Source organism: Myotis daubentonii, chromosome X (assembly GCF_963259705.1).
Source record: "Myotis daubentonii chromosome X, mMyoDau2.1, whole genome shotgun sequence".
NCBI lineage: Eukaryota > Metazoa > Chordata > Mammalia > Chiroptera > Vespertilionidae > Myotis > Myotis daubentonii.
This window is the reverse complement of record NC_081861.1, coordinates 113,897,647-113,969,498: the sequence shown is the minus strand read 5'-3', so window position 1 is coordinate 113,969,498 and position 71,852 is coordinate 113,897,647. Positions and strand designations below refer to the sequence as shown.

Below are 71,852 nucleotides of genomic sequence, written 5' to 3'. Positions count from 1 at the left end.
CTCTCAGTTCCTATCCCCAGCCGGCAGGCTCCAATTTCCCAATGGTGAAAGGGGAACCGGGGTTGGGTGGTGGGGGATGCGGGTGGCGCCAGGCCTAGGACCCCACCCCACCAGTCACCCCACACACAGAGGGCAACCATGGCAGGTGTGGGGCAGGTGAGCAGACAGAATGGCAGACCTCTCAGTTCTTCCCCGTGGCCGACAGGCTCCAATCACCCAGTGGCGAATGGCTTACGGGGGTGGGTGGCGGTGGGGTATGGGGCTGGCTGCGGGCAGTTGAGGGAGATGGCCCTGATCACAGGCCAGGCCTAGGGACTGTACCTGTGCATGAATTTCTTGCACCAGGCCTCTAGTATATTTATAAAAAATTATGCCAGCTACTGCATGGGATGAATCTCAAAATAATTAGCGTAATGAAAGAACTGTATCGCTCTAATAATATTCAAGTTATAATGCATTATGACAGTTATTTTGTTAAGCACAACATGTAACCCATAGTCAAAGTAACTTTATATATTGTTTGTGAATTGTCTATGATTACCTTTGCACTACAACATGAGAATTTAGGAATTGTCACAGAGATCATATAGCCTGGAAGCCTAAAATATTTCCTATCTGAATTTTTACAGTAAAATTTACTGTCCCCCTAATCTAGAAGAAAAATATATTCAGACATATATGAAATCAGTGATGCCACACTTTAGCTGAACAGAAGGTAAAACATACTCATCTATGGAATAGAATCAAGTGAAATATTTTTTTAAAAATAACTAGTTAGACCTGTTTGAATACTTTTCAAATCTGCCTATTAATTTCAATATTCTTAGGGTCAAAAATCCCTGAGGCAAATCATCATATAGTCCAGTGGTTCTCAACCTGTGGGTCGCGGCCCCTTTGGGTGTCGAACAACCCTTTCACAGGGGTTGCCTAAGACCATTGGAAAGCACATATATTATTACATATTGTTTTTGTGATTAATCACTATGCTTTAATTATGTTCAATTTGTAACAATGAAAATACATCCTGCATATCAGATATTTACATTACGATTCATAACAGTAGCAAAATTACAGTTATGAAGTAGCAGCGAAAATAATTTTATGATTGGGGGTCACCACAACATGAGGAACTGTATTAAAGGGTTGCAGCATTAGGAAGGTTGAGAACCACTGTTATAGCCCCTGTTTCTTGTGATGTCTCTCCATGTGATGACTTGTCATGCAGAGATTCCCCATGACTCGAAAAATGCGGGTGTTAAATGTGAGTTAGGGCAGCCTGAACATGATAAAGACAGACTAACTTTCTTCCCAACTGAAATGGCTAATTAATTCAATGGGATGTCCACAAAAGTGGGTTTGGCAGGAAATGTGTTTTGTATAGCCATAACCATTTTTTCAATCTTTTTAATTGAATGCTTTTCTGTGGGGGCTGCCCTTGCTACTTTATCACCATCCTCATCCCATCTTAGTAAGTCTTTGATCTATTTTACACAGTTAAATGACCTCCTTGGCCCACAAGGGTATTTGAGTTTATAACCTTTGAACTAGAAGCAGAATCTTCCCTGAGGTCACTAGAGTCTATAAATTATGAAAACATTTTCACTAAAATCATCGCCCAGCCGGTTTGGCTCAGTGGATGGAGCATCGGCCTGCGGACCGAAGGGTCCCGGGTTCGATTCCGGTCAAGGGCATGTACCTTGGTTGCAGGCACATCCCCAGTGGGGGGCGTGCAGGAGGCAGCTGATCGATCTCTCTCATTGATGTTTCTAACTTTCTATCCCTCTCCCTTCTTCTCTGTAAAAAATCAATAAAATATTAATAAAAAAAATCATTAATTCTTGCAAATGAGGCTATTATCATCATTCTGTTTGTGAGCCACCAGAAATACCTATATTTTGTGATTATTGTTAGCATTAATGTTAGGGTTGAGTTATAGAATAAAGAATAAGAGAATTCTATAGCTCCACTAATATTAAAATTATTAAGGAATTTATTATGACAATTATTTTGTTAATCAAAAGTTGAAATCTGTAGCCAAGTTAACTGAAGTCTCATTTAATAATAAAATTGTGATCACCTTTGTTAGGATTGCATCAAGGCCCAAAACCTGATTGGAACCTACTCAACAAAAATTATAGGATAACCTTTAGGTGTTTTGTTTTATCATTGCTCCCTATAGAATATATTTAAATTTTCTTATTATATTCATAAGAATTCACTGTGAATGTGTATATCTTTTAAAAAAATATTTTTATTGGTTTCAGAGAGAAAGGGAGAGAGAGAATCATCAATGATGAGAATCATTGATCATCATCCTCCTGCACGCCCCTTACTAGGGATTGAGCCTGCAACCCCAGGCATGTGCCCTGCCCAGAAATTGAAAGATAACCTCCTGCTTCATGGATTGACACTCAAGCACTGAGCCTTGCCAGCTGGGCTGAAAGCATATTTCCATATCATATAACAGAGCTGTAGAACACCAAGTAGCTTCAAGTGCTGAAAATCTCCTGTGCAAAATTGATATGTGAATAAAACTACCCAGCACCACCAAATATCCTCCCATTTCTATTCAAGTGCAGGTAATCTTTGCATGCCATGAATATCAGCTTAAAATTCACTCATAAATGTAACTTGAGAAATCAAGCAACTTCTTTACGTTTTAAAAATATCAGCTAAACCTGTCTTTGATGTGACAATTTATAGCTAGAAAGATTTGTAGTGCAGATCTAGAGTGCACTTGTGCTTGCCTTCATAAAGAAAGTCACATGTAAATGGCACTATATGTATATAGAATTTCATCTTGATAGGACAGGACTGATACATGCTTAATTTAAATTTTCTATTTTAAATGAAGTCTGTCTGTGAGTATTGTGAACCTGAGGAACCAGGTCTTTTCTATGTATTTTTGAAAGTCAAGGTCTAGAATGTCTCTCTGACCTAGACTTTCTCAGAATAATTAAGTTTACATCACCATTGTATCTTAATTCTGCATTGGTTTCCAAACTAGTCTTTCTTCTACTTCAGTATATTTTTCAACAATGCAAATCTGGTCCAATTCACAAGCTTGCTAAATCTCCAGGCTAATCAATAACATATCTATTTACATAGGCACACCTCCCACACACGTACTGCCATACAAACATGCTCCTACATTACAGACACCAGTCCATATGTGCTTTCACACCTCTATGGCTTTGTATAGGGTCTTTCCTACTGTTAGGTCTTCACTCAAGCCACTGTAATCCGGTTTTAATGCTCTCTCCTCCAGAGCCAATTTTTTGATTGGTTTTATCAAGGCCTTGTTTTTAGACAGCTGCCTTTTTCTAAAGAACTCACTCTAATTTCCAAGAGAAGTGAGTCACTAATGGCTGCAAAATCTGGGAAATACCCAGACTTATTTATTCAGACATCGAAGAGGCCAATATTATATTCTCTGGCTCAGGATTATGTAGTTGCTGTGGGTCTCCATTCAAGCCTGGGGATACGTGCAGTAGCATTCATCCTTACACATTCATTGTTCAGGTCCATTAAATTTACTTTTCCACATTTTGGTTTTGTGACCTTGCATTTCCCAGAACATGTCTCCTCATCTATGAAATGGAAACCGTATCATTCATCTCAACTTTTGGTGAGAATTACAGGGTTACTTTACACAAGTGCCTAATACCACAAGCATCACAGAATGATGCACAACATATATTTGTGGAAGAGGAGGAGGGGGAGAATAGAAAGGAGAGTGCTACAAAGTCACCAAGAATCCAAGGCAAAAAAGTTGTCATAGTGCTTATCCTGTGTGATAGCTTTCAATTACAGTTGACTCAATCTTACCTGTTGACTAAGATGAAAAAAGGTATTTTCAAAATAAGTCATCAGTAAAGCTTCCTATTGGCTTTGGTGATGGCTACGTCCAGCAAAATAAACTTTCATGGGGACATTATATGGGGTTCTCTGCTGCTGTAATTACGTGCATTGGTATTAGTTGTCATACAGAAACAAACAGAAACAGTGCTTGATCTATTTGAATTTTTTAACCCAAGAGAAAGTAGGAAATATTACCTGACCTCACATTTGTACTTTTTAGGACAGAAAAGTCACAAGAGCCTAATATATAATTGTGTTAGCATAGCCTCATGAAGTTTTCAAAGCCTGTTCACAGTCCTTAACTTCTGCTTTTGTTTTTGAGGTTCACAACATAAAGAAATCCAAACAAATATTGTAATAATCAATTGTATTATATTGTCACATGTGGAGTAACAGAACCTTAGAAGAATTTCGCTCTAGGAACATGTAGTTTAATAAAGACAAAGGACTTTATTTTTTTTTTCATCTCTGACAGTCTAAGGAGTTTTAAGTGCATCAGGCCATCATGTTTCATTAGTTAAGCATCGACCCATAAAACAGGAAGTCAAAGTTTGATTCCTGTTTGGTGCACATGCCTGGATTGTAGCTTAATCAATTATTCTCTCTCATCGTTGATTTTGCTTTGTCTACCTCTCCCTTCCCCACCCTGAAATAAACCAAAACATACTTAAAATGAATATTAAAAGCACAACCTTTGGAGGTGGCAGAAATAAATTCATAGTCCAGCACAGCCATATTCTTATCCTATGATTACAGGCAAAATACTTCACAGAATATTTTATCTCAAATGTGTAATAACCATGCTTATTTCACCCAGGGTTTTTAAAATATATTTATATTTATTTCAGAGGAGAAGGGAAAAGGAGACAGAGGGAGAGAGACATGAATGGTAAGACAGAATCTTTGATTGGCCGCCTCCTACATGTCTCCCACTGGGCATGGAGCCCATAACCCAGGCATGTGCTCTGACCTTAAATCAAATCATGACATCTTGGTTCATAGGTCAATGCTCAACCTCTGAGCCTCTCCCGGCCAGGCTTTAAAGATTAAATGATGTAGGAATGCCTTTATATGTCCTGGTGATCAATTAAATTTCCCTGTTCATCACTTGGTAATGAGCTAAACATGAAATACCTCTTTGCTTTAAATTATCAGTGTAAAAATGAAGCTTACGTCAACATCAGAAAAAGCTTGATTAATTTTATAAATCTAATATTTAGACCTAATTTATACCACTACAGAACTACTGAACTGAATTTGAATATTGTACAATAATCTTTCATTTATATCTTAAATCAATAGACTAAACTTCATAGAAAATGTCAAGATATGAAATTGCTCCCAGGCAGAGATGTACAATTCTTTACTTTGTAACCTAAATTTTGTGCTCAGTTAGAACTGTGTGAAGTGTTCCTTATTGAACATTAGGAGAAATATGATATCAGAAATATGTCCCTTGATAATATTTAAAAAACACATTTTCAGGCATTGGCCAGAAGATTAAATAACTTAATCAGAAACTTGTGCCAATACAATTTAAAAACTGTCCACCTACTTTGTCATTTGCAAATTCTTCCTGAAGTGCTTGAGTAAGGAGGAAAGTAAGAACACATCGTGAATAATATAATGGATTCAATATATACCAATTATTGAGTGTCATAAAATAAAGACTAAAATTGCCCCTGATAAGTGTAATTCTGATCTAAATGTAAACGATGGAATCATATTCATTCTGTGCCATTAGAGGAGCAGAGATCAACCTCACTTCTTTCAACCCTAAAATTTATTCTTAGAGAAAAAAAGGGCGAGATCATTTAATACAATGAAAATAATTGCATTTTTATTAGCTTTAAGGAATCTATATATATATATTAGAGGTTCCCGGTGCACAAAAATTTGTGCACTCGGAGGGGTGGGGGGGTCCCTCAGCCCAGCCTGTGCCCTCTCCTGTCTGGGACCCCTCGGGAGATAACGCCCTGCTGGCTTAGGCCTGCTCCTGGGTGGCAGAGGGCAGGCCCAATCCTTAGGTGCAGCCCCTGGTCGGGCTCAGAGCAGGGCCAATTGGGGAGTTGGGGCGCCGCCCCCTGTCATGCACAGAGCAGGGTGGATTGGGAGCTTGTGATGTCACCCTCAGTCAAGCTCAGATTAGGGCCGATTGGGGGGTTCGGGCACCGCCCCCAGTCACACTCAAGGCAGGGTGGATAGGGAGGTTGCTGCACCCGCCCATCAAGCAAAGAGCAGGGCCGATCAGGGGGTTGGGGCACTGCCCCCTGTCACGCACAGAGCAGGGCCCATCAGGGGTGTTGGGGCTCTGTACCCTGTCACGCACAGGGTCGATCAGGGGGTTGGGGAGCTCCCCCCTGTCAAGTACAGAGCAGTGCCACTAGGGAAGTTGGGGCAATGCCCCCTGTCACACACAGAGCAGGGCGTATGAGGGGGTTGGGGCGCCGCCCTCTATCACACACAGAGCAGGGCCAATCAGGGGTTGGGGCACCGCCAATGTCACACTCAGGGCAGGGCGGATGGGGAGGTTATGGCTCTACCCCATCACACACAGAGCAGGGACCGTTGGGGGGGGGGAGTTGGGGCACCACCCTCTATCACCCACAGAACAGAGCCGATCTGGGGGTTGTGGTGCCGCCACTCTCACACTCATGGCAGGGCCGATGAGGAGGTTATGGCTCTATCCTGTCACACACAAAGGAGGGCCCGTCAGGGGGGGGGGCGTGTTTGGGGCGCCACACCCTGACACACACAGAGCAGGGCCGAACAGGGGGTTGGGGCGCCACACCCTGTCACACACAGAGCCACAGAGCGATCAGGGGGTTTGGGTGCTGCCCCCTGTCACGCTGATCCCAGTGGCAGGAGGCATATTACCCTTTTACAATATAGAATAGAGGCCTGGTGCATGGGTGGGGGCTGGCTGGTTTGCCCTGAAGGGTGTCCTGGATCAGAGTGGGGGTCCCCACTGGGGTTGCTGGGCAGCCTGGGTGAGTGGATGATGGCTGTTTGCAGCTGGTCACACACCCTTCAGGGTGGGGGTCCCCCTGGGGTGCCTGGCCAGTCTGGGTGAGGGGCTGAGTGCTGTTTTCAGGCTGGGGGTGACTGAAGCTCCCAAGAGCTCCATTTTTTCTTTTTCTTTTTCTTTTATTTTTTTTTGGATTCCGGGCCAGCTTTAGCTTTGAGGCTTGGCTCCAGCTCTTAGGCTTCCACTGCTGAAAGTAGGTTTCCGGCCTTTGCTTACACTGTTGCGATCCTGCTGGCTGAAGCCCGGCAGACTAAAGCAGGTTTCTGGGGTTTTGTTTAGCTTCTATATTTGTTACATAGTTGCTTAGAGTTGCAGCTCAGAGGCCTGCCACAGCAGGCGGGGAACGTTGGAGTCCTCCATCACTGAAGCAAGCAAGCCTCATGTTAGTTTCAAGGTGCCTGGCTGCCGGCCACCATCTTGGTTGGCAGTTAATTTGCATATTGCCCTGATTAGCAAATGGGAAGGGTAGCGGTCGTACGCCAATTACCATGTTTCTCTTTTATTAGATAGGATGGTAGTTGAAGAGTTCCTTATGATGACACAATACCTACATCAAAGGCAGCAGTGATAGGCTTCATTTCTCAATAAACACTTAGAGAAGGTTGCCTAATTCCCATATAATTAACAAATTTGATACAAGAAGTGTTGGGGGCCAGATGTAAGCTGGCAAGTTCTTTGCACCTAAAGGGACTAGCAAGGCTGGGACCCTTACCCACACAGTTTTCCCAGCCTTGTTTGGATGGTGATTATCAGTGGAATGAGAACAGCCTTTCATAGCTTACCAAGAAGTCTTTAACTATTTACTGAGATATGCTGTACTGAGAACTTGTCCTTCTGTTCTGTCCCTCCCTTAGAGATTAAGAGGAACAAAGAATACATTCCTCTTGACAGACCTCCTATTCAGTGTGTTGTGTATAAATAGGATTGTGTGGCTAATAAAGTTGCTTCAGTTCCTCGAGAGCTGTAGTCCTCCCGATCTCGCTTTCCTGTCTGTCTTTCTTTTCTCAATTCCCACCTCCCTGCCTCAGCCCGGCTCAACCTGTCAGGCTGGCCCAGACGAAGAAGGTCTGAGTGATTATTATTGTAGGCATCCAGCAGGATGGGGTAAGGATGGCAAAATAGCAGAGCAACTGCCTAACACCAGAAGAAAAATTTTTAGTACATTTAATTATTGACTCTAAATTCACAATTTAAATGTGATATCCTGTGTCCTCTAGCTTGCAAATAAAGTATTTGTTTAAAAGAAAACAACTGTCTCTAACTGATTCTCAGTGGTTAGAGCATGGGCCTGAGGACTAAAGGGTCATGGATTTAGAGCGAGGGATTGGAAATTAGATATATAAGTAGGGTGAAATTTAGACAGTGGGTAGAAAGAAGGAATAGGGAAAATCCAAAGCAGGAATAGGGTAAGAGAAACAGGACAATAAAAGGGGAAAAGAGAATGATGGCTTAAGGGTTATGGCTTAAGGGTAAATGTGAGATAGAGAGAATGATGCTAAGGGAATGATGAAAATAGAGTGTAGAACACTAATCCCAAAATAAAATAAAGAAAAATAAAAAAAAATAAAAATAAAAAATAAAATGACACTTGAAAAAATGGTAAAAGGATAGCAATAATACTGGTTAAAAAATGTAGTAATTAAAAAGGTAAAATCAAGTGATGAAAAAAATAAAAAATAAAAAATAATAAAATAGGTTCTTAATGAAATGGTGAAAAAATAATTAAAAAAATATATAAAAATATTCGGAAGTGAAGGTGCTTCAGATCTTCCACTCTTCTTTTTGGCACGCCTCAGTCCTGCCAGGCATTCAGGGGAGTGTTGAACTTCCCTGTGATACACTGTCCCTCGTGCAGTAAACCACAGACCTGATTTTAAGGCAGGTTGTATTTGTTTAGCAGACTGCCTTTATTTGTGAACACAGAAGAGACAGTTCATGGCTCTGCCTCTGGGTGGCAGTGTGTCTGGATTGACCTCTGAGGCTATAAGTCCTCTCTATCAGTAGGGTTTTTTTTTTTTTCTTTTTTTTTTCCTCTATGGTATTTGGAACTGGTTTGGGAAAGACCACTGCCCAGAGCTGGTTCCTTGCTACTGCCCGCTGTTTCCCAGGCTCCCCAAAAAGAACTTTCCCTACAGGCTCTGTGAATGACCCCAACTGGGGAATCCCATGCACTGGGTTTAATAATCAAATGCACGGATCTAAGGGGAACTGTAACAAGAGCCTGATATTGTGCAAATTCGCAAGCCTCCACCTTCCAGGTCTGCGCACAGTCTCCGCACGCAGTCTCTGTGCGCCCACTCGCCCCTGGCACCAAGCAGCCAGCAGATTGCCAAAGTCCAACGCTGCTCCTTTACATCCAGTCCAGCTATGGGCTCATTTTTCGCGTTCCCTTCTGCCAGCAGCCCTGTGGGGCCCCTTGCCCACTCACGGGCCACACTGGTCCCAATGGCTGCGGACTCTGTGGGGCGCATATTCCGCCCCACGCGCGTGCGAGCTTGGTCCTCCCTCCAACCCGAACTGCAAACTGCACCTTTAGGGGAAGTCTAACCTTTCTGTGAGAAGAAGCAGTGCTCGTCTGAGTTCATGCAGTCACGCTGCTTGAGATCCCCTGTTTGCAGGTTAGTAGCTGGTCTCTGGATGCCGGCAACAACCACCCAAGATGGTGCAGTCTCCACTGCTTAGCTGGCGCACCACGAGAGGCTTCAGCCACAGTCTCCAACAGTCCTTTTTTTCCTGGGGGTTCTCGGTCTTTGCTAGCTGCAGACAGTCTCCCAGCCAAAAATCCTCTGCCTATTTGGGCTGCATGTTACCCGTTTCAGCTGCTCACCCTTATCTGCTCCAGGACAAGGCACCGGACACGTCCGTTTATACCTCCGCCATTTTTTCGAGATCACCATGGTGTCTTTTATTGCAGCTATATCACTCTTCATTTCTTCTTGATTCTTACATAAGTTATTGATTTTTTCATCTATTTCTTCTTGACTCTTACAAAAGTTTTTGATTTTTTTGTCCATCCAGTTTATGCACTCAAGGACCCTTAGTCTAAGTTTTTTTCTGACATATTGCATGCTTTTGTTTCACTTAGCTGCTTTTCTGGCAATTTCCCCTTTTCTTTCCTTTGGGGGTTTCTTTGTTTACCCATTTTTGGTCTCACCGACTGATCTAGACATCAAGTATTGCAGGGGCTGCCCCTTGGGTACAGTGGTTTTTCAGGCTGCAGTTGCTCCTCAAGTGGTCACAGTAGTGGCTGCTCCTCAGTTGGCAGCAGCTCCTCTGCTGCATGCTGTTTACCGCAGTGGTGTCTCCTCTGGTTGGTAGGTGAGGCTGCTTGCACAGCTGCTGTTCCTTGAACAGGGGTGGGATGGTCACGAGGCTGCTGCTCTTCAGGTGGGGGCAGGGTGAGCGTGGCTGCTGCTCCTTGGACAGGAGGGGGCTTTTCATATGGCTTCTGCTCCTCGGATGGGCGCAGAGTGCTCATGTGGCTGCTGCTCCTTGGATTGGGGCTGGCTGCACCTGCTGCTGTTCCTCAGATGGGGTGGGCTGCTCATGAGGCTGCCAATCTTTGGACAGGGGCAAGTTGCTTACAGAGCTACTCCTCCTTGTACTGGTGTGGTTACTTGCACAGCTGCTCCTCCTCAGATGGGGGATGGGCTGCTTGTGTGGCTGCTGCTTCTTGGGCGGGAGTGACCTGCATGTGTGGCTACTGCGGCTACTGCACCTTGGATGGGGGTGGGATGCTCACTGCTTGTCGTACAGATGTAGACTGCGTGTGGCTGTTGCTCCTTGGACTAGTGTGGGCTGTGCAGGGCTGCCGCTCCTCAGATGTGGTCGGTCTGTCTACTGGTGTTGCTGCCGCTCCTTCGACAGGGGCGAGTGGCTCAGGTGGCTGCTGTTCCTCGGGCCAGAGTGAGATGCACGTGGGGTTCCTGCTCCTCATACGAGGGCTGTCTGCTCACATGGCTGGTGCTCCTCAGATGGAGTATGGGCTGCTTGCGTGGCTGCTTCTCTTTGGGCGGGAGTGAGCTGCCTATGTGTATGCTCTTCAGATGGGGGCAGGCTGCTCACCCAACTGCTGCTTTCAGACAGGTGCAGGCTACATGTGTCTGCTGCTCCTAGGACCTATGTGGAATGTGCAGGCCTGCTTCCCTTTGGATGTGGGTGGTCCGTTTGTGTGGCTACTGCTCCTCAGACTGGGGCAGGGTGCTCAGGAAGCTACTGCTCCTTGAGTGGGAGAGGGCTGCTCACGGTGATGCAGTTCCTCATATGGGTATGGGCTGCCCACACCACTGCTGCTCCTTGTATGGATGGGGGCAGGCTGCTTGTGCAGCTTCTGCTCCTTGGATGGGGGCTGGTTTCACACACACTTACTGCTCCTCAGACAGGAGGAGGGTGTGGGCTGCACAGCTGCTGCTCCTCAGATGGGGGCTGGCTGCATGGACCTGCCACTCCTCAATAGTGGGCAGGCTGCTAGTGAGGCTGCTGCTCCTCAGAACGGGCAGGCCGCTCACACAGATGCTGCTCCTTGGACAGGGGCAGGCCACGTGAGGCTTCTGCTCTTAGGCCTGGGGCAGGCTGCTCACAGGGCTGCTGCTCCTTGGACAGGAGTGGGCTGCTCATGTCTGCTGCTTGTGTGGTTGCAGTGCCCTGGGCTAAGACGTTGGGCTGTTCAGAGGGGAGCATGCTTCAGAGCTCACAGGAGGCTGCACCCAGGGTGGCTGGAGACTCGTTAACCGTGGGACCATAGGCGAGGTAGCAGGTCCCTGGCAGGGGTGTCTGTAGAGTCCCAGGTGTTATCTGAGGGCACCCTGGGTGAGGGTGAGGCCTGGTTTCCAGTTACAGCAGCTCTCCCCTTAAAAGCGCTAGGCCACTGAGGACAAGCTGGCCTCCAGGAACTGCTTAAAATGGTAGTAGAGGCTGCCTAGTTAAGCGAGCCCGTTTAGCCTGACCCAAAGGTCTTGTGGGATCTATCTGTGCCTCACTCACATACACAGACACACACACATCCCACATGTCCACATACTCCTGTTTTGGTCCGTCACTGACTCACACTCTCTCCCTCATTGCTGCCTTCTTCCTGCCTCTGTAGTTGGGTTTGGCATGCTATTTACCAGTTTGTGGGTGTAGTTTCCTCTCCAGGTGTCTGTTTATGAGGCTCACTCTCTAGCACCTGTCCGACATGATAAAATTCACCTCTACAAGACACAACACAAAGAGACCAAATCACAAATGCACTCACGACAATAGTAACCCCACTATAAGTGACCACCTGAGAAAAGAGATTTAGGGGCAACAAAAGAGCATAAATGATATCAAAGAAAGTGAAAAAGATAAGAGAGAAAAGAAAAAGAAAGAAAAAGGAGATTACATATATATATATATATATATATATATATATATATATATATATATATATATATATATATATATTTTAGTGTCCCGGTGCATGAAATTCATGCACGGGGGAGGGTGTGTTCCTCAGCCTGGCCTGCACCTTCTATTATTTGGGACCCCTCGAAAAATGTCCTGCCAGTTTACAGGGATTGGGCCTAAACCAGTAGTTGGACATCCCTCTCGTAATCTGGGACTGCTCTGCCCATACTGCAGCCACCGACCGCTACTGCCTCAGCCACTGCATGCCCAAGATCCATAGCTGTGGGGAGAGGGCCCGTGCCCATGCCCCACAGAGAATCAGCTGGGAGGGAGTGCTGTACGCTGGCAGTGGGGCCAAGGACCGGTCCCTGGACCCCGCCAAGTGGGCCCAGCTGCAGAGGAGCCTGGATATGAAGCTGGGCGAGCTAAGCAGCCAGAGTAGGAGCAAAAGGAGGGAGAAGGAGATGTGAGCCAGCCCTCACACCTTCCGGCCTTGTCTTTGCAAATGCGGGTGGGGGCAAGCGGCTGTCCCTGGTGCTTTCTGTGCATTATAGCTGCTCCGGTGATGTGACCAGGGCTGCATGAGCAAGCCAGGGGCCTTTGGGAGGGGGTGGGTCCTCGGGCCCAGCATGCCATGCCTTGAGCTGGGGTGGGGGTGGGCTGCAGTGGCTGTTCTCTGGACCTTCTGGGGAGAGGCACCCCAGGTCTCAGTTTTGCTGGCACCAGGGCCCACTGGGGTTCTCTGAGGTCCCTCGCCAACTGCCTTAAGAGAACCTTTAAGAGAGGTTCCAGGAGTCTGGGTTGATGCCTGGCCTGCGCCCTGCCCTCCTGCTCTCGGATCGCTATGACGATCGAGGGGTGCAGGCCCTCCCGCCCTTCAGTTGCCAAGGTGGGGGTCCGGGGTTGATGCCTGGCCTGCACCCTGCCCTCCCGCCCTTCCACCACCATGGTGGCGGTCCGCGGTTGCTGCCTGGCCTGCAACACAGCCCTCCCGCCCTCCGATCACCATGGCGGGGGTCCAGGGTTGCTGCCTGGCCTGAGCTCTGGCCCTACCGCCCTTCAATTGCCATGGCGGGTCAGGGTTGCTGCCTGGCCTGCACCCTGCCCTCCCACCCTTTGATTGCCATGGTGGGTCCGAGGTTGCCACCTGGCCTGCGCTCTGACCCTCCTGCCCTCGAATTGCCATGGCGATCAGGGCCACAGGCCAGCGGGCAACCCCAGCTTTCCAATGGCAATCACTGGCTAGGAGGTGGGGAAAGGCGGCCTTTGCCCAACCCCCAACTCTTGCCTGCTGCCTGGGTTGCCAATCACCATTCTTCAGTCCTTCCCCTTACACCTCTCATCATTGCAAGTATGCAAATTAACTGCCATCTTTGTTGGCGGTTACTGCCATCTTGGCTGTCAAATAATTTGCATATCTCACTGATTAGCCAATGGGAAGGGTAGCGGTCATACACTAATTACCATGTTTCTCTTTTATTAGATTATATATATATATATATATATATATATATATATATATATGAACACCACAGAACCAATAGTTAAACAAAGAAAACAAAACAAATAATAAATTAATAAATACTATAAAAACAAAATAAACAAACAAAATATAAACACCAAACCCCCAGTTAAGTGGGTGGGACAGAATCTCTCCATGCTGAGCTTATATATAGAAGATAAGGTTAAGAATTGGATGAATATGGGGAGGATCTCAGTTCAGTATAGACGAAGTAGAGAGGGGATGGGTGGATAAGAGGAAAGAGAATGAGAAAATATAATAATAAAATTAGAAAAACTTTGATTTCAAAAATGGTTTTAAAAATAGCAAAAAAAATAGAGTGATGGAAAAATAATGTGAAAAGAAATAGAAAATAAAGCAACAAACAAAAAAAGAAAAAGAAAAGAGAGAGAGAGAGAACAAAGTAATAAAAAATAAAATAAACATGAAAAAGTGAAGTGTTCCTTTGGCTGGCTTAACATCCCATTCTTCTGTACTGCAGTTTTTCTCAGGTTCCGATTGTGGGGACTGAAAGTCTCTCTTTAATCCAGCCACTTTGGACTGGCAAGGACTATTTAGGGGTTTGTTTGTTTTTTAATCCTTCATTCCATTGATGGTGGAATCTGGGTGTGGCTGTATTGGTTGCCTGGATACTGGAGGGAGGGGCTATCTCTTCAGGACAAAATGGCTTCCCTGGTCCCAGGCTCAGTATAACTCAGCACCAAACTCACTGCCACTTCTCCTGGATCTTCCTCTCTCCCAGATTCCACAATCCCGCACCTTCTCCCACACTCCAGCCACGGGTAAGTGCCTGTATAAGAAAGACCCTATGAACTAGGCTCTATGAAGAAAGGCACAAGCCACAGAGGCCAGGGAGGCTGTACCTCTGTTCACTCCTCTCCTGCAGGCACCCCTCAGCTTTCCTGATTGTGGACCCAGATCTAGAATCCCCTGCGAGGGGGGAAAGGCTGTACCTCTGTGCACTCATCTCCTGCCTGCACTCTTCAGCCTTTCCTGACTGTGGACCCGGATCTAGAATCCCCTGCCAACCAGCAGTTCTGGTACCTTCTTTCCACAGCGCCTGTCCCAAGGAATGTGGCCCAAGCCGGTGCCATGTGGATTTGCTCTGATCCTCAGTGATCATTGTCTGGCCAATTATCTTTCCCAGAGCCTTGACTTTACCTTTCTCCTGGAGTCCTCTGCCTTTCCCAGCTTCAAACTGTCTTCCAGCTGAATCTCCTCTGCCAATTCTGGCTGGATGTTACTCATTTCAGCTGCTCGCCCTATCGGCTCTGGGACAAGGCACGGAACACATCTGTCTGTACCACCGCCATTTTGTCTCTCTCAATTGGTCTTTCAATGATTCTTATACACACCAAAATCTGAGAATTACTTTTCACAAGCCCTGTGCCTTTTATAAGGCCAAAACTACTTTTAGTCTTTAAAAACCACAGTTTTGATTAATGGTATTATTCAACATAACCAAATTTGGAGAAAATTAAAATTCAGCATATACAAAATGAGAAAGGAAATATCAGAGGAGCCTGTGGACAAAATAATTCACTGAGATAATATATAAATAACTGGTAGGCCCACACGAAAATGGGGTCATGATAGAAAAGCTAAGAAGATACAAAATGTACAAGCATCCAAGTAACAGTAAAAAAAAAAAAAGTAGAAAAGGAACCAAGTTGTTTATGCAAACACCACTCACCACTTCCTGGATCAAAGAAAAATGACATCATTATAGAGTGCAGAGAAATTACAACTGGCCTGTTCAATCAACAAGCAGCAACTGCCTTAGTATGAAGTGTTACTCCAAAAATGACTACTGCAGAACTGATAACCCAAAGCAACACCAACCAAGCAAATAAACAAATGCTCAAGCAAGGTGAAAGACTAACTGGAGCACCATATAATGAATGAGCAGGTGAAAAAGAGAATGAGAATAAACTATGAAAATCAATATGATGAAACTCACTGGTTAAATGATGCCTAAATAGTCCCAATTCTGACCAGAACTGCTCCAAACTATAGAGTACATGAGAAAAAAGGAAAAGACTACTGTGTGCCTCTTCCAACCCGCAGTTGCCTACCAAATTTACTGTAGACTTAACACTGGCTCAGGATACCATTTTCATACCCCAACAGATTCAGGTGGCCTGCAATCTTGCTCCTTCCCCCACCCACACAGTATGACCAACCCTTTTCATATACCCACTCACATTCACTCTGATTGAACTCACTTAGTCATTCTTCTGCTGGCATCAGCCCTCACTAAAGTTTACCAGCTGTGATGGTTAATTTTATGTGTAAACTTGGCTAGGCTATGGTACCCAGTTGTTTTGTCTAGAAGTCGCCTTGCTGTTTTTTAGATATGATTAACATGTAAATAAGTAGGCTTTGAATAAAACAGATAATCCCTCTATAGCAGGGGTCCTCAAACTTTTTAAACAGGGGGCCAGTTCACTGTTCCTCAGACTGTTGGAGGGCTGGATTATAGTGTAAAAAAAACTATGAACAAATTCCTATGCACACTGCACATATCTTATTTTGAAGTAAAAAAACAAAACGGGAACAAATACAATATTTGTATTTGCATGTGGCCCGTGGGCCGTAGTTTGAGGACCCTTGCTCTATAGTGTGCATTAGCATCATCCAAACAGTTGAAGGCCTTGGGAGCAAAGGCTGAAAGCCTCCCCAAAGAAAGAATTACCAACTAGGCTGGTGTGTCTCAGTTGGTTAGTGTTGGCCCACGCACCAGACGGTCACAGGTTTGATTCTTAGTCAGGGCACGTGCCTGGGTTATGGGTCCCATGGATGTGTCTCTTTTCTATGGACATGTCCATTTACATTCCTTCCTCTCTAAAATCTTTTTTTTTAAAGAATTACTTATGCCTATAGATTGCAAAATAGAAATTCTGTCTGAATTTCCAGTCTTTGGACTCATAACTACAATATGAACTTTTGCCTAAATTTCCACCCTGCTAAACTGCCCTGAAGATTTCTCACTTGCTAGCCCCCACAATCACATAAGCCAATTACTTAAATCAATCTCTCTTCCCCCCCCCCTTTTCACTCTCTCCTTCTCCCACTCTTCTATGCTCTTATATTAATGGTCTACCTTACTATTGGGTCTGTTTCTCTGGAAAATCCTATACATTGCTCATTCTAATCATTTTTCTACCAATAACACTATATCTTTTCTTATAATGAGACTAGAGGAATGGTACACGAAATTTGTGCATTTGGGCAGGTCCCTCAGTCCAACCTGCACACTCTTGCAGTCCAGGAGCCCTCAGCAGATGTCCAACTGATGGCTTAGGCAGGGAGCAGACCTAAACCATCATTCAGACGCCCTAAGCACTGCTGCAAGGGCAGTGAGGCTACCGCCACCAACTCTGCACTGGCCAGCCATGAGCCTGGCTTCTGGCTGAGCAGCACTCCCCATGTGGGAGCACACTGACCACCAGGGGGCAGCTCCTGCATTGAGCATCTGCCCCCTGTTGGTCAGGGCACATAAAAGTGACTGGTCCTTCTGCCATCTGGTTGATTTGTATATTAGCCTTTAATTATATAGGCTACATGGCAGCTATTTTACAACTACTACAACTAATGACATTTTTTCTTAGCAAGGTATAATCCTAAAAAATAAAGAGCTAATATGCAAATGGTCATCACACCCTCACTCTGTGATGCCCTTACTCCATCACAATCCATCACCATGAGGCTGCATTCACAGTGGGCACACGTGGGTGGTTGAGGCTGTGTGTGCAGTGAGGCACATGTGGGTTGGCAGGGACTTGACACTACATGCTTGGCGCAGAGGCGGGTCCCAGCAGCTCCATGTGGCAAGGCCTGGGGGTCCTGCAGCTCCATGCAGCATGGAGGCGGGAACCCTGGTTCCCGCCTACCTCTTTGGGGCAATCTATCAAGGAGCCCCAGATGGGTGGGTGGGGCCTACCTCTTTTTTAAAAAATATATTTTATTGATTTTTCACAGAGAGGAAGGGAGAGGGGTAGAGAGTTAAAAACATCGATGAGAGAGAAACCTTGCTCAGCTGCCTCCTGCACACTCCCTACTGGTGATGTGCCCGCAACCAAGGTACATACCCTTGACCAGAATTGAACCTGGGACCCTTGAGTCTGCAGGCCCATGCTCTATCCGCTGAGCCAAACCTGTTAGAGTAGCCTACCTCTTTGAGCCTGCTGACCCAAGGGTCCCAGGTTCAATTCCAGTCAACGGCATGTACCTCGGTTGGGGGCACATCCCCAGTAGGGGGTGTGCAGGAAGCAGCTGATCGATGTTTCTCTCTCATCCTCTCATCGATGTTTCTAACTCTCTATCCCTCTACCTTCCTCTCTGTAAAAAGAAAAAAAAAATTCACTGAAGACACACATACAATCAGCTAAGATGCAGGTTCCCACTAATTTCTACTCTACCTGTCTCATGTCCAACATTGGAAGAGTGGGCAAAAGTATTCAATATTAGTATTATCTATAAATTATGTCAATCTAACCTTAATTGTGAAATGTAGGTTACCAATTTATGATAATAACTAGAGGCCTGGTGCACAGAAACTTGTGTACTGGGGGGTGGGGGGCGGTCATTCAGTCCGGCCTGTGCTCTCTCGCAGTCTGGGACCCCTTGGGAGATAACGACCTGCTGGCTTAGGCCTGCTCCCGGGTGGCAGAGGGCAGGCCCAATTCCTAGGTGCAGCCCCTGGTTGGGCTCAGAGCAGGGCCAATTGGGGAGTTGCGGCGCCACCCCCTGTCATGCACAGAGCAGGGCATATTGGGAGGTTGTGATGCCACCCTCAGTCACGCTCAGGGTAGGGTTGATTGGGGGGTTGGGGCACCACCCCCTGTCACACTCAAGGCAGAGTTGATGGGGAGGTTGTGGCGCCACCCCCTGTCACTCACAGAGCAGGGCCAATCAGGGCGGTGGAGCGCTGCCTCCAGTCACACACAGAGCCGCAGGGCGATCAGGGGGTTTGGACGCTGCCCCCTGTCATGCTGATCCCGGTGCCAGGAGGCCTCGTGGCTCCGCTGATCCCAGTGCTGGGAGGCATATTACCCTTTTACTATATAGACTAGAGGCCTGGTGCATGGGTGGGGGCTGGCTGGTTTGCCCTGAAGGGTGTCCTGGATCAGGGTTGGGGTCCCCACTGGGGTTGCTGGCCAGCCTGGATGAGGGGATGATGGCTGTTTGCAACTGGTCACACACCCTTCAGGGTGGGGGTCCCCACTGGGGTGCCTGGCCAGCCTGGATGAGGGGATGATGGCTGTTTGCAACTGGTCACACACCCTTCAGGGTGGGGGTCCCCACTGGGGTACCTGACCATCTGGGTGAGGGGCTGAGGGCTGTTTTCAGGCTGGGACTGAAGCTCCCAACCGCTCCTTTTTTTCTTTTTTCTTCTTATTCTGGGCCAGCTTTAGCTCTAAGGCTCAAGTTCTTATGCCTCCGCTCCTGAAAGCAGGTATCTGGATCATTTTGGTTATCAAACTATGTATCAACTCCAGCTCTGAGATCCCAGCTCACTGAAAGCTGGTTTCTGGAGTTTTGTTTAGCGTTTGTATTTGTTACAATGTTTGAAACTGCAGGCTCAGAGTCTTGCAGTGGCCGGCAGGGAACGTTGGAGTCCTCCATCACTGAAGCAAGCAAGCCTCATGTTAGTTTCAAGCTGCCTGGCTGTCGGCCGCCGTTGTGGCTGACAGTTAATTAGCATATTGCCCGGAGTAGCTAATGGGAAGGGTAGCAGTCGTACGCCAATTACCATGTTTTTCTTTTATTAGTGTAGATAATATCTCTTCTGAATGCTATATAATAAAAGGCAAATCCACTGAACAGCGGAACAAGCGGTTGTTATGACACATACTGACCACAAGGGGGAAGATGATCAACACAGGAGTTGCCCCTTGGTGGTCATTGTGTTGCTCAGCCAGGAGCCAGGCTCATGGAGGGTGCGGACAGCAGCAGTGGCTAGAGCCTCTCCTGCCTCCATAACATCGCTAAGAATATCTGACTGGGAGCAAGCCTATGCCATCAGTTGGACATCCCCCAAGGGCTCCCAAATGGAAAGAGGGTGCAGACTGAGCTGAGGGAAGCCTCCCCTCCCCCGCAAGTGCACGAATTTCATTCACCAGGCCTGTAGTAATTTATAATATGCATTCGTATCACATTCCACATTAAGGTCCAAACCTCTGTTAATAACATTGACTAAATAGTTTAGTTAATAACATTAGCAATCAAAACTTTATCTGAACATACAAATGGATGTATTTGATACGCACATACACACACCATGGTTTTCTAAGACGTTATTGAACTTATCACAAAATATAAATTGAATTATTTTATAAAAATAGTTCTAACATTATATTATTACCTACTTTCTCTTGTTCATTTAGCCCAACAGAACTCCTTTGCAAGAAGATAGCCTAAGGAATATTCTACATTATCTAGCTATGAAAAAGTTTTATAAAACCAAGTGTCCCATACATTTACTCCAATGAAGTGGTTCAATTTAGAATGTAATCTAAACAAATATATTTAATAGCATGGCCAGGAAAATCACCACCATGTATATATATAAAAGCCTAAGTGACCAAACAACCAGTCGACTGGTTGCTATGATGCACACTGACCACCAGAGGGCAGAACGCTCAATTCAGGAGCTGCCCCCTGGTAGTCAGTGTGCTTTCACAGGGAGAGTGCCGCTCAGCTGACCTACAGGTGCCAGATGCAGGGCTCATGGCTGGCGAGTGCTGCTGTGGTGGTGCAAGCCTCTCCCAATTGGGTCTGACTGGGCATGAGCCAGCACAGCACAGGCACAGTGGGGCCAAGATGAGCGGGGGCAGCATGCAGGAGCCACAGGTGGCATTGGACTGCCAATTTCGGCTCAATCTCCGAAGGCCATGCCAAGGGAACCCCACTGCAGGGGTCCTCTAGTGGTTTATAAAACAATATCTGTGAGAGAAAAGGAAGTGGCTTCTTGATTCTGCATGGAATCTTCTTAATTTGTATTTCTACTTCTCCTCCTACATTTGTAACAACTGAATAAACTGAGAATGTTGTTTCTTCTTGTAGCTATAATCACTCTAGACCTGTGGTCAGCAAACTGTAGCACGAGAGCTACATGCGGCTCTTTGGCCCCATGAGTGTGGCTCTTCTTAAGCCTTAGGAGTACCTTAATTAAGTTAATAACAATGTACCTACCTATATAGTTTAAGTTTTAAAAATTTGGCTCTCAAAAGAAATTTCAATTGTTGTACTGTTGATATTTGGCTCTGTTGACTAATGAGTTTGCCGACCACTGCGACAAAATGATTAGCTAAAATACACTGATATGATCAATATATTTATCAATTAATAGTGAAAAAGGCCCTAGCTAGTTGCACTCAATGGATAGAGTGTTGGCCTGAGGACTGAAGGGTCCCGAGTCAGATTCCAGTCAAGGACATGTACCTCCATCCTGGCCCAGGTCAGGGCGTGTGCAGGAGGCAACCATGAGGTGCCTCTCTCACATTGATGTTTCTCTCTCTGTCTCTCCCCTTCCCTTTCACTCTCACTCAAAATCAATGAAAAAAATCCTCAGGTAACAATTATCAAAAAACAAAACAAAGCAAAACAAAACAAAAACCAACAACAGTGAAACAGGAATTGATTTTTATAATTTGAGGTATTCTGTACCTTGATTCATTTATATGCTATTGTTTTTCTAAAAATTAGGGATTATTAATGTGGAAAGAAAAAAGAATTATGGGGAAAGGGCCACATAGGGACATATGCATTCTCTACAGCATAATTGAGAAATACATTTGATTAAGGACCAAAGTGAAGAATTGGGGGGTGGGGGCGGACAAAAGCATTGATAATTGATAGAGACCTGGTGAAAAAGAGAAGCAATTATAAATTATTTTGGACATCTTACTGACAGTTATCTTTCTTGGTTTTAATCCTTGAGAGTTAAGATGAACTACGTCTCAATAGCTACATGTACGAGAAAATAATATTCCCTGCCACCAGAAGCTGCTCTCAGCACAGCTTCCCCCTTTACTCCAAGCCAGGGGCTATACACACAAATGACCAAAGGGAGGGTATTATTTTTCAAGAATTCTTTTCACTCGTTCTCTTTCCCTCAATTTCCAGTTTCAACAGCCTCTTCCCTTCAAGTGGGCTACTTGTGGACTCACCAAATACACCAATTACTCCATAACTTATCTTTGATCCATGTCCTCCAAGGGATGAAGGAATGTTAGGTTTTGTCTTTGCACTCAATCCCTCTTCTTATTGTGTGTGTTTGTGTCGTGTGTGTGTGTTTGTGTGTGTGTGTGTGTGTGTGTGTACACGCATACATACCTATACTGTATAAATTCATACCACTATCAATGGTTTGGAAGAATCAACACTTTTCTGGCTAGACAAAACCAAGGGATAACATTACTAATAGAGAAGCAAGTCATACAGCTCACAGTACTTGACTGATTAACGAACCTTTCTTCATTAATTGTTTGTCGTGTAAGAAATCAGAACTTGAGAGCACCATCCACAAATGCAAAAGCAAAATCTTAATATTCTACCCAAAGAATATTGCCCTGGCAAGTGTTGCTCAATGATTGGAGAGTCGGCCTGCACACCAAGGGGTCACAGGTACAATTCCCAGTCAAGGGCACCTACCTGGGTTGCAGGTTTGATTCTCCGCCCCTGTCTGGGCTCCTGTGGAAAGGAACCAATTTATGTGTCTCTCTCACATTTAAGTCTCTCTTTCTTTCCCTCTCTCTCTCCCTCTCCCTTCCACTCTCCTAGAAATCTACAGAAAGGTATCCCCAGGTGAGGATTAACAACAACAACAACAAAAGAGTATGGCCCAACTCATTTATTGACCTGAAATAAGTGAGGTTTAAAACCATTTTTTCAGAAACCTATTAAATAATCAGATATTTACTAGGAATTTGAAACTCCCTAAATATGGTTAGCTGGCCTTATATATTCAGAGATTTTTTTTTTTTATGGCAAAAGCCTTCAAGGAAATAAACCAAAAGGACACTGTTTTTTAAGTATGAACAAAAACTGAAGAATGAAAAGCTCAGGGGGAAGGTAAGAAATGTGAATAACACACAGGAAACACTATACAAAACTTAATTTTATAAGTTGTGTTTTTCACTGAGTTTTAACATTGGCTAGTGAGGTAATTATATTTTTATGAATGAGGAAGTCAGCAAGTAAGCAATCGAGAGTGTAGAAGAAAAGTTTAGAAAATTAAAAGTGAGAGAAAATTACTCATGTCAAAACATGAAGGAAAATGATTGCATAAAATATAAGCTTATTCTATTAACTGCCTGGGTCAATATGAGAGTAAGTCATGGAATCATAGAAAAATGTTCAAAGGATTACGGTTTTTGCTTAACGTGTATGAAAAAACATATACTTGATTTTAGTGAAACAAAAATCTACAGCTTACAGCTTCAACCAAGACATTTTGGATCTATATTTTACCTAGCATAATTGCACCAAATATTTTCTCCCTAAACATAGTTGTTATGTAGGAAAAAATATTAGAACTTCTGTAGCAACCTCCGTATCTGCGACAATAGGAAATATATAACAAAATATTATTGACTGCATGCGTATTTTAAAACAAATGTATTAATATGCATTCTATTATCACCTCAATAACAATTAATTTTATATAGGTTCCATATATATTCTCTTGGTGCAAAGTGAACTTAAACAGACTCTTGAAGACATGCAATTAAAGTCAATGTCTGCTGCAATCATTGAGCACAAAGCTGGGTGTACCTTAGGCCCTGGGGGGAAGAGGGCCTAAGCTGTCAGTAGGACATCCTCTGAGGACTCCCAGACTGTGAGAGGGCACAGTCCTGGCTGAGGGACCGCCCCCGCCTCCACCAACAAGTGTATGAATTTTCATGCACCGGGCCTCTAGTTAAGGATACACATAAACCGATGAACCAACGTAGGTCTAGAGACAGAGAAGCATTGATCAGATGCTCAAACCTCAGAGGGAAGGCAGGAGGGAGGGTGGAGCTAAGGGGGAGAGATCAACCAAAGGACTTGGATGCATGCATATAAGCCTAACCAATGGACACAGACACCAGGGAGAGGGGGTGAGAGCATGAGTGGAGGGAAGGGGGACAATGGGGAGATAAGGACACATTTGTAATACCTTGATAAAGGAAAAAAATTCCAATAAATGTTTAGTCCTATATTCATTATGTGTTCATATTTAGTTTTATATTTCTCATTAAAGAAAACCTTGAAGGAATGCCTTTGTTTATGCATATGTATATTTCCTTCATGGAATTTTGAGGTCCGAGCCAATGCTTGTTTATTACTTTCACTTGAAAAACTGAGTTTTTAAACACTAGGTAGAGTAAAAGTATAGGGATAAATTATTTAATAATCTGGGAACATAATGATAAATAGTCTACAAAATTAAGATTTGTTTTATTTAAATAGATCCTTATAGTGAGATCTGCAATGAAATCTCCCAAGGGAATTTTGAAAGTCTACAATTACAATAAAACTAAACAATGGTGTAGGAAATATAGATTAAATTTTTACTTCATTGAGAAACTGATCATGTAGTTCTTTTCTACATCTAATGTATGATTCTATCATTACAATCAAATTATCAAATAGACATGTTATTCAATTATTTTAAAGATTCAACAATTAAATGTATCTGATCTGATTAGATAAGTTTTCATTGTGACATTTAATACTTGATCCTTTCTTTTCTTCATAAACACTGATTATAAAGTAGCATAAGCTTCCACCCTGGCTGGTGTGGTTCAGTTGTTTGGAGTGTTGTCCTGTGCACTGCAAGGTCATGGGTTCAATTCCTGGTCAGGGCACGTACCTGGGTTACAGGTTTGCTCTCAGCTTGGGGAGCATATGAGAGATAACCAATTGATGTATTTTCTCTCACATCAGTGTTTCTCTCTAAAGTCAATAAAAACATATTTTAGATGAAAATTTAAAAATAAATAAGTAAATAAATAAATAAATGTTAAAAATAGCATAAGCTTCCAAAGAGAAATAGACACCTCAAAAAAGGTATCAATCAAAACCCTGGGAATAAAACTTTAATTGAAAATAGGCCCTTTATTCATAACTTTAAATCCACCGGAGAACACTTATGATATTCTGTTACTCTATCTTGTACCTTGAGGAGAGAGACTACATTGGATTCTTCTGTGTATTTCCAAAATCATACTGCCCCACATACATTTGCAGTATATAAATGCTTGTTGAATTAATGCATAAATACGGTATAAATTCCTAGGTTTGTCTTATGTGTTTCAGTCTAATGTCTTTGACTTCTAATATATTTAGTATTTTTAAATTCCCATATCCATATGTAATATCTTGTGTGTATTTACTTGGGACAATAGGGGGAAAATGCCAGTTTTATGTTTCTTTTTGTTTGGATCTGTTTCTGCACTAGAATACAAATCCCAGAGCCTTAGTCTATGTCTCCTTGTTACTAATATACGCCCAAATTCTAGATCATTTTAGATAATAAATATTTGTTGGATGAGTGAAGGAAGGAAGGAAGGAAGGAAGGAAGGAAGGAAGGAAGGAAGGAAGAAAGGAAGGAAGGAAGGAAGGAAAGGCAAATTGAGATCAGTAGTGTCCCCAGCCACGGTGGCTTATTCCCTAGAACACCACTGAGAGCGTAAAGTACAAATGAGGTTGGAGGGGATGAATACATCCCCATAACCAAGTGCTTTCTCTGCGAATGCAGCTAATTTTACTGTTTCTTGCCAGAGAGAACTGAAGTCTGTACTTACGCAAGAGGAAAAAAATCGGCAAACGAGGTGAAATGGTGAGCAAATCCAGGATGTCAGCGTTGAGACCACGGGAACTGTCCCCCTTGGGGGCAGACAGGGCGGGAGGAATGGGTGTCTGGGCTGTGCTGAGCGAGGGAGAGGAGACAGAGTAAAGGGGGGGGAAGGCAAGTTCACAGGAGGGAAGATGGGAGGCGGAGAGTCAGTGAGGCTGTGGAGGCCGGGCTCTGCCAGCAGAGAGGGGGCCTTGATGGTGAACAGGAGGAAGTGGAGGTCGCTGGCGTCACCAGGCCAAGGACCCAGGTCAGGCTGTGGGAACTGTGGGTGCGAACGCTGACGTCATTCCGATGAAGCTTTGGGATTCATGCTGAGGCAACAAGGATTCCCCAAAAGGGCTGGGCGGTGGTTAAGGAAACACCCACATCAGGACCACAGACACACAAGTTGCCCCGAGAAAGCAAGTGCGGTTGATGTCCTGGCAGCGGTCACACTTGTCCTCGTGTGTCACATTTTAAAATGCCAAGAAGGCCCGGGGCCCAGCATGAGACGGGCATGGAATCCAGAGAAGATCGGCACTGCCCGCCTCCTCCGGCCCCCCTCACGCCCCCCTGTGAGGGCCCCCGCCCCTCCCCCAGGCCCTGAGTAACGGTCACTGCTTCCGGTCCCCTCAGAGCCAACCGCCACCGCCAGCGGCCCGCAGCCTCCCGCGTGTCCTGTCGCTGCGTCCGCCTGTCCCCGGTGCCCTGCCCTCACCCTGGACCTTCCAAGACCCCAGCCGCCTGTCTCCGGTGCCCTGCCCTCACCCAGGGCCTTCTGAGACCCCAGCCGCCTGTCCCCGGTGCCCTGCCCGCACCCAGGACCTTCTGAGACCCCAGCCGCCTGTCTCCGGTGCCCTGCCCTCACCCAGGGCCTTCTGAGACCCCAGCCGCCTGTCCCCGGTGCCCTGCCCGCACCCAGGGCCTTCTGAGACCCCAGCCGCCTGTCCCCGGTGCCCTGCCCGCACCCGGGACCTTCCGAGACTCCAGCCGCCTGTCTCCGGTGCCCTGCCCTCACCCAGGACCTTCTGAGAACCCAGCCGCCTGTCTCCGGTGCCCTGCCCTCACCCAGGATCTTCTGAGACTCCAGCTGCCTGCACCTGTGACCTTCCAGCCTCCTCCACTCCTACTCGGCCTCTGACCGCTCCTGTGCCTGCAGACATGGCCACTCCTCCGCCCTCCTCTGAGCGCCAGGGCTACCATCCAGACTGCGAGGCCGCCATCAACCAGCAGATAGGCCTGGAGCTCTATGCGGCCTCTGTGTACACCTCCATCGCCGGCTACTTCCAGAGCCGGGCCTGGCAGCAGGGCTCCCAGTACTTCCAGAAGCGGGCCCTCAAGAAGAGGGAGCAGGCGGAGCGGCTGGTGTGGCTGCAGAGCCAGCGCGGGGGCCGGGTCCTGCTGGAGGTGGTCCCCCGGCCACAGCAGCACGAGTGGGACAGCAGCCTGATGGCCCTGGAGCAGGCCCTGCTCATGGCGAAGAGAGTGGACCAGGGCCTGTGGCACCTGCACCGCCTGGCCACCCACCGGGAGGACGCCCACCTGTGCGAGTTCCTGGAGAGCCACTGCCTGCACCCACAGGCCTCCTTCCTCCAGGAGCTGGGCGGCCACATCAGCCAGCTGCACCAGATGCAGGCCCCCGAGTCCGGCCTGGAGGAGGACCTGCTCCACAAGCTCACCCTGGGCGACGGAGAGGAGCAGTGACCAGGACTGCCTTCCTGAGAGCCATGGGGGCCTCCCTGCCCCGTGTCCGGATGCCCATGGCCACATTGCCTGTGCAAAACGGGCACCTCAGTTCGATGTTCAAAGTTCGCTGTCTCTTCAAATAAAGTCATTGGTTCTTAAATAAATAAAGGTCTTTCTCTGATTCCTGTGTGCAAATGCCTCACATTTCAGTTTTAAAACCGGTATCCAGGAGTCTCCACCCAGGCCTCAATTAGTGCAGCTCGGGACCCTGGATGGAGGGAGGAGGGAGGGATTTCATAGGATCCTGATGGAGGGAAGACAGATTCCATAGGATCCTGATAGAGGAAGAGAGATTCCATAGGACCCTGATGGGGGAGGGATGAGGGATTCCATAGGACCCTGATGGAGGGAGGAGAGATTCCATAGGACCCTGATGGAGGGAGGAGATATTCTATAGGACCCTTATGGAGGAGGGACGAGGGATTCCGTAGGACCCTGCATGGAGTAGGAGGTATTCCGTGGGACCCTGCATGGAGGAGGAGTTATTCCATGTGAACCTGGATGGAGGAGGAGGTTTCCTTGGCACCTGGGAAAACACAAAATTAACCTACCCTTATAAACAATGTATATGAGGGTGCAGTCAGGTGGAAGGTCTTCGGCCCTTTGAATGTAGATGAATGTTCATGCTAAACATATAAAACATATCCTTAAAATCACAGCTGTGCTTACCTCTGGGAAAAGGGTGAATAGAATGGGATTGGGCAGGGCCTAAAAGAAAGGATTCTTGTATTTAACCTACAGTTTTTGGTTTACTAAAATATGCAAATATTAACATTTGTTAACATCTGGGTGGTAAGATGAAGACCCCTTACTCTAAGATCAGAGTAAATGAAATTGCTACACTGAGGATGGTCCTTGGTCAATTGTGAGAGTAAATAGCTGCTCTGTGAATAGCAGATCTGTTTTAACTTGCTCAGCTCTAACCCTCACCCACCCCTACTTACATAGCACAGTGAAGATCTTTGGATTCTGAGCCTTTTAATCTCCCCAAACTACACTCCAAGACAGTGGATGAATGTAAGACAATTACAGAACTGCAGAGAAGGGAAACAATAGGCACATTTCCCTGAGGGAAAAAAAAACTAGTGTTCAACTGTGAGAAATACTGTGTTTGTTTTGGCATCAGAAAGTGTTCCTGTCCTACCTGTAAGCTCTATGCCATGTATCCCCAAAGGAGAAAGAAACTGAATAACTGACACACTCCACTCTCCCATGTTGAGCAAAACCCTAGCAGTGAAATGGACATTACAATTCTAGATCTGATCCATGCTACTTACCGAGGTGAATCAAGTTAGTCCTTTATTCATAAATATAAATGAAAAAGGTTTGCCAGATGTATGAGGAAGGTAAAATAGAAGATCACAGTAAACACACAAAACTATGTCATTTTGGGGGGAAACTCAGATAAAAAATGGAAATAAAAGATAATTTTACCAAAAATTCAAATTCCTGTTTTAAGAATTTAAAGGAAAGGTAATAGATTTATAAAATTAACATAAAATGTCTACTCTAGAAGGAAGCAATTAGAGGACAGATCAAGTACTTGCAAGATAGAAATATTTGCAACAGCATGGATTGACCTGGAGAGTATTATGCTAAATGAAATAAGCCACTCAGAGAATGTGAAGTGTCACATGATATCACTCATATGTGGAAACTAATGAACAAAATAAATCCATGAACAAATTAGTTCCAGAAACAATAACTTTTTTGTTTTTTTTAAAAAATTGAAAACTAAAAGGGGAAGTTAGTGGAATAGTATGATGTTGAAAAATGTTGCTACATTACAAGGTATCAGAATTATCTTAAATGTGCTTATTATAAGTGATCAAAGTTATGGTAACAACTACCTGTAAGACACAATCTTCAAATGCTGTCTAAGAAGCAAAAAATGGGACAATGGAGAAAGATAAGTACTCTACATCAGTAATCAGGCTTCAGAAATATTTGCTTTGGGAATTGGTAAACAACTACAGCAGGCCCTGTTTCAATAGCCATACTTCCTAATGTTAACTGCCATAGCCAGAGGAGGATGAATACTTGGAAGATGCTGATGTTCATACAGTAATGTAACCTCTTGTATTTAAGAGTGAAGAGAGCTCTAGAAACATTATTTGGAAGTGCCCCACCTCCATGGACAGCCAGCGGTGGGTATTTGTGAAGGAGGGACTGGATGACTTCAGAACGGGCTGTCCATCTGCTGAAGATGTGATCACTCGTGGCCCTCGGGAGGAATTTCTCCCCATGATTGCTCATAGAATTCTCTGCCCTCTGCCCAAAAAGATTCACAGGCAGCCGCCCACGGGAGCAGACCTGTGTTCCCAGCTCTTGCGAGCCCAGCGAGCACGGAAGGCCTTTGTAGAGAACATTGAAGCCAGCCTGACCCAGCATTCCCTGGCGAGCAGCCCGAATCTGGAGGAAGCTCTCCCTCCAGACCTCCTGCTCAAGGTCCTGGAAGTGCTCGATCCTGATAGGGAGCTGGAGGACACGTGGGCGTATTGTGAGGGCACCAAGGAAAGAAAGAAGACCCCCACACACCTGTGTGAAGAACATCCTGAGGAGACCAACCTGGAGCCTCCCCAGGCAGCGAACCTGGAGCCTCCCCAGGCCGTGAACCTGGAGCCTCCCCAGGCAGCGAACCTGGAGCCTCCCCAGGCAGCGAACCTGGAGCCTCCCCAGGCAGCGAACCTGGAGCCTCCCCAGGCAGTGAACCTGGAGCCTCCCCAGGCAGTGAACCTGGAGCCTCCCCAGGCAGCGAACCTGGAGCCTCCCCAGGCAGTGAACCTGGAGCCTCCCCAGGCAGTGAACATGGAGCCTCCCCAGGCAGCAAACCTGGAGCCTCCACAGGCAGGAATCCTGGAGCCTCCCCAGGCAGGAATCCTGGAGCCTCCCCAGGCAGTGAACCTGGAGCCTCCCCAGGCAGCAAACCTGGAGCCTCCACAGGCAGTGAAACTGGAACCTCCCCAGGCAGTGAACCTGGAACCTCCCCAGGCAGTGAACCTGGAACCTCCCCAGGCAGTGAACCTGGAACCTCCCCAGGCAGTGAACCTGGAGCCTCCCCAGGCAGTGAACATGGAGCCTCCCAAGGAAGTCCACCTGAAATCTGCCTGGAAGCTCAACCTGGAACCTCCCAAGGAGGGCAACCTGGAACCTGAAGACCAAACCCACATGGAAACGGCCAAGGAGAGTCTCCAGTCATATTTATTCAGTTTGTTTCCTGAGGAAGATACAAATGCAGCATGCACAACAGATATCCCCAAAGATCCTGTGCTCCAAAAAGCAAGAAAAACAGTTCGTGAATTCTGCAGATGGATCGATGATAATTATGGAGACATAGGCATTGATGAAGAGGACCTCATGAAACAGTTTGAAATTGACTTAGAGGTCCCACTCACCCATAATACAGTCAAAATAAAGAAAATAAGCCAGCTTCCTTTGAATATAAGGCCCTGCACACAGCTAGATCACATACAGCAGAGAAAATTCTCCCTGCAGGAAGGTAACTGGGAAAGGAAACTCCGAAAACCAGAAGAGCCTTATAAACCCAAACGGGAGAAGATAAGGTATGGAGCATGGTACCTGGAAACCAAATCCTGGCAAAAGCTGGTCAATGACCAGCCTTGGCCGGACCCTAAAGCCGTCCCTGACAAGGAATATTGGACCTATGGAAGGCATCTTGAACCAGACATTATTGATGAACTTTATGGACCATTTGCCTTCAAATATTTCATTGAAAGCAAGGGATACAAGATGCCAGGTGTGATTGAGATGTTTAAGAGGAAGGGATGGAACTATGAGTCTGTGAAGATTCCTATACACCAAGTAATGAAACTCCTCTCCAAACCCAAAGAGGAGGATTCAGGGGGCAAAGAGGATTAGACAATTTTCTCTTTACTACTCACTTGGCTAGTGTGTCTCTCTCATTTTAACATGAGTCAGAATTCACCATGAGTGCCTCCTTGTGTATGGACAATTTGATTCCACAACATCTGTACATTTAACACCTAGTGCTAATAAAAATCTAAATGACCTTCTGCTTGGGTTCATCAATGTGTTATGTATTTTACCAACTATGAAGTCAATATTTACATATACTCCTCTTGGTTTTTATTGAATTAGGAGTATTATATTTTTATTTCAATTATTTATTAAAAGTAACTATAAATGAAAGAATTACTTAAAAAGGATCTTGTTGCCCAGCCAATGTGGCTCTGTCATTGAGTATTGACCTGTGAACCAGGAGGTCATGGTTTGATTCCAGATCAGGGCATATGCCTGGGGTGCAGGCTCGATACTAAGTGCGGGTGCATGCAGGATGCAGCTGATTAATGATTCTCTCTCAACATTGATGTTTCTCTCTCTTCCTCTCCCTCTCTGAAAATCAGTAAAAATCCTATATAATAAAATTCCAGAGACCAAAATGTCAGAACAACCAGAACAACCAGAGACCAATACTACTGCCGCCCCTTGCCCTGGCCAACCCCGCCCTCAGAGGGGATCCCACCCTGGTCGAGGGTGTGGCCAGCCTGAAAACCACCCATGGCCCCCTCACCCCAGCCAGCCCCGCCTCCCTGTGGGGACGCCCAACCCAATTGGGGCCCCCATCAGGGCAGGTTGGCCAGCCCACCTGTGTACTGGGCCTCTATCCTTTACAATAAAAGGGTAATGTGCAAATTGACCCTAATGGTGGAACAACCAAAATGATTGCTCAGCCATTCACTATGAGGCGCACTGACCACCTCTCAGTTCCTTTCCCCCGCCTGCAGGCTCCCATCTCCCAATTGTGAAAGGGGAACTGAGGGTGGGTGGCAGCGTGGGATGGGGCTGGCTCAGGGCATTTGAGGAAGATGGCCCTGATCACAGGCCAGGCCTAGGGACTGTACCTGTGAATGAATTTCTTGCACCAAGCCTCTAGTATATTTATAAAAAATTATGCCAGCTACTGCATGGGATGAATCTCAAAATAATTGTGCAGAATGAAAGAACTGTATCGCTCCAATAATATTCAATTTATAATGCACTATGACAATTATTTTGATAAGCACAACTTGTAACCCGTAGCCAAAGTAACTTTATGTATTCTTTGAGAATTGACTATGGCTACCTTTTCACTAAAACATTAGAATTTATCACAGAGATTATATGGCCTGCAAGCCTAAAATATTTCCTATCTTAATTTTTACAGTAAAATTTACTGTCCCCCTGATCTAGAAGAAAAATATATTCAGACATATATTAAATCAATGATGCCATTCTTTAGCTGAATAGAAGATAATACATGCTCATCTGTGCAATAGAATCAAGTAAAATATTTTTTAATAAATAACTATTTAGTCATACCTTTTTGAACCCTTTTCAAATCTGCCTATTAATTTCAATATTCTTAGGGTCAGAAATTCCTGAGGCACATCATCATATCTTATAGTCCCTGCTTCTTGTCATGTCTCATCACATGATGACTTGTCATGCAGAGATTCCCCATGACTCCAAAAATATGGGTGTTAAATGTGAGGTAGGGCAGCCTAAACATGATAAAGACAGACTTTTTTCCAACTGAAATGGCTAATTAATTCAATGGGATGTTCACAAAGGTGGGTTGGCCAAGAAACATGCCTTGGATGTCATATACTTATTCCACCCCCACACTCACCCTCCGTGGGACCAAATGAAGTTTATTTAGGGTATAGGGCTCGGGAGTGGACACTAAACCTCCATGGAGGCTTTCCTGGAATATTTTTTACTTTCCCAGACTACACAGGGCACAAGACTGAATGTCTCCCTTGGTGCCTGGGGCTGCTGCTTCCTCTCTACAGCCCAGGACACCAGCAGGGAACTGCTCCTTGCAGGCCTCTGAGCCAATCAAGTGTCAGGACAAAGCTTTCTACAAAGGACACCCATTCCCCTCAGCTGACACAGGGTGGGGGCACAGCGCCTGTGCTCAGGGCCAGTCCCTGGAAGCAGCATGGGGAGGCTCAGGGAAGGGCAGAGGTTCCAGGAGAACACATGAGGTCTGGATTTCAGGAAGTGACCTGGAAAGTTTCCCACAGACTCAACTTAATAAAAGCGGAGACCTGGGGCCAATACTCAGTGTGAAAAGCAGCTTTCAAGCTGGGAGATCTCTCAGTCAAAAGCACAGCTAGCATTTCAACTTGATTTTGGGGGGATGAGCTGAAATAGGCCTTTGCTCATTAAACTTCCTGAAATGTACACCTAGACTACAGGCTCTCTAACCATCAGACTTTAAGGGTCTATGTGGGGAGGGATGATTTCCAATGGAAGTCCTCCTAGGGGCAGAGAAGGCAGCTCACAGGGTTTCTTTGGAAAGGATGACACAGGGAGAAACAGTACTGTCAGACACACAGAGTTACAGACACCAGGAATGGGAAGCCATGTGACAGAGCCTCTGGGTAAATTATGGTTCTTTCTGTGCAGATATAAAATGGGCGCTACTGAAAGTCATAGGACAGCTCTGGGTGGGGCGGGATCAAGAACACTTTGACTATCTCCTCCCTGGCCTCCTTGCACCTGGCCTGGTGCTCCGCAAGGAGGGGCTGCAGGACCTCCACGAGCTCCTTCTTGAGCTCCCAGGTCAGCATGGCTCCACTGCTGTAATCCTTCCTGATCCGCTCCAGCTGGTCCTCATCCTCGAGGAAGAAGGTCATGGACATGAAGGACATGTCCACCTGGCAGTTTCCCTAAAACTGCCTGTGCTCCTAGATGGTGTCTCTCCCTCCAGAAAATGCATGCTTGTTGACCTTGGTCTTGATCTGCTTGGCTGAATCTGTGAGGAGGATGGGGGAGTTGGGGTCGCTGGCACTCCTGTGGGTCTGAGTCCCCTGCAGTGAGGGGAAGAAGGTCGAATGTAGCAGGATGGTTTAGGATAGAAGATCCGGGGGGTGAAATCTCTTGTCATCCTGAAGTAAGGATCCTGGTTGAAGGCACAAGGGATGAGGCCCTGAACGTCCATCTTGCCCCCAAAGATCTGTGGGAATGAGTTGCTGAAGGAGGGAGCGGCCTGGATGGCAGGAAAACTGATCTTCCCCTTGCAGTCACTGTCGGCGATGCAAAAAATTCCTTTTACTTGGTTGAAGGTCACGTGATTCTCATCTTCACCATGTTCTTGTAGAAGTCTTGTAGTAGTCGAGGTCAGATAAGATGGGTTTGTTGATGTAAAAGCCACAGGTGATGATGTCCTTGGCGTTTTCCATGGTGTAGCCATAGGCCTGGTCCAGGGTAAGGTCTTCCACAGGTACTTCTAGTCATCTGCCATTTGGATGAGCAAGAGCACATTCAACATGTCCTGCAGCCACTTTGTGAAAATGAATGGGATTTGGTGGCCTACATGCATGGCTTCGGAAGAAGGGCCCCTGCCCACATACAGGCGAAACAGCTTCTTGTTTTCATAGGCATCGAGGACTTGGTTCATGTCTCTGTGTGAGAAGAATGTGCATCTGTGCAGGAAGTGGTGCGGTCTCTGGCTCCTGGATCTCTCTATTCTGTTTATCAGCTCTTGGTCAATGTCACTGCTTCCAAACAGAACAGTGAGCTTGTCACAGTCACTGCCTTTTGCACTGTTCCTCTGTACAGTTCAGGGGTCCACAAAATGCACTTCAGTTTCCATGGCACCTGGGCCACTAACCCAGGTACAAGGTTCTGTGGAAGGCAGTGGCCTTGTAGTTCTCCCCCGTGGCCACATTGTAGCTCATTTATAGCAATAACAGCCTCTTCACTGCAGAATCAATTTCATCCTGGGCTGTGGGGGGCACTGAAGAGGTGGCCAGTGGAGTAGCTGAGATCTCTGTGCAGATGGGCTCTTCTTTTATAGTCTTCCCCCTCTTACTATTTCCTTTTTTTAAGCCCCTTTCTTCTCCTTTCTTCCTGTTTACCGCACCCTGCAGCTATTTGGAGTAAGGATTTCTTAGAAATCAACCATTTTCTCACAAACACTTGAGCCCCTTGACCAATTCCTCATGAGACAGTCCAATCAGGAGTTGGCTGTTAGTGTGTGTGTTTGGGGAAGGGTGGGTGCAGAGACCAATGAAACCCACTCTAAATCCAAACTATTAGCTGGTCATTGCATCATTAGCTGGTCATTTGCCACCCCACACTGCATGCTGGCCTCCATTTAACCTCCCCACTCACTTCCCATCTCACATCTTCAGCCTCAGTATGAGAACTTAGTTTACATTTGTCCTGATGGGAAGAAAGGCAGACTGTAAGTGCCCTGCGGATATTGTGCACTAAGGCAATGTTGTGAAAGTTCAGTTCTGGGGTCACAGGTACCTGAATTTGCAAAGACACCTTTGGCTTTTTCAAAAATGTGTTTTTATTCATTTCAGAGAGGAAAGGAGATGGAGTGAGATGAAAACATCAATGATGAGAATCATAGATCATTTGCCTCCTGCACACCCCCTACTAGGGATTGAGCCCAAAACCTGGGCATGTGCCCTTGACCAGAATCAAACTTGGGACCCTTCAACCTGCAGGTCAATGCTCATACCACTGAGCCAAACCTGTTAGAGCTGGCTTTTTTCTTTTCTTATAAATGCTGAAAGTATTATACATGTCGATTATTTTTTTACCCCTGCTTCCCTCTCCCAGCACTTAACCCCCCAAACCTTCACCACCCCATTGTCTGTGTCCATGGGTTATGCATATACTCACATGACTTTGTTGGTTGAATTCTTCCCCCCACTACCCTCTCCTGCTTTCCCTCTGACGGTTGCCAGTGTGATCCATGTCTCTATGTCTCTAGGTCTATTTTTTCATCACTTTATGATCTTAGTTATATTTCACATATGAGTGAGATCATATGATATTGATCTTTCTCCCACTGGCTTATTTCACTTAGCATGTTGTGGTCTAGGTCCACCCATGCTGTTGAAAATGGTCAGAGTTCTTTCTTTTTTCAGCTGCATAGTATTCCATTGAATAGTTGTACCACCATTTTTTAATCCATTCATCTGCTGATGGGCACTTAGGCTGTTTCCAAATCTTAGCTATTGTAAATTGTGCTGCTATGAACATAGCGGTGCATATATTCTTTCTGATTGGTGTTTCTGATTTCTTGGGATATAGTCCTAGAAGTGGAATCACTGGGTCAAATGGTAGTACCATGTTTAATTTTTTGATGAAACTCCAAACTGTTTTTCCACAGTGGCTGCACCAGTCTGCATTCCCACTAGCAGTGCACCAGGGTTCCCTTTTTTCCATATCTTCAACAACACTTGTCATTTGTTGATTTATTGATGAATGCCATTCTAACAGGTGTGAGGTGGCACCTCACTGTCCTTTTAATTTGCACCTCTTGAAGAATCAGTGACTTTGAGCACTTTTTCATATGCCATTTGGCCTTCTGTATGTCCATTTTGGAGAAGTGTCTAGACACTTGGCCCATTTTTTATTGGACTGTTTATCTTCCTTTATTAACATGTATGAGTTCCCTGTAGATTTTGGAGGATAACTCCTTGTCAGATGTATTGTTGGCAAATATGTTTTCCCATGGAGTGGGCACTATTTTTATTTTATTGGTGGTTTCATTTGCTTGCAGAAGCTTTTCATTGGGATGCAGTCCCATTTATTTTCTCCTTAATTTCCATTGTCCTAGGAGAAGTATCCATAAACATATTGCTACAAGAAATGTCTGAGATTTTGCTGCCTGTGGATTCTTCTAGGATTTTTAGGGTTTCCATCTTACATTTAAGTCCTTCATACATCCTGAGTTTATTTTTGTGCATGGTGTAACTTGGTGTTCTAGGTTCATTTTTTGCATGTTTCTGTCCAATTTTCCCAACACCATTTATTTAATAGACTATCTTGACTCCATTGTTTGCTCTTGCCTCCCTTGTCATATATTGAACATAATGACTTGTGTCGATTTCTGGGTTCTCTTTTCTGTTCCATTGGTGTATATGTCTGTTGTTGGTATTTTAATGGGTATTGCTTTGAATCTGTAGACTGCCTGGGTACTATGGACATTGTGATGATATTGATTCTACCAATCCATGAACACGTTATATTCTTCCACTTGTTCGTATCTTCCTCTATCTCCATTTTCAATGTCTTGTAGTTTTTCTAGTACAGGTTTTCTACTGCTTGGTTAAGTTTATTCTTAAGTATCTAATTTTTTTTTTTTTTGCAATGGTGAATGTGGTTGTTTGTTTGGTTTCCCTTTCTGAGAGTCCAATACTGGTGTATAAAAATGCCATAGATTTCTGGTTAATTTTATATCCTGCTACTTTGCCAAATTCATTTGTTAAATCTAGTAGTTTTCTGATGGAGTCTTTAGGGTTTTCTTTGTATAGTATCATGTTATCAGGGAATAGTGACAGTTTTACTTCCTTCTTTCCAATTTGAATGCCTTTCATTTCTTCTTGTTGTCTGATTGCAACAGCTAGTACTTCTAGCACTATGTAGAACAGAAGTGGTGAAAGTGAACATTCCTGTCTTGTTCTTGTCCCTATTTGAAATGATTTAAGTTTTGTCCACTGAGTATGATGCTGCCTGTAGGTTTGTCATAGCAGGCTTTAATTATGTTGAGGTATGATCCCTCTACTCCCACTTTGTTGAGAGTTTTTATCAAAAAAGGGAATTTTGTTCCATTGGATTTTGTCAAATGCTTTCTCTTCATCTATTCATATGATCATGTGGTTTTTATCTTTCAGCTTGTTTATGTGATGTATCACATTTATTGATTTGTGGATATTGCACTGGCCTTGCATCCCTGGAATAAATACCAATTGGTTATGGTGTATGATATTTCTAATGTATATCTGGATCCGAGTTTCTAGAATTTTGTTGAGGATTTTAGCCACTATGTTCATCAGGGATATTATTGGAATAGGGTAATGCTAGCCTCAAAGAAATAGCTTAGAAGTGTTTCTCTTTGTCCTGACTTTTTTTTAGAATAGTTTGAGGAGGATAGGTGTTAATTCTTTCAAGTTTGGTAAAACTTCTCTGTGAAGCCATCTCGTCCAGAGAGTTTGTTTGCTGGGAATTGTTTTTATGACTTCTTTGAATTCATCATAGTTATTATCTATTCAGGTTTTCTGATTAATTTTTCCATTGATGTCAAGAGTGTATTAAAGTCTCCTACTGTGATTGTGCTGCTGTTGATCTCTCCCTTGATATCTTCTAGAAGCTTTTTTTTTTATGTATTTGGATGCCCCTGTATTGGGTACTCATATGTTTACCAGAGTTAAAACCTTTTGTTGTATCAATCCCCTTAGTATTATGGACTATAGAAATGCTCCCTGAAAGTAGTCTTCCCCTTAGTATTATGAAGTGGCTTTCATTACCTCTTGTTATGACCTTCGTTTTGAGGTGTATTTTTCTCAGATATAAGTATTTCTACTACAGCTTATTTTGTTTTTGTTTTGTTTTGTTTTTTTTCATTTCAATTTGCCTGAAGAATTTTTTTTTCCATTTCTTCATGTTCAGTCTGTGTGACTTCGTTGTTCTGAATTGGGTCTGTTTTAGATAGTATACATATATATGAGTCATGATTTCTTATCCATTCAGCTACCCTATGTTTTTTACTTTGGGGCATTTAATCCACTTTCATTTATGGTTATTATTGCTAGGTCTTTATTTGTTGCTATCTTTATTCTTTGAGCCTGTTTTCTTTCTCTTCCTTCCTTTCTATTTCTTCTCTACAACAGCCCTTTTAGCATGTCTTGTATTGTTGTCTTGGTTGTAATAAATCCCCTTAGTTGTTTTTGTTTGTTTGTTTGTTTGTTTGGGTTTTTGTTTGTCTGTTTTGTTTTGTTTGTTTTTTTGTCTGTGAATCTCCAAATTTCACCTTTAATGTTGAATGATAGCCTTGCTGGTTAGAGCATTATTCAAATCAGTCCCTTGCTTTGCATCACTTTACATACCTCATTCTATTCCCTTCTGGCCTGGCATGTTTCTGTTGAGAAATCAGTTGATAGTCTAATGGGAGATCCCTTTTACGTGACTTTGTCTCTCTCTTGCAGCCTTTAAGATTCTTTGTCTTTTACATTTGCCAGTTTAATTACGACCTGTCTTGGTTTGGGTCTTATGGGGTTCATCTTGCTTGGGACTCTCTGTGCTTCTTGGCTTTGTGTGACTTTTCTTCTCCAACTCTGGAAAGTTTCCTGTCATTATTTCTTTAAAAATGTGTCTATTCCTTGCTCAGCCACTCTTCTTCTTCCACAGCTATTATGCACATGTTGTATTGTTTCCAATTGTCCCAAAGCTCCCATAGACTTTCCTCCTGTTTTTAAATTATTTTTTCCAGTTGCTGCTCAGATTGGGCATCTATTTATACTTTGTCTTCTAACACTCTGATTTGGTCCTCAGCTTCTTCTAGTCTACTCTTGAAACCTTTTATTCTGTTCTTTATGGCTGCTATGCCATTCTTCATTTACTTTTTTGTAAAGGTAATTTGATTTTATTTAATTTAAATTCTTTATTGATTAAAGTATTTCATATGCCTCCTTTTTCCACCTTGTCCTCGCCCCACCCACACCCACCCACCTGTACATGCCCTCACCTTCCCTTCCAGTTGCTGTCTATTGGTTATGCTCGTATGCATGCATACAAGTCCTTTGGTTGATCTCTTATCCCCTCAACCCCTGCCTTCCCTCATAGGTTGGACAGTCTGTTTGAGGCTTCTATTTCTAGCTTTGTTCATCAGTTCATGTTGTTCATTATATTCCAAAAATGAGTGACATCATGTGATATTTATCTTTCTCTGACTGACTTATTTCACTTAGCATAATGCTCTCTAATTCCATCCATGCTGTTGCAAATGGTAAGAATTCCGTCTTTTTTATAGTGGCGTAGGATTCTATTGTGTAGATGGACTACAGTTTTCTAATTCACTCATTTTCTGATGGGCACTTAGGCTGTTTCCAAACCTTAGCTATTGTAAATTGTGCTGTTATGAACATAGGTGTATACATATCCTTTCTTATTGTGTTTCTGGTTTCTTGGGATATAGTCCTAGAAGTGGGATTACTGGATCCAGTAGGAGTTCCATTTTTTAATTTTTTGAGGAAACTATATTGTCTTCCACAGTGGCTGCACCAATCTGCATTCTCACCAGCAGTGAAGCAGGGTTCCTTTTTCTCTGCATCCTCTCCAGCACGTGTTGTTTGTCTATAATATCCAGTCTGACAGGTGTGAGGTGGTACCTCATTGTTGTGTTGATTTGCATCTCTCAGATGATTAGTGATTTTGAGCATGTATTCATATGTCTCCTGGTCTTCTGTTTGTCTGCCTTTGAAAATTGTCTATTTAGATCCTTTGTCCATTTTTTGATTGGATTGTTTATCTTCGTTTTGTTAAGTTTTATGAGTTACTTATAAATATTGGAGATTAAGCCCTTATCGAAGATAACATTGCCAAATATATTCTCCCATGCAGTGGGCTTGTTTGTTGTTTTGTTGAGGGTTTCTCTTGGTGTGCAGAAGTTTTTTATTTTGATGTAGTCCCATTTGTTTATTTTCTCCTTAGCCTGCTTGCTCTAGGACAGTGATGGCGAACCTATGACACGCTTGTCAGAGGTGACAAGCAAACTCATTTTTTTGGTTGATTTTTCTTTGTTAAATGGCATTTAAATATTTAAAATAAATATCAAAAATATAAGTCTTTGTTTTACTATGGCTGCACATATCAAAAAATTTCTATATGTGACACAGCACCAGAGTTAAGTTAGGGTTTTTCAAAATGCTGACACGCTGAGCTCAAAAGGTTCGCCATCACTGCGTCTAGGAGTTGTGTCAGTAATGATATTGCTACAACAAATGTTTGTTATTTATGTGACTATGGCTTCTTCTAAGGTGTTTATGGTTTCCCATGTTGTGTTGAAGTCCTTTAGACATTTTCAGTTTGCTCGGCGCCCTGGATGGAAGGAGGGAGGAGGGATTCCATAGGACCCTGATGGAGGAGGAGGTATTCCCTGGGACCCTGGATGGAATGAGGGAGGAGGGATTCCATGGGATGCTGGATTGAGGGAGTGGGTATTCCGTGGGACCCTGGATGGAGGAAGGAGGGATTCTATAAAACCCTGGATGGAGGGAGGAGGTATTCCATAGGACCCAGGATGGAGATGGAGGTATTCCGTGGGACCCTGGATGTTGGGAGAGAGGAGGGATTCCATAGGACCTTGATGGAGGAAGAGGTATTCCTCGGGGCCCTGAAAAGAAGAGGGAGGAGGGATTCCATAAGACCCTGGATGAGGAGGGAGGAGGGATTCCATAGGACTCTGATGGAGGGAGGTATTCAGTGGAACTCTGGATGGATGGAAGGAGGAGGTTTTTCATGGGACCCTGGATGGAAGGAGGGAGGAGGGATTCCATAGGACCCTGGGTGGAGGAGGAGGGATTCCTTGGGGCCCTGGATGGAGGGAGGAGTTATTCTCTGAGACCCTGAATGGAGAGAGTAATTATTCATTGGGTTCCTGGGTGGAGGGAGGAAATATTCTATGGGGCCCTGGATGTAGGGAGAAAGGAGGTATTTCATGGGACCCTGATTAGAGGAAGGAGGTATTCCATGGAACCCTGAATGGAGGGAAGGAGGAGGTATAGAATGGAACCCTGGATGTAGGGAGGAAGGATGTATTCCATGGAACGCTGGATTTAAGGAAGGAGAAATGAATCCTTCAGATCTATTAATGGAGAAAGGGAAAAGTATTCCATGGGAACATGGATGGAAGGAGTGAAGAGCTATTCCATGGAACCCTAGATGGAAAGAGGGTGACAGATCCCTCATACCATGGATGGAGGGAGGGAAGGAGGTATTCCTTGAGAACCTGAATGGAGGGAGGAATGAGATATTCCATGGAACCGTGGTTTGAGGGAGGGAAGTGGTATTCTGTGGAACCCTGAATGGGTATTCCATGGAACCCTGGATGGAGGGAGAATGGAGATATTCCTTGGAACCCTGAATGGATGGAGGCAGGAAGGATTCTATAGGACCCTGAATGGAGGGCTAGAAGGATGCTATGGAACCATGGATTGATGGAGGCAGGAGGTATTCCATGGAAGCCTGGGTGGGGGGAAGAGGTATTCCATGGGATCCTGAACAGATGGAGAGAGGAGGTATTCATGGAACCTTGGATGGAGGGAGGGAAGAGGTATTCCATGGAACCCTGGATGCAGGGAGAAGGTATTCTCTTGGTCCCTGATTGAGGGAGGGAGGAAATATTCCTTGGGAACCTGAATGGAGGGAGGAATGAGGTATTCCATGGAACGATGTGTGGAGGGAGGGAAGTGGTATTCTGTGGGACACTGAATGGGTATTCCATGGAACCCTGGATGGAGGGAGGAAGGAGGTATTCCTTGGAACCCTGAATGGATGGAGGCAGGAGGAATTCCAAAGGACCCTGAATGGAGGGTGGGAGGGATGCTATAGAACCATGGATTGATGGAGGGAGGAGGTATAACCTGGAACTCCGGATGGAAGTTTTATATATTCTGTGGGACCCTGATGAACAGAGGGTAGAGTCATTCTTTGGGACTGTGGATGAAGGGAGGGAGGAGGTATTCCTTGGGATCCTGGATGGAGGGAGGGAGAAGGGATTCCATAGGACTCTGGATGGAGGGAGGGAGGTATTCTATGGAAGCCTGAATGGAGAGAGATGGTAATCCATGGGACCCTGGATGGAAGGAGGAGGAATTCCCTGGGATAGTGATGGAGGGAAGGAAGAGTTATTCCTTGGGAAACTGGACCCCATGAAGGAGATAGTATTCCTTGGGACCCTGAAGGGATGGAGGGAGGAGGTATTCCATGGAACTCTGGATGGAGGGAGAAGGTATTCTCTTGGTCCCTGATGGAGAGAGGGAGGAAGTATTCCTTGGATTTCTGGATAGATGGAGGGAGAAGGTATTCCTTGGAATCCTTGATAATGGTATGGAAGAGGCATTCCAAGGGACCCTGGATGGATGGAGGGAGGAGGTATTCCATTATACCCTGGATTCATGGAGGGAAAAGGAATTCCATGGAACCCTTGATGGTATGAGGAATTATTTTGTGGGACCCTGATGGAGGGAGGGACGAATTAATCCTTGGGTCCCTGTATCGAGGGAGGTAGGTGGTATTTCTTGGGACCTTGAATCGATGGAGAGAGGAGGTATTCCATGGAACCTTAGATGGAGCGAGGAAGGAGGTATTCCATGGAACCCTTGGTTTAGGGAGTGAGGAGGTAATCCTTGGGACCCATTAATGGAGAAAGGGAAAAGATATTCCAAGGGACCCTGGATGGTGTGAGAGAGGAGGTATTCTGTGGGACCCTGAATGGAGAGAGGGAGGAGTTATTCTTTGGGGCCCTGGATGCAGGCAGGCAGGTATTCCATGGAACCCTTCATGGGTGGAGGGAGGAGGAATTCTTTGTGACCCTGATGGGGAAAGGAAGGAGGTATTCCATGGAATCCTGGATTGAGAGAGGGAGGAGGTATTCCTTGGGACCCTGTATTTAGGGAAGGAGGAGGTAATCCTGGAGACATTAATGGAGAAAGGGAAAATATATTCTTTGGGACCCTGGATGGAAGGAGGGACTAGGTATTCTATGAAACCCTGGATTTAGGGAGGGAAAATGATCAGTGGTAACATGGATGAAGGGAGGGAGGAGGGATTCCTTGGGACTCTGAATGGAGGGAGGGAGGAGGTATTCCTTGGAACCCTGGAGGAAGGGAGGAGTTATTCCTTGGGACTGGGAAATAGTGATTATGGAAATGAGCCTTATACTGGTTTTCCCATAGAGAGGGGTGTGACTTCCAATCACCAGTGACTGGCATGCACATTCCAGTTACAAAGCATTTACTTATGTATATTTTCTTTCATTTGTATCATAAGTGTATAGATATTCTGCAGCAGAGTTCATTTTCAAACTCCAGAGTAAATTTTTGAATGTTTGCTCTGGAAGATACCTTTTCTTGAAAACCACTTCAGTGACTGCATTATTGGACATGATACAGCTCCTTTCTAGAGCTTTTCTGAGCCTGGTGGTATATCTGCCCTTGCGTTTCAAATATTAACTTTGATTTAGTATTTTTTATTTGTTACCAAGATAACCTAAGCTAATACGTCTTCTTATTATCATCACACCTTTACCAGGCTCCACTGTAACTTCCTCTAGGATAGTAAATTACATTTTTTTTTCTTTATCCCTAGTACAGATTCCACTGAAAAGGAAATATGAAAGGGTAAAAGGGATAAAATAAATATAATTGCCTGGATAGAAATACACACTAATGAAGGCTGGTACCACAAGCATCCCTTCTCACCTGAAATTATTTTCCCTTTAATTTGCAGGTTTTTAATTCCTTATACCAGACTTTATAAGACTGTGTTCAGTATCAGCCAGTTGCCACAAAATATTAGCAGATGTTCAGTGAAAAATGGGTTCATATATATAATATGTAATACATATATATGCATATATATTAATATATATTAATCTAATTAGCAGTATTTTTGGTTTGGTTTTTCAGTTTTTGTTTGCTCTACGAATTTTATGACTTTAGTATAAAACATATATACATCATGAACTTATAACATGTTCAATATTTCCAAGCATTCTCATCATAGGAATCTTTTATACCAAATTTTATAGAACAGTATTGAAAAAAAAAAGCTTTGAAAACAAGGTTAAATGATCTCACGTATTGTTCCAAAATCACATACCTGGTAGTTAAACCTCAATCATTTTCATTAAGAAGTCACTGTGAGAAACTGTAATGTTTCCTGTGAATATTCCAGCACAGTAAGTTTTAGGACAATAAATGTAATGCAGGGTCCTCACCATGAGAGTGGGTAGATATATCACCTATCCATTTTGTTTCCTAGTGGATAACTTCTAACATTATATTTTCCCATCCTATTCTAATTTCCATATCTAAATGGATGGCTTGCTGGCAATGATATATAGATATTTTTTTCAGTACTTAAGAGTTGAAAGAAAGGATGCTAAATAGCTTATATTCTCAACATGCCTCTCTACCTTTGTATTTATTTTCACTAGCAGCAGAATTCTTCACTTTCATTTTCCAGACTAGATTGCTGAATTTTGGTAATACACCTTTGAGTCAAAAGCAGTCTATTACTGTATTTGGGGGAATAAAATGCTGAAATTACTAAAAATTCAGACATTTATGAGGAAAAAAATCCCACAAAGTATATATGCTATAAAGCATTTTATTAATAAAGTACAGTATTATTAAATGAATATATAATGTATTATATGTCAACTGTAATTAAAAACTAAAAAAAAAAATTAAGAAGAATACACAGCCCTAGCTTGTTTGGCTCAGTGGATAGAGTGTTGGCCTGAAGACAGAAGGGTCCTGGGTTTGATTCCTGTCAAGGGCATATGACCAGGTTGTGGGCTCAATCCCCAGTAGGGGCATCCTGGGGGCAGCCAATCAATGATTCTCTCTCATCATTGATATTTCTATCTCCCTCACCCTTCCTCTCTGAAATCAGTAAAATATATATATTTTAAAAAGAATACACAAAATATAATCATGAGTGCTTCAATTAAAGAATCATATATATATATATATATATATATATATATATATATATATACTAGAGGCCTAGTGCACAAAATTTGTGCATGGGGGGAAGGGCTCCCCTCAGCCCATCCTACACCCTCTCCAATCTGGGACTCCTTGGGGGATGTCCGGCTGCTGGGATTGGGCCTAAACTGGCACTCTGACATCCATGGTTTTCTAAGACGTTATTGAACTTATCACAAAATATAAATTGAATTATTTTATAAAAATAGTTCTAACATTATATTATTACCTACTTTCTCTTGTTCATTTAGCCCAACAGAACTCCTTTGCAAGAAGATAGCCTAAGGAATATTCTACATTATCTAGCTATGAAACAGTTTTATAAAACCAAGTGTCCCATACATTTACTCCAATGAAGTGGTTCAATTTAGAATGTAATCTAAACAAATATATTTAATAGCATGGCCAGGAAAATCACCACCATGTATATATATAAAAGCCTAAGTGACCAAACAACCAGTCGACTGGTTGCTATGATGCACACTGACCACCAGAGGGCAGAATGCTCAACTCAGGATATGTGCCCACAACCAAAGTACATGCCCTTGACTGGAATCGAACCTGGGACCCTTGAGTCTGCAGGCTGATGCTCTATCCACTGAGCCAAACCGGTTAAGAGAGTGGTCGGCAAACTTCGGCTCGTGAGCCACATGCGGAGTGCCACTCAGCTGGCCTACAGGAGCCAGATGCAGGGCTCATGGCTGGCGAGTGCTGCTGTGGTGGTGCAAGCCTCTCCCAATTGGGTCTGACTGGGCATGAACCAGCACAGGCACAGTGGGGCCAAGATGAGCCGGGGCAGCAGGCAGGAGCGACAGGTGGCATTGGACTACCAATTTCGGCTCAATCCCCGAAGGCCATGCCAAGGGAACCCCACTGCAGGGGTCCTCTAGTGGTTTATAAAACAATATCTGTGAGAGAAAAGGAAGTGGCCTCTTGATTCTGCATGGAATCTTCTTATTTGTATTTCTACTTCTCCTCCTACATTTGTAACAACTGAATAAACTGAGAATGTTGTTTCTTCTTATAGCTATAATCACTCTAGACCTGTGGTCAGCAAACTGTAGCACGCGAGCCACATGCGGCTCTTTGGCCCCTTGAGTGTGGCTCTTCTTAAGCCTTAGGAGTACCTTAATTAAGTTAATAACAATGTACCTACCTATATAGTTTAAGTTTTAAAAATTTGGCTCTCAAAAGAAATTTCAATTGTTGTACTGTTGATATTTGGCTCTGTTGACTAATGAGTTTGCCGACCACTGTGACAAAATGATTAGCTAAAATACACTGATATGATCAATATATTTATCAATTAATAGTGAAAAAGGCCCTAGCTAGTTTCACTCAATGAACAATTTTACTTCCCATATTCCTCTAATTCCTTATTCTGATTTTATTTATTACAGCTCAGCATCTATATATTCCAGATCCCCTTTTCTTATTGTCTTTATCTGTTCTTTTTATTATTCATTTATTTCATTTTATTTTCTCCTCATATGATATACCTTTTTATACCCCTTTTTCTATCATTCTTACTCTATTTTCTCTTTCCTAATTATCTGTTTTCTGATGTTTGCTTTTTTTGGTGGTGTAGGGGTCTTGTGTACATTTTTCTTTTGTTTATTCTGTTTGTTTGTTTTTGTGTGTGTGTGTGTGTTTGTTTTTCTAAAATATATTTTATTGAGATTTTTTACAGAGAGGAAGGGAGAGGGATAGAGAATTAGAAACATCGATGAGAAAGAAACATTGATCAGCTGCCTCCTGCACACTCCCTACTGGGGATGTGCTCACAACCAAAGTACATGCCCTTGACTGGAATCGAACCTGGGACCCTTGAGTCTGCAGGCTGATGCTCTATCCACTGAGCCAAACCGGTTAAGAGAGTGGTCGGCAAACTTCGGCTCGTGAGCCACATGCGGCTCTTTGGTCGCTTGAGTGTGGCTCTTCCACAAAATACTGACTTCTGTGCATGGGCCACGAAGTTTCAATCGCACTGTACGTGCACGCCACACTCAAGGGGCCAAAGAGCCGCAGTTTGCCGACCACTGGGTTGGGGCAATGTGTGTGTGTGTGTTTTATGCTGTATTTTGTTCTGTTCGTTCAGCACTTCCACAACAGCACCCATGAAATGGTCGGGGATGAGCCACATAGTCAGCCAGCCTAAGAGGAGACTCCATCCATGAAATGGACAATAACTTTCAAAACCCAACTACAACAGCAGAACCCAAATAACTCAAGTAATGGGCTTTCCTAGATTACCCAGCTCAGGAGATCTAAGAGACTGCACTACTGGGTTCCCCAAACACCTACTACATAAGACCACCCCACAAAATCTGGGAGGCATAGCAGTTTGATCTAATACACAGAAACAAAATCAAAGGGGCAGCAGAAATGGGGAGACAAAAGACAACAAGCCCCAAAGGAAAGAAAAGGTGGAATCAGCAGAAAATGAACTAAATGAAATGGAAGTAAAGAATTTGTCACATAAAGAATTCAGAGTAATGGTAATAAGGGTGCTCAAACAATTCAGTGAGAACTTCAAGCAATTTAATGAGAATTATAATGCTTAGTGAGACCTACGCCAACATGAAAAGAGAGCTTGAAACAATACTTAAGAATCAACTGGAAATGAGGAATGACATATCTGAAATAAGTAACACACTGGACGGATTCAGCAGTAGACTAGAAGAAGCTGAGGACTGAATCAGCGAGTTGGATGACGGGTTGAAGAAAACACCCATTCAGAGAAGCAAATAGGAAAAAATTAAAAAGCAGGAGCAGAGTCTAAGGGAGCTTTGGGACAACATGAAATGTAACAACATTTGCATTATAGGGGTAACAGAAGGAGTAGAATCTGACAAAGGAATAGAGAAATTCTTTGTAGAAATGATGGCAGAAAATTTCCCTAACCTGGTAAAAGGAAAAAATTACTCAAGTTCAGGAAACCAAGAGAGTCTGAATCAAGATGAACCCCAAAAGACCAACACTGAGATACATATTAATTAAAATGGAAAACATTAAACATGCAGAAAGAATCTTAAAGGCTGAGGGAGAGAGAGAGAGAAAGTTACCTATAAGGGTGCTCCCATTAGATTGTCAGCTGACTTCTCAATAGAAACACTTCGAGCCAGAAGGGGATGGCATGAAGTATATACAATAATGAAAATCAAGGGACTGAACCCAAGATCACTCTATCCAGCAAAGTTATCATTGAAAATCAAAGGTGCAATAAAATGCTTTAAAGTTTAAAAACGTGGCTAAAAAAGTTTATTATCACCAAACCAACACTGCAAGAAATGCTAACAGGACTGTTGTTAGAAGAAGAAATAGAGATAAAGAGAAAGTCACAGACATAGAGAATAAGAATGACAATACATAGGTAGCTATCAATAATAACCTTAAATGTAAATGGCTTCAGTGCTCCAATAAAAATACATAGGGTAGCTGAATGGATAAGAAAATATGACCCATATGTATTCTGTCTACAAGAGACCCACCTCAGAACTAAGGACTCACACATAAAAAATGTCCTATCAGTCCTTTGCTATATAAAATGCAAGCAGAAATGAAAAAAAAAAAAAAGCTGGGGTAGCAATGCCCACATCTTACAAAATGGACTTCAAAGTGAAAGCCATAACAAGAGATAATGAAAGCCATTTCATTATACTACTAAATGGATTGATATAACAGGGGGATATAATTCTGATAAACATATATGCACCCAATACCATAGCATCCAAATATATATAAAAAAATCTGGGAATTGTATGCATTCATATAAGCCTAACCAATGGACACAGACACCAGGGGGGTGAGGGCATGAGTTGAGAGTTGGGGAGCTATGGAGGGATAAGAACACATATGTAATACCTTAATCAATAAAGAAAAAAATCTGAAGGATTTTAAGGGAGATCAACAGCATTATAATCATAGGAGGGGGAATTTAATATCCCACTGACAGCATTGGATAGATCTTCTAGTCGAAAATTCAACAAGGAAACAGCGATCCAAAATGAAACTCTAGATCAGATGGAATTATTTGACATTTTCAGAACATTTCACCTAAAAAATATAGAATATACATTCTTCTCAAGTGCACATGGGGTATTGTCAAAGATAGACTGCATATTAGGACACAAAACAGTTCTCTACAATTAAGAAGATTGAAATCATATTAAGCATCTTTTCAGATCACAATGGCATGAAATTAGAAATCAACTACAATAAAATACTCAAAAGCATCCAAACACATGAAGGCTAAATAGCATGCTATGAAACAATAAATGGGATACCAAAAAGATCAAAGAAGAAATAAAAAAACATCCCAGAAACAAATGAAAATGAAAACACAACACACCAAACCTATCGCATGCAGAGAAAGCAATCATGACAGGTAAGTTCATAGCATTACAGGTCTATTTAAAGAAAATAAGAAAAATGTTTAATAAATTATCTAACCCTACAACTTAAAGAATTACAAAGAGAACAACAATAAAATACAAAAGTAGAAGGAAGGAAATGATAAAGATCAGAGTAGAAATAAGTGAAATAGAGATTATAAAAACAATACAAAAGATCAATAAAACCAAGAGTTGGTTCTTTGAAAAGATAAACAAGATTGATGAACCTCTAGGCAAACTTATCAAGAAATAAAGAGGACCAAAATTTAAAAAAAAAAATCAGAAATGAGAGAGGTGAATTAACAATTGACCCCACAGAAATACAAAGGACCATAAAAAAAAATACTATGAATGACTATATTCCAAAAGAAACTGAACAACCTGGACAAAATGGACACATTCCTAGAAAAAGATAATCTTCTAGAAATCAATCCAGAAGAATCAGAAAACCTGAATAGGCCAGTATCTACTGATGAAATTGAAACAGTAATTAAAATATAAAAAATAAAAAATCCCAGCAAACAAAAGTGCTGGTTCAGATGGCTTTACAGGTGAGTTTAACTAAACATTCAAAGAACTAACACCTATCCTCCTCAAACTATTCCCAAAAATTCAAGAGGAATGAACATTTCCAAGCTCTTTCTATAAGGCCAACATTACCTCAATTCCAAACCCAGATAAAGACGCTACAAAGAAAGAGACCTATAGGCCAATATCCGTGATGAATTTATTTGCTAAATTCCTCAAAACATATTAGCAAATCAGATCCAGCAATACGTTAAAACTATCATACACCATGACCAATGGGATTTAGTATGGGATTGCAAGGCTGGCACAATAGTCACAATTCAGTAAATGTGATATCTCATATAAACAGATGGCAGGAAAAAATCACATGAAAATATTGATTGCTGCAGAAAGAGCATTTGACAAAATACGACACCCTTTTTTGATAAAAAAAAAAAACTCTCAGCAAAGTGGGAATGGAGGGATCATACCTCAAAATAATAAAAGCCATATATGACAAACATACAGCCAACATCATACTAAATGGGCAAAAACTAAAACAATTTCCACTAAGACCAGGAATAAATTGAGGATTACCATTTTCACCACTCTTGTTCAACATAGTACTGAAAGTCCTAGCCATAGTAATCAGACAAGAAGAAAAAATAAAAAAGTAACCAAATTGGAAAAGATTATATAAAACTCGCATTATTTGACAATGACATGATATTGTACATAGAAACCATAAATACTCCACCAAAAAAATACTAGATATAAAAAATCAATTCAGCCACATAGCAGGTCACAAAATTAACACCCAGAAATATATGGTATTTTTATATACCAACACTGAATTCTCAGAAAGAGAAACTAAGAAAACAATCATATCTACCATTATAACAAAAAAAAATTAGGTACTTAGGAATAAACCTAACTAAGCAGATTAAAGATCTGCAATTGGAAAACTGTAGAATGTTCAAAAAAGTAATAGAAGAAGGTTTAAACAAGTGGAAAAATACACAGTGTTCATGGATTGGTAGAATCAATATCATTAAAATGTCCATACTACCCAAAGCAATCTATAGCTTCATTGCAATTCCTATTAAATACCAATGGCATATTTCACAGATCTAAATCAAACTCTTCAAAACTTTATATGGAATAAAAAAAAGACCTCGAATAGCCACAGCAATCTTGAAAATGTAGACCAAAGTTGGAAAAAGAACACTATCAGATATGAAGTTATACTACAAAGCCACTGTACTCAAAACATCCTGGTACTGGCAAAAAACAGCAGCAGCAGCAGCAGCAGCAGCAACAACAACAACAACAACAACAACAAAAAGACCCACACACAAAAACAGGCATATAGATCAATGGAATAGAACAAAGAACCCAGACATTGACCCAAGCCATTTTGTTCAATTAATATTTGACAAAGGAGGCAAGAACATGCAATGCAGTAAAGACAGACACTTTAATAATTGCTGTTTGGAAAATTGAAGGAAAGAAAGAAAGAAAGAAGAAAGAAAGAAAGAAAGAAAGAAAGAAAGAAAGAAAGAAAGAAAGAAAGAAAGAAAGAAAGAAAGAGATGAGAGGGAGGTAGGGAGGAAGGAAAGAAGGAAGAAAGAAACTAGTCCACCAACTTACACCATACACAAGAATATACTCAAAATGGATAAAATCCTTAAAGTAAATTATGAAACCATAACAATGTTAGGAGAAACCATAGGCAGCAAAATCTCAGACATCTCCTGTAGCAATATGTTTGCCAATACATTCCCTAGGGCAAATAAAACTAAGGAGAAAATAAATAAATTGGGACTACATCAAAATAAAAAGTTTCTGCACAGCAAAAGAAACCATCAATAAAGTGAAAAGAGAGACCACTGAATAGGAGAATATATTTGACAATCATACATTCAATAAGGGTTAATTTCCAAAATATGTAGGGAACTCATACAGCTTGACAAAAGGAAAACAAACAATCCAATTTAAAAAAGGACAAAGGACCTACATAGACGTTTCTCCAAACTGAACATACAGAAGGCCAAGAGATATACAAAACATGCTCAGTCACTAATCATCAGTGGGATGCAAATTAAATTGACAATGAGTTATCATCTCACACCTGTCAGAATGGCTATCATCAACAAATCAATAAACGAAAAGTGTTAAAGAGGATGTGGAGAAAAGGGAACCCCAGTATAGTGCTAGTGGGAATGCAGACTGATGTTGCCACAATGGAAAACAGTATGGAGTTACCTCAAAAAGTTAAAAAAGGAATTCTTATTTTACCCAGTGATCCCACTCCTAGAAATATATCCTAAGACATCAGAAACACCAACCAGAAAGAATATATGCATCCCTAAGGTTCATAGCCGTGCAATTTATAGTAACTAAGATTTCTAAACAGCCCAATTGCCCATCAGCAGATCAGTGGATAAAAAAGCTGTGGTACATTTACACAATGAAATACTATGCACCTGTAAAAAAGGAATATCTCTTACCATTTGCAACAGCATCAATGGTCATGGAGTGTATTATGCTGCAACGAAATGGAAAAACATCTAATGTTATATGCTAAGGAGTTTAGTATTTATTTTATGGATTTAAAAGTAGATGAGTATCCTGAGCAGTAAGAAAAAAAGGAAAATAGATTGTTATGGATTATAAGAGAGGAATTTGTTCAGTAATGTGTGATCTACAATCTCTAATCATGGAGAACAGCAAGAATTTTAAGGTATTTGATGGTTTAGAAGTCATCGGTGACCTTTGAAAAGGCAGACTTACAAATTGATGGAGACAAAAGAAAAGAAGTAAATTATATTTTCTGTTCTGGCCAAAATAGAGTAATAGGGATCAGATATATGCCCTGGAACACCTGGAAAAATAATGAAATAAAATAAGATAAAATTATGAAAGACACTGGACATCAGGAAGCAGAGACTGATCCCTCACAGATAGTAAATAAAGGAAGTGAGTACTATGATGGCTCCAAATTCCTTGAGTTTCTAGGCCACAGCTCAGAGAGGCAGAACCCAAGCAAAGACCAGCAGTCTCGCTACTAGTATGTAGAGGAGATGGAGCTAAGACACTGTAGAGAACAAGGTGGGTAGAGTTCTCAAGGCAGACAACCAGAGAGTAAAATGAGAGAAACAGAGGGAACTACAGAACCTTGCCCCCCCACACGAATGATTCCGCTGATTACTGATCAGCTCCTGTGTGAATACATTATTAGAAGCCAGGAAAGAAACCACTGGAAAGGATTCTTGATAACTGATACTCACACAGGGCCTGCAATAGCGACCTTTACTGTCAGCCAGACTAGAAAACCAGATGCACAGGCATTGAATAATTTACGTGGAAGGGTCTTGCTGCAGAAGTGAGGAACAGTTAACCATACAACATGGTAGAACAGCATTTAGGCCTGTACTATCACAGGGAACTGCTCTGCTTATTTCAGTAAAATTTTAAAAAGGACACCAAAGAACCAAACTCTTTCCAAGCAACATACCAGTATCCAAAAAAGGCAAATACTATTTTTAAAAAGAAAATCGATGGTGAACAACACATGGGTTTTAAATTCAGACAGGTTCAGTAGGAGTACTGATCTATCCTTTGCCCTCAGACTTTAATATGGCACTGTTTTTCAGATTATGTTGGCAATGTTACCTTAAAAGATAACTGATCTTGATTTCTGAGGGGGATTTTGGGAGGCACATTAAGTTGTATACCCAATGCCTCACTCACCTCACCCATATTTGGGCAAATATCAAAACCTGAGGGCTGTGAGTACAGTCCATAAGAAAAAACAAACCTCTCAGAAGCACCCGCCTTTCAATTCCTAGCTATAATTTATCCAGGAGAAATGAAAGTACTTGTATGAAGATGTGAATAAGTGAAATATTGATGGCCACTTGATTTACAAACAGCCTCAGACTGGAATCAATCCAAAAGTCCATCAAAAGATGAATGGGCAGCTGCCCTGTGGTGTGCCGATACACGGGAATAGTTCTCTACCACAAGCAAGAATGCAACCTTGCGGGCCATCCCAGGACAATGCAGGCTGTGCAGGGGCGCGTGCTGACCCGCCTCAGGAAAGAATAAGAATGCTGCCAGCCTGGCAATGGTCTCCTAGCAACTGGGCGGCTGGGAAAACAAACCCCTGAGGCCGCTGTGCGCCCTGGGCCAAGGGCGCCATGGCGGGCCGGCAGTGGCCCTTACCTGAGCCCCATGAGGGGTGGCTGTTAAAGTCAGACCTGAGGAAGAAGGCGCTCATAGAAGCAGGGGTGATCAAGCGGTGGCAGTCAGGGCCGAAGCTGGACAAGAAGCCAGAGCCCAGAAAGAAGTGGATGCCTGCGCCCAGGCCACTGGAGCCCTTGCCCCTGGGCGTGAAATGTAAGCCCTCTTTCAAGGACAGGGACAGGTTTCCTTCCCGCTATCTCTCCAGGCAGAACAAGCAGCTTGGGAAGTGCCCCGCCTCCATGGACAGCCAGCGGTGGGTATTTGTGGAGGAGGGACTGGACGACTTCAGAACGGGCTGTCCATCTGCTGAAGATGTGATCACTCGTGGCCCTCGGGAGGGATTTCCCCCCTTGATTGCTCATAGAATTCCCCGCCCTCCGCCCAAAAAGATTCACAGGAAGCCGCCCAAGAGAGTGGACATGTGTCCCACGCTCTTGGCAGCCCAGCCAGCACGGAAGGCCTTTGTAGAGAACGCTGAAGCCAGCCTGACCCAGCATTCCCTGGCGAACTGCCCGAATCTGGGGAAAGATCTCCCTTTAGACCTCCTGCTCCAGGTCCTGGAAGTGCTAGATTCTGACAGGGTGCTGGAGGACACGTGGGCGTATTATGAGGGCACCGAGGAAAGAAAGAAGACCCCCACACACCTGTGTGAAGAACATCCTGAGGAGGGCAACCTGGAGCCTCCCCAGGAGGTCAACCTAGAACCTGCAGTAAAAGCCCACCTGGAATCCACCAAGGAGAGTTTCCAGTCAGATTTAAGCAGTTTGTTTCCTGAGGAAGAGACAAAAGCATCATGCATGATGGATATCCGCAAACTTCCTGTTTACGAAAAACAAAGAAAAGCATCAGTGATTGAATTCTGCAGAGTGATGAATGAGAATTTTGAAAACATAGTCATTGATAAAGAGGACATCATGAAAAAGTTTGAAATTAACCTTGACGTCCCACTGACCAATAATACAGCCAAAATAAAGGAAACAAGCCAGCATCCTTTGAATATCAGGCCCTGCAAACAGCTAGATGAAATAAAGCAGAGAAAATTCTCCCTGCAGGAAGGTAACTGGGAAACGAAACTCCGAAAACCAGAAGACCCTTATAAACCCAAACGGGAGAAGATAAGGTATGGAGCATGGTACCAGGACCCCAAATGCTGGAAAAAGCTGGCCAATGACCAGCCTTTGCTCGACCCTAAACTTGTCCGTGCCAAGGAACATTGGAGCAATGGAAGGCATCTCGAACCAGACAATTTTGATGAACTTTATGGACCAATTGCCTTCAAAGATTTCATTGTAAGCAAGGGCTACAAGATGCCAGGTGTGATTGAGAAGATGTTTATGAGGAAGGGGTGGAAATATGAGTCTGTGACGACTCCTATACCCCGAGTAATGAAACTCCTCTCCAAACCCAAAGAGGAGGATTCAGAGGAAGAAGAGGACTAGACAATTTTCTATTTACTACTCACTTGGCTAGTGTCTCGCTCTCATTTTAACATCAGTCAGAAATCACCATGAGTGCCTCACTATGTATAGACAACTTTTATTCCACAACATCTGTAAATTTAACACCTAGTGCAAATAAAAATTTCTAAATCAGCTTCTGCTTGGGTTCGTCAATATTACGTTTGTGTTTATTTTACCAACTATGAAACCAATATTTTTAATATATTCCTCTTGGTTTTTATAGCATTAGTAGTATTCTATTTTTATTTTAATCATTCATTTAAAAAAACATAAATAAAAGAATTACTTAAAAAGGATCTTGTTGCCCAGCCGATGTGGCTCATTGGTTGAGCATTGACCTATGAACCAGGAGGTCATGGTTTGGTTCTGGTCAGGGCATATGCCTGGCTTGCAGGCATGATCCCCAGTGAGGGGAGTGGGCATGCAGGATGCAGCCGATTAATGATTCTCTGTCATCATTGATATTTTTCTCTCTTCCTCTCCCTCTCTGAAGATCAGTAAAAACATATTTTTTAAAAAATTATGCCAGCTAAAGCATGGGATGAATCCCAAAATAATCCTGCAAAATGAAAGAACTATCACTCTGGTAATATTCAGTTTCTAATGCATTATGACAATTATTTTTTAAGCAAAACTTGTAACCCACAGCCAAAGTAATTTTTTGAATTGCTTGTGAATTGTCTATGGCTACATTTGCACTACAACATGAGAATTTAGGAATTGTCACAGAGATCATATGGCCTAGAAGCCTAACATATTTCCTATCTGAATTTTTACTTTAAAATTTACTGCCCCCCTGATCTGGAAGAAAAATATATTCATACATATATTAAATCAATGATGCCACACTTTAGCCGAAGGAAAGATAATACACACTCATCTATGGAATAGAATGAAGTAAAATATTTTTATAAAATTAACTATTTAGTTAGACCTTTTGGAACACTTTTCAAATCTGCTTTTAATTTTAATATTCTTAGGGACAAAAATCCCTAAGGTATATCATCATATCTGATAGTCCCTGTTTCTTGTAATTTCTTTCCATGTGATGACTTGTCTTACAGAGATTTCCCATGACTCCAAAAATGTGGGTGTTAAATGTGAAGTAGGGCAGCCTGAACATGATACAGACAAACTAACTTTCTTCCCACTGAAATGGCTAATTAATTCAATTGGCTGTCCACAAAGGTCAGTTGGCCAGGAAACATGGTTTGTATGTCACATATATATTCCAACCCTACACCCACCCCCCGTGGGACCAAATGAAGTTTATTTAGGATATTGTGCTCAGGAGTGGACCCTGCACCTCCATGGAGGGATTTCCTGGGATATTCTTCTGCTTTCCCAGACTACCCAGGGCACAAGACTGAATGTTTCCCTTGGTGCCTGGGGCTGCTGCTTGCTCTCTACAGCCCAGGACACCAGCAGGGCACTGCTCCTTGCAATGCCTCCCAGCCAATCAAGTGTCAGGTCAAAGGTTTCTACAAAGGACACCCATTCCCCTCAGCTGACACAGGGTGGGGGCACAGCACCTGTGCTCAGGGCCAGTCCCTGGAAGCAGCATGGGGAGGCTCAGGGAAGGGCAGTGGTTCCAGGAGAACACATGAGGTCTGGATTTCAGGAAGTGACCTGGAAAGTTTCTCCCACAGACTCAACTTAATAAAAGGGGCCACCTGGGGCCAATACTCAGTGTGAAAAGCAGCTTTCAAGCTGGGAGATCTCTCAGTCAAAAGCACATCCAGCATTTCTGTTTGTTTTTTTTTGGGGGGGGGGGGAGGATGGGCTGAAATAGGCCTGTGACCATTAAACTTCCTGAAATGAACACCTAAACTACAGGCTCTCTAACCATCAGGCTTTAAGGGTCTATGTGGAGTGGGATGATTTCCAATGGAAGTCCTCCTAGGGGCAGAGCAGGCAGCTCACAGGGTTTCTTTGGAAAGGATGACACAGGGAGAAACAGTACTGTCAGACACACAGAGTTACAGACACCAGGAATGGGAAGCCATGTGACAGAGCCTCTGGGTAAATTATGGTTCTTTCTGTGCAGATATAAAATGGGCGCTACTGAAAGTCATAGGACAGCTCTGTGTGGGGCGGGATCAAGAACTCTTTGACTATCTCCTCCCTGGCCTCCTTGCACCTGGCCTGGTGCTCCGCAAGGAGGGGCTGCAGGACCTACACGAGCTCCTTCTTGAGCTCCCAGGTCAGCATGGCTCCACTGCTGTAATCCTTCCTGATCCCCTCCAGCTGGTCCTCATCCTCGAGGAAGAAGGTCATGGACATGAAGGACATGTCCACCTGGCAGTTTTCTGTGCTCCTAGATGGTGTCTCTCTCTCCAGAAAATGCATGCTTTTTGACCTTGGTCTTGATCTGCTTGTCAGTATCTGTGAAGAAGATGGGGGAGTTGGGGTCGCTGGCACTCCTGTGGGTCGGAGTCCCCTGCAGTGAGGGGAAGAAGGTCGAATGTAGCAGGATGGTTTAGGATAGAAGATCCGGGGGGTGAAATCTCTTGTCATCCTGAAGTAAGGATCCTGGTTGATGGCACAGGGGATGAGGCCCTGAACGTCCATCTCGCCCCCAAAGATCTGTGGGAATGAGTTGCTGAAGGAGGGAGCAGCCTGGATGGCAGGAAAGGTGACCTTCCCCTTGCAGTCACTGTTGGCGATGAAAAAAATGCCTTCATTTGGTTGAAGTTCACATGTTTCTGAATCTTCACCATGTTCTTGTAGAAGTCTGGGCTCAACGACATGTAGTCGAGGTCAGAGAAGATGGGCTTGTTGATGTGAAAACCGCAGGTGATGATGTCCTTGGCGTTTTCCACAGCATAGCCATAGGCCTGGTCCAGGGTCAGGACTTCCACAGGTACTTCTACTCATCTGCCATCTGGATGAGCAAGAGCACATTCAACATGTCCTGCAGCCACTTTGTGAAAATGAACAGGATGTGGTGGCCTACATGCATGGCTTCGGAAGAAGGGCCCCTGCCCACATACAGGCGAGACAGCTTCTTGTTTTCATAGGCATCGAGGACTTGGTTCATGTCTCTGTGTGAGAAGAATGTGCATCTGTTCAGGAAGCAGTGCGGTCTCTGGTCCCTGGCTCTCTCTATTGTATTTATCAGCTCTTCATCAATGTCACTGCTGCCAAACAGAACAGTGAGCTTGTCATAGTCACTGCCTTTTGCACTGTTCCTCTGTACAGTTCGGGGGTCCACAAAATGCACTTCAACTTCCATGGCACCTGGGCAACTAACCCAGGTGCAAGGTTCTCTGGAAGGCAGTCAGCCCTGTAGTTCTCCCCGGTTGTCACTTTGTAGCTCATTTTTAGCAATAACAGCCTCTTCACTGCAGAATCAATTTCATCCTGGGCTGCAGGGGACACTGAAGAGGTGGCCAGTGGAGTAGCTGAGATCTCTGTGCAGCTGGGCTCTTCTTTTATAGTCTTCCCCCTCTTACTGTTTCCTTTTTTAAGCCCCTTTCTTCTCTTTTCTTCTTGTTCACCCCACCCTGCAGCTATTTGCAGTAAGGATTTCTTAGAAATCAACCATTTTCTCACAAACCCTTGAGCCTCTTGACCAATTCCTCATGAGACAGTCCAATCAGGAATTGGCTGTGAGTGTGTGTGTTTGGGGGAGGGTGGGTGCAGAGACCAATGAAACCCACTCTAAATCCAAACTATTGGCTGGTCATTGCATCATTAGCTGGTCATTAGCCACCACACACTGCAAGCTGGCCTCCATTTAACCTCCCCACTCACTTCACATCTAACTTCTTCAGCCTCAGTATGAGGAGTGAGTTTACATGTGGTCCTGATGGGAGGAAAGGCAGACTCCAAGTGCCCTGCGGGTATTGTGCACTAAGGCAATGTTGTGAAAGTTCAGTTCTGGGGTCACAGGGACCTGAATTTCCAAAGACAGCTTTGGCTTTTTTAAAAAAGTATTTTTATTCATTTCAGAGAGGAAAGGAGATGGAGTGAGATGAAAACTTCAATGATGAGAATTATTGATCATGTGCCTCCTGCACACACCCTAGTAGGGATTGAGCCCATCACCTGGGTATGTGCCTTTGACCAGAATCAAACTTGGGACCCTTCAATCTGCAGGTCAATGCTCAATCCACTGAGCCAAACCGGTTAGAGCTGGCTTTTTTCTTTTCTTTTTATTGCTGAAAGTATTATATATGTCCCTTTTTTTACCCCTAGTGCCCTCTCCCAGCTCCTTACCCCCAAAGCCTTCACCACCCCACTGTCTGTGTCCATGGGTTATGCATATATGCACATGAGTTCAGTGGCTGAATTCTTCCACCCTCCCTCCACCCTCTCCTGCTTTCGCTCTAAGGGTTGCCAGTGTGTTCCATGTCTCCATGTCTCTAGGTCTATTTTTTCATCACTTTATGTTCTTAGTTATTTTTCACATATGAGTGAGATCATATGATATTGATCTTTCTCCCACTGGCCGATGCAAATTACCCACCATCTTTGTTGGGTTAATTTGCATACTCATCCTGATGGGCTAGGGGACATAGCAGAGTGACACCAACTTGCATTTTTCTCTTTTATTAGTGTAAATATAAAAACCAAGTGCCTGAAATGACCAGTCTCTATGACATGCACTGTGGTTGGCCAACCGGCCATATCAGGGTGGTGCTGTGTGGGAAACTGTTTATTGCCTTCACTATCTGATAGCATAGACAGAGAACTCCACGAAACCCCCCGAAGGTTGGGTGCCTTTGAAGCCCTAGCAAAGGTCAGAGCTAGGCCCCACCACTGTTAGTCCAGACAGTGGTAGCTGAAACTGCTCCCCCATTTATTATTATGTAAATCCTTGCTGATGGGCTAGTCTGCTTGTTACTAGGGGGTCACCTGCCTAAGGGCTATGCTATGGGTGCATCCCAGATCAATAAAAGCTTGGTGAGGCCTGAGCACGAAGGAAGTCCTTCAGGACTTGCCGCCTGGTCCCCCAATATTGCAAAATTATCTCGTGTCTTTTTCTCTCATTTGTTGTGCGGCTCCTCTTTCAGATACCGAACCCTACTCCACACAGAAAGTGGAGGGAGTCTTACTCAACATCTGGCGCCCAATGGGTAATCTGGAAGTGCAGGGCTAGCTGGAGCGAGAAAAGGAAGTTTTCACCGAAAAGGTGTGGAAAACTCACCGAAAAAAGGTGAGGGGAATTCCTCCGCACACAGTGCCCAGGATCAACTACAGAAGCTCGGGTCTGTAAGTACACTGGGAACATTTTCTTAACCAGGCTAACAAACGGGGCAGGATTTGGCTTCAAAAAAGTAGATTCGGCTTTAAAAAGGTATATTTGGCTTTTAAAAACTAAGAAACTTTATTATAGACTTTTGATTTGCATGTTTAAAGTGTTAAAATTTTAGAAGGTAATCTTTTACAGTTTTTGCATGTTATTATAGAACATAACCTTTGTTTTTCTTGAAAAAGGTACTCTTTTTTATCAGGCTGAAAAAATAATGCCATGGTCACCTCAATGTGGTTTCTTGTTCAAATTAATATCTTAATTTGTGTTTGGAATCTAAAATCTGTAATAAGAAATGAAACCCCGCTGCCGAATCCGCCTCTGGTGTGGAGAGATTCAAAGGTAGCAGGAAAAGGCAGAGCTATAAGCTCTCCCGCAATGAGATTACTTAATGTTTTGTTTAAAAATTACCGGAGAACATCTTTTGACAACCAAACTTTGGCTAAGATAACCTTGGGTGCTAGCCATGACTTTAGAAAGCGAAATAGGAAAAAATTTTAAATGTCTTCTATTAAGCATGACTTTGGGAAAAATACGCCATCTGAGTCATTTGCTGAAACTTCCCCCAAAAGCAGGATGTGGGGAAAGGGAAGAAGGAGCACGTGGCAATCCAATATGGACACCCCCTCCCCAAGTATTCTAAAATTAAAGTCCTTCATGTAATTGAAAAGCTTTTACAAATTTATAAATGCATCCAGGATTTCTGTGCAAATGTGAAGGGAAAAGGCCAGCTTAAAAACGAGTGCACATAGTTTTGAGCTGAACTTGACCTTTTGCTGTGTACAGAATAAAAACCCGAGACTGTTTCGGTCTTAAAAATGGCGGAGATGAACCTGAGAAAGAAATGCAGACAGGTTTCCCAAGGCGATTTAAAGTAGCTCTTTTGAAATTTCCCACCCTGAGGCAAGTACCACCAGGAAGTTGATAGTCAAGTTTACATGTGAATAGCTATGGTTTTGCTTCTTGACTTCCCCAGCAGGAAAATTGTGACCATTTTGAAATTTAGCAGCTATGCCAGGCTTATTGGCTTCAAACTTAAAACTTTGAAGTTCAAATCATCTAAAAGTATTGAGATTTACAATACTGAAATGTTGATCTGAGTATGCCTAGTATGAAGTCTAGAAGATAGAAGTTAATCTATTAACTGAAAATGCCTTATATTTTACTTGAAATGTATCCTTAAATGCAAAAGTATTGATTTGAAAAATGCTAAGTATTTAATTTGCTACCTAAGATTTAAAGCTCTGAAAGTTTAAGGTGCGAATTGAATCAGGAAAAATTAATTAAATATCTAATGTATAACTTGTTTTTGAAAAAATAAAATGTGTTTTCTCTCAAATGATTAGGAATTCAAAATATATTACTTCCTGGTCTGATTTAAAAAAAAAAAAGAGGATTAATTTTTAAGATCTCAACTGAAATTTTTAATACAAAAACCAGTTTAAATTTGATTAATATTCTTTAAGATAATTATAAAGGGTATAAACAGGTAATGATATTTCTGTTTGTCTACAATATAATGTTGGCCATCTATCTTTTAGGGATTTTGGTTTGTTTTTCCCTTGTTTATTGTGAGAATAAGGAAATCATCTTTTCTGTCAGAGAACAGTGTAGACAGCCACAATGTTGAGCTGTGTGACTTGGCAGCCGCCATGTTGGCCGCATGGCCTGCCGCTCCCCTGGGGGTCGCCATCTTGGAACAACAAAGGCCCCTCCCTCTGACTTAGCCAATCACAAAAGGAGTGTCTGCTCACTGAGGCAGGATGGAATTTCAGGGGTGGAGCTTTAAGGCGGAGTTTTACTGGGTAAATGCAGATGGGGCAGAAAGTGTGCTCGCCTCTCAGATTTATTTAATACTATTTTTAAGAAGATATTTTTAATGCTTAATAAATTAGCAATCACGGTCTTAATATAATTTCAGTGGTATGATAGACCAATGTTTTAAGCAGTTGGCTTTATAAGGGCCGACAATAGAGCTCGTATTTCTTAAAAGGCTTGTAGATAGAGACATCTTTAAAAGATATCTTAAATTCTCAGTAGAACCACAGTTATGCATATGTCATAAACAAATTAAGAGTAATTGATTCCATGGTCAAGACTAGATCCTATTATGTTGAGAACTGTTTAAAAAGTGTTGAAAATGTTTTAATTAGATATGTATTTGGAAGTTTTTTCCCAAGTGCAATATTTCAAAATATAATATGCTTGGTTGCATAAGGAGTTTCTGCCAAATAAAAGAAAGAGTTGATTTATTAGTAGCAAAGTCTTTATTTAAACTAGCAATGTCTTTTATTTAAAAGCTCCTCACCGCTGCATTTTAAATTAGGCTGGAAGTGGTGCAGCGTTTGCCCCTTGTGAATCAGAAGTTTACAAAATACTAAATGTACTTGCTTTGCTTTTAAAAAATATTTACTTAAATTACTATCCTTGTAAGCAATTGAATCCTAGTAAAGCAAATTCTTCCAAAAAGGTTACTGAAGGCTTCCCATGATTCCTCTGTATATGCAAATAAGCCAAAGAGTATACTCTTTAAAAATATAATTGCTAACATTTACAGATTGCTGTTAAAATACTAAATCTGACAATAATTAGTCACCATAAATGAAAAATCACTTGAAATATATAGCTTTGCGATAGTATTTGTTAAAATCTCAAAAGGCAACCATGTTCCTTACATTTGTTGCTTGTGTGAGAAAGAGAGCTGTCTGGAAGGAAATAAAAAGAGGTTTCCTTCAGATGTCTAACTAAAATTAAAAATCAATATATTGGGCCTCATAAGCTAAATTAAATAATTTGTGTTTTGCCTCCTTAAGCTAAGTTTATGTAAATTTACCCAAAGACTAATACCAGAAATTTAATGAATGTCATTTACTGTCCATAACTTAGGACAAGTAAAGTTAAAAGAATAAATGTTATTTCAAACTGACTTAAAATTGGCAAATTGGGCTAAATGTATATTCAGGGGAACTTAGCTGTCACCTATTAAAATGTAAACTACTACAATTTTTATATAAGACCTCCATCATTATACCAAAAAACCCTAGGCAGGAACCAATTCCTGGAGCTTTAACTGTTTTTACTGATGGGTCATCAAATGGGAAAGCTGCCTATCATACTATAAATTCTGACCAGTCATACTGACCAGTCATACTTCTGTGCAAAGAATTGAATTAAAAGCTATTAAGGCTGCGTTGCAAGATTTCCAACAGCCTGTTAATATAATTTCTGATTCCTCTTATGCTTCGGAAATAGTAAGTAGAATTGAAACTGCCCGGTTGAAATGGCTTAGTGACCAAAGTTTATTCTTACTATTTAAGCAACTTCAACAGATTGTGCAGCAGAGAAAATACCCTTTTTATATCACCCACATCAGGGCTCACAGCATATTACCTAGCCCATTAACTAAGGGAAATGCACATGCTGATCAATTGGTTGCTTTATTAAAGGAGGCTTCAGAGTCTCATCAGCTTTTAAAAATCCCAACTTGAAAAACAAAAAAGAGGGATGATGGAGAAATCACCTACAGGTAGGCTGCACCTAGCTTTAATTACTCTAAATTTTTTCACTTGTGACGCTGATGGAAAGACACCTATGGAGCTACATTGGTGTCAGAATAAAACAAAAGAAAATGGTCTAGTTAAATGGAAGGATCCCGAATCTGGTTTATAGAAGGGACCTGACCCATTATTAACCTTTGGCAGAGGGTACACTTGTATATTCCCAGAGAATTTTTCCAAACCCGTATGGATTCCTGCTAGAAATATTAAACTGCATCAGGAATCTAGCCAGACTGAAGATCTTGTGCCTGGAGCCATAACATGTAGCTGTAAACAATCAACTACCTCAGCCACAGAGAGCAGCAACCCCAAACAGTCCACTGAAGATGTGGAACAGGAGGAAGACAAACCAGACAACCAACAGCCCAGAGACCACCTGGGGCACGGTAAAGTGAAGTATGGTAACAATTAATTCAGGTAAAAAGTATAGTTTCATACTGGTCTTAGAAGGCACATTTTTCCTTTACCTGGGAAGGACAGCATAGCTATCCCAAAGTCAGAAGGCTCCAGTTAGCGTGTCAAATCAGTGCTCTGGAGACCCAGAACTGTAATTTAGATAGCATACTGTCTCTGCTTCTGTAAATTTCTTCTTTTTTTTAAACTAGGTTCCTCATTCCAAACCTTGAGACAGCCAGTTTAGAAAATTAAAGTTGTCATGAACTAGAGCAAAGAATATTCTTACATGGTATTATTCTACAAGTTTTATTAATAATTTTTGATGTTTTACAACAGTATATCATGCATTTATCCCAAACAAATTTACAAATTAATTCTTTAAATATTTTGAGAATGTGAAGGGATTTATTCCCTCCTGGGAAGGCACTGAAGCATTCTGTATTGACCTCTCTTGACTTTTTTTTTTTTTTTTTTTTGGCAAGAGGATTCCAATTGCCTACAGCTGTTATCTGAGCTCTCTGTTCAAGCTGGGATCATGAAAAGCTGGTACCATGGATCTGTCTCCGGCCCAATGGCATAAGCTGGGCCCTCTCTGGAGAAGAACCCTGCATTCCCTATGATCAATGCCGGGGCCCCGCCAGCAGGCGAGGGGATCCAAAGGCAGTTGCTGGGCATGGAGGCCAGAGGGACATAGGCTATCAAGGAGACAGAACTGAACCTCACATCACCCTACTTGGCCCAGAGATGGTTGGTAGTCAACAATGGGTAAGACCCCACAGGGTGGGGCGACCTAAGACAGGCACAGCCGGGGGCCAGTAGGAGAAAAGTTGGGGTGCAACAAAGGTGGGGCACAGATCCTCACCCCCCCCCAATGGTACAGGGGCTTGAACACTCGCCCCTTCTGAGCAAGGTCTCCTGTCCCCATGGCTGCTTCTTGCTTCCCATGCCCTGCCCAGATCAGGAACCAAATAACAAGAGATTTGGTCCAGCTGAAATCAGAATCCAGATAAACGGAGGCTTGGCTAACAGACCCTATGTCTAAATCTAGCCTAACAACAGGAATTCTCAGAGCCTTCACAAGGACATAAGGTCATCCTTTCAATTAATATTTACAGTGTAAATTAAGATCATTGTTAGAATATTAAATTTGACAGGAAAATAGTTGTCAAGTTTTCAAATTAATTAAATTTGGCTAACTTGAAATAAGTAATTATTCATATAGTATTAACCAAAATGTTCATTTCATGGTAAAATTGCTTAACATGCAATGAACCTAAAGCAGTCATATTTTTGTGCAGAAAAAATAAAAATTTAAAGTTATCTAGACTGCATTAAAAAATTTTCCATAGCCTCCTAATTAAATCAAAAAAGGGGGATAGTGGAAGAATACCATGTAAGGAAAAATATCTTGCAACTAAATTACATCTAGAATTTTTTTTTTCATTTTGTAATTATAACAGCAAGACACCCATGAAAAACATATGTGGTGTCAATATAAGCCAAAGGAAAATCATTTGGGCAAATATAAAAAGGATTCCCCAAGTAAAATTTCCTTTATTAACCTTTGGTCGAGAACATGTTTGTATACTTTCAGAGAACAACTCCAAACCATGTGGATTCCTGCAACAAGGGATACCAGAGAGAAACTGACCAGATTGTGCCAGCCACAAAGACAGAAGAGACAGTTCAGAGATGGAGATGGTGGAAGACGCCGTGCCATGCTAGCAGTCAGCATCTGTGCATCTCTGCAGGTTGCCCAGGACCAGACCAGAAAGGACCGGACCTGCATTTTCCACCATCCAGAACCAACATTTCATTGCTGGCATGTACACATGAACTTTTGGAAATTGAAACATGGACTCAGAACTTTTGGACATTGAAATTGGGACTTGATTATTTTTTAAAGAAAAAATAAGGGGGAGATGTGGGAAACTGTTTATTGCCTTTACTATCTGATAGCATAGACAGAGAACTCCACGAAACCCCCCGAAGGTTGGGTGCCTTTGAAGCCCTAGCAAAGGTCAGAGCTAGGCCCCACCACTGTTAGTCCAGACAGTGGTAGCTGAAACTGCTCCCCCATTTATTATTATGTAAATCCTTGCTGATGGGCTAGTCTGCTTGTTACTAGGGGGTCACCTGCCTAAGGGCTATGCTATGGGTGCATCCCAGATCAATAAAAGCTTGGTGAGGCCTGAGCACGAAGGAAGTCCTTCAGGACTTGCCGCTTGGTCCCCCAATATTGCAAAATTATCTCCTGTCTTTTTCTCTCATTTGTTGTGCGGCTCCTCTTTCAGATACCGAACCCTACTCCACACAGAACGTGGAGGGAGTCTTACAAAACAGTGCTGACCATTCAACCTCTCACGTTCCCTCCCCTGGGATGGCCCAGGGTCAGTTAGCCCAATTGGGGCATGCTGGCTGGACCCCACCCATGCATGAATACATGCACCAGGACTCTAGTGTATATATGTCATTAAGAACAATGTCAAAAAGTTTACTGCCTATCTTTCTTCTAGGAGTTTTATGGTTTTGCATCTTATATTTAAGTCTTTAATCAGTTTTGAGTTTATTCTGATATATAGTGTAAGAAAATGGTCTAGTATCATTTTTGCATATATTTGTCCAGTTTTCCCAACACCATTTATTGACTAGAGTGATGGCGAACCTATGACACGCGTGTCAGAGGTGACAGGCGAACTCATTTTTTGGTTGATTTTTCTGTGTTAAATGGCATTGAAATATATAAAATAAATATCAAAAATATAAGTCTTTTTTTTTTACTATGGTTACAAATATCAAAAAATTTCTATATGTGACAGGGCACCAGAGTTAAGTAAGGATTTTTCAAAATGCTGGCAAGCCGAGCTCACAAGGTTCGCCATCACTGGACTAGACTGTGCTTATCCCATTGTAAGTTCTTCCCTCGTTAGCCATAGATTAATGTCCCGTATAGGTGTGAGTTTGTTTCTGGGTTATTCTGTTCCATTGATCTATACATCTTATGCCAGTACCATGTTGTTTTGATTACTGTGGGCTTGTAGAATAGTTTTATCAACGGTAGCATGATACCTCCAACTTTGTTCTCCTTTCTCAAGATTGCTGTGGCTATTTGGTGTCTTTGTTTTTCCATATAAATTTTTGGATTATTTGTTCCAGTTCTATGGTAAATGCCATTGGTATGTTGATATTGATTGTGTTGAATCTATATATTCCTTTTGGTACTATGGACATTTTTTACATTAACTGTTCCTATCCATAAGAAACAGTATATGCTTTCATTTATTTGCTTCCCCTTCAGTTGCATTCTTCAGTGTGTCATTATTTTCAGAGTTCAGACGTTTTACCTCTTTGGTTAAATGTACTGCTAGGTATTTTTGATGCAATTGTAAATGGGATGTTTTCTAAATTTCTTTTCTGATGTTTCATGATTGGTACATAAAAATGCTATGGATTTCTGAATACTAATTTTTTATCCTGTAACTTTACTAAATTCATTTACCAATCTAATAGCATTTTGATGGAATCTTTAGGATGTCAGCATTGAGACCACGGGAACTGTCCCCGTTGGGGCAGACAGGGCGGGAGGAATGGGTGTCTGGGCTGTGCTGAGGGATGGAGAGGAGACAGAGTAAAGGGGGGGAAGGCAAGTTCACAGGAGGGAAGATGGGAGGCGGAGAGTCTGTGAGGCTGTGGAGGCCGGGCTCTGCCTGCAGAGAGGGGGGCCTTGATGGTGAACAGGAGGAAGTGGATGTCGCTGGCGTCACCAGGCCGAGGACCAGGGTCAGGCTGTGGGAACTGTGGGTGCGGACGCTGACGTCATTCTGATGAAGCTTTGGGATTCATGCTGATGCAACAATGATTCCCCAAAAGGGCTGGGCGGTGGTTAAGGAAACACCCACATCAGGACCACAGTCACACAAGTTGCTCCGAGAAACCAAGTGCGGTTGATGTCCTGGCAGCAGTCGCACTTATCCTCATGGGTCACATTTTAAAATGTCAGGAAGGCCAGGGCCCAGCATGAATCGGGCATGGAATCCGGAGAAGGTCAGCACTGCCTGCCTGCTCGGGCCCCCCTCACGCCCCCCTGTGAGGGCCCCCCGCCCCTCCCCCAGGCCCTGAGTAACGGTCACTGCTTCCGGTCCCCTCAGAGCCAACCGCCACTGCCAGCGGCCCGCAGCCTCCCGCGTGTCCTGTCGCTGCGTCCGCCTGTCTCCGGTGCCCTGCCCTCACCCTGGACCTTCCCAGACCCCAACCGCCTGACTCCGGTGCCCTGCCCTCACCCAGGACCTTCCGAGACTCCAGCCGCCTGTCTCCGGTGCCCTGCCCTCACCCAGGATCTTCTGAGACTCCAGCTGCATGCACCTGTGACCTTCCGGCCTCCTCCACTCCTACTCGGCCTGTGACCGCTCCTGCGCCTGCAGACATGGCCACTCCTCCGCCCTCCTCTGAGCGCCAGGGCTACCATCCAGACTGCGAGGCCACCATCAACCAGCAGATCGGCCTGGAGCTCTGCTCAGCCTCCGTGTACACCTCCATCGCCGGCTACTTCCAGAGCCGGGCCTGGCAGCAGGGCTCCCAGTACTTCCAGAAGCGGGCCCTCAAGAATAGGGAGCAGGCGGAGCGGCTGATGTGGCTGCAGAGCCAGCGCGGGGGCCGGGTCCTGCTGGAGGTGGTCCCCTGGCCGCAGCAGCATGAGTGGGACAGCAGCCTGATGGCCCTGGAGCAGGCCCTGCTCATGGCGAAGAGAGTGGACCAGGGCCTGCAGCACCTGCACCGCCTGGCCACCCACCGGGAGGACGCCCACCTGTGCGAGTTCCTGGAGAGCCACTGCCTGCACCCACAGGCCGCCTTCCTCCAGGAGCTGGGCGGCCACATCAGCCAGTTGCGCCAGATGCAGCCCCCCGAGTCCGGCCTGGAGGAGGACCTGCTCCACAAGCTCACCCTGGGCGACGGAGAGGAGCACTGACCAGGACTGCCTTCCCCAGAGTCGTGGGGGCCTCCCTGCCCCGTGCCCGGATGCCCATGGCCACATTGCCCGTGCAAAACGGGCACCTCAGTTCCATGTTCAAGGTTCGCTGTCTCTTCAAATAAAGTCATTGGTTCTTAAATAAATAAAGGTCTTTCTCTGATTCCTGTGTGCAAATCGCTCACATTTCATTTTTAAAAACGGTATCCAGGAGTCTCCACCCAGGCCTGAATTAGTGCAGCTCGGGACCCTGGATGGAGGGAGGAGGGAGGGATTCCATAGGACCCTGATGGAGGGAGGAGGGATTCCATAGGATCCTGGTTGGAGGAGGTAGGATGGAGTACAAAGGACCCAGATGGTGGGATGGAGAAAGGATTCCATAGCATCCAGTTGGAGGGAGGGAGGAGGGATTCAATAGGATCCTGTAGGGAGGAGGGAGGAGCAGTCCTTAGGACCATGGATGGAGGGAGGAGGAATACCATTTGACCCTGACGGAGGGAGGAGGGATTCCATATGACCCTGGATGGAGGGAGGAGGAATTCTATAGGACCCTGGAGGGAGGGAAGAGGGGTTCCATAGGACCCAGATGGTTGGAGTGAGGAGGGATTCCATAAGATCCCTATGGAGGAGAGAGGAGGGATTCCATAGGTTCCTGATGGAGGAGGGAGGAGGGATTCCTTACTACCCTGGATAGAGAGAAGAGGAATTCCTTAGGATCCTGCTGGAGGAGGGAGGAGGGATTCCATAGGACCCTGGTGGAGGGAGGAGGGATTCCATAGGACCCTGATGGAGGGAGGACGGAGGAGGGATTCCATAGGACCCTGATGGAGGGAGGGAGGATCGATTCCATTGGACCCTGCATGGAGTACTAGGTATTCCGTGGGACCCTGCATGGAGGAGGAGTTATTCCATGTGAAACTGGATGGAGGAGGAGGTATTTCGTGGCACCTGGGAAAACACAAAATTAACCTACACCTTATTAACAATGTATATGAGGGTGCAGTCAGGTGGAAGGTCTTTGGCCCTTTGAATGAGGGTGAATGTTCATGCTAAACATATAAAACATATCCTTAAATCACAGCTGTGCTTACCTCTGGGAAAAGGGTGAATTGAATGGGATTGGGCAGGGCCTAAAAGAAAGGATTCTTGTATTTAACCTACAGTTTTTGGT

At 43.6% G+C, this 71,852-nt stretch overlaps 4 protein-coding genes and 2 pseudogenes across 4 annotated transcripts; 4 read left to right on the top strand and 2 right to left on the bottom strand.

Moving 5' to 3' along the window:
* The first annotated feature begins 26,769 nt into the window (after positions 1 to 26,769).
* Positions 26,770 to 27,312, top strand: LOC132223658 (ferritin heavy chain-like). Its single transcript, XM_059678723.1, has one exon. It carries the CDS (start codon positions 26,770 to 26,772, stop codon positions 27,310 to 27,312), a length of 543 nt encoding a protein of 180 aa, XP_059534706.1.
* Positions 27,313 to 29,487: 2,175 nt separating this feature from the next.
* On the top strand, positions 29,488 to 31,233 carry LOC132223657 (protein FAM47A-like). Its single transcript, XM_059678722.1, has 2 exons — positions 29,488 to 29,937; positions 30,322 to 31,233. The coding sequence occupies exons 1-2, from the start codon at positions 29,488 to 29,490 to the stop codon at positions 31,231 to 31,233; spliced, it is 1,362 nt and encodes a 453-aa protein (XP_059534705.1).
* Positions 31,234 to 33,800: 2,567 nt separating this feature from the next.
* On the bottom strand, positions 33,801 to 35,999 carry LOC132223656 (tryptophan--tRNA ligase, cytoplasmic-like; annotated as a pseudogene).
* A 19,000-nt stretch (positions 36,000 to 54,999) lies between these two features.
* Positions 55,000 to 56,484, top strand: LOC132223655 (putative protein FAM47D). Its single transcript, XM_059678721.1, has one exon. It carries the CDS (start codon positions 55,000 to 55,002, stop codon positions 56,482 to 56,484), a length of 1,485 nt encoding a protein of 494 aa, XP_059534704.1.
* Positions 56,485 to 58,566: 2,082 nt separating this feature from the next.
* On the bottom strand, positions 58,567 to 70,073 carry LOC132223654 (tryptophan--tRNA ligase, cytoplasmic-like; annotated as a pseudogene).
* Positions 70,074 to 70,138: 65 nt separating this feature from the next.
* Positions 70,139 to 70,681, top strand: LOC132223652 (ferritin heavy chain-like). Its single transcript, XM_059678720.1, has one exon. It carries the CDS (start codon positions 70,139 to 70,141, stop codon positions 70,679 to 70,681), a length of 543 nt encoding a protein of 180 aa, XP_059534703.1.
* Positions 70,682 to 71,852: the final 1,171 nt, after the last annotated feature.

What these genes read in the sequence shown, in the direction of transcription:
- LOC132223658 (XM_059678723.1), top strand. Translation starts at nt 26,770, where the DNA reads ATGGCCACTCCTCCGCCCTCCTCTGAGCGCCAGGGCTACCATCCAGAC.
- LOC132223657 (XM_059678722.1), top strand. Translation starts at nt 29,488, where the DNA reads ATGGACAGCCAGCGGTGGGTATTTGTGAAGGAGGGACTGGATGACTTC. An exon ending in CCAACCTGGAGCCTCCCCAG is followed by an intron (nt 29,938 to 30,321) that starts GCAGCGAACCTG and finishes GAACCTCCCCAG; the next exon opens with GCAGTGAACCTGGAACCTCC.
- LOC132223652 (XM_059678720.1), top strand. Translation starts at nt 70,139, where the DNA reads ATGGCCACTCCTCCGCCCTCCTCTGAGCGCCAGGGCTACCATCCAGAC.
- LOC132223655 (XM_059678721.1), top strand. Translation starts at nt 55,000, where the DNA reads ATGGCGGGCCGGCAGTGGCCCTTACCTGAGCCCCATGAGGGGTGGCTG.